Source organism: Cavia porcellus, unplaced genomic scaffold (genome assembly GCF_034190915.1).
Source record: "Cavia porcellus strain 051 isolate PalLab524CR breed Dunkin Hartley unplaced genomic scaffold, mCavPor4.1 scaffold_25, whole genome shotgun sequence".
Taxonomy (NCBI): Eukaryota; Metazoa; Chordata; class Mammalia; order Rodentia; family Caviidae; genus Cavia; species Cavia porcellus.
Window position 1 is genome coordinate 54654408 of NW_026947508.1, and position 72089 is coordinate 54726496.

The following is a 72089-nucleotide window of genomic DNA, read 5'->3' on the forward strand; positions in this document are numbered from 1 at the left end:
TTTTCATCCAGTCTGCAGTAGTTGATGGCATTTTGTTTGTTTCCAAGATTTAGCTATCACAAATTTTGCTGCTATGAACATGGATGTACATATATCACTGTGACATAACCTTTTCAGTTTTTCTGGGAAAATACTCAGGAGGGGAATAGCTGGACTGAATGGAACTTCTAATGCTAGTCTTCTGAGAAATCCCCATAGTGATTTCCATTGTGGCTGCACCAGTCTACACTCCAACAAATAGTGGACCAGTGTTCCTTTTTCCCCACAGCCTCACCAACATTTGTATCAGTTGATTTCTTGATGGCAGCTATTCTCTCCGAAGTGAGATGAAATCTCAGTGCTGTTTTAATTTGCATTTCTCGAATGACCAGTGATGGTGGACATTTCTTCATGTATTTATTTGCCATTTGTATATCTTCATCTGAGAATTGTGTGTTCCTCTCTGATGCCTATTTTTAGAGAGGGTCTTTCAATTTGTGGGGGCTTGAGGTTTTTCAATTCTTTATATGTTCTGGACATATGTCCTTTGAGGGGTTGCTGACTAAAATTCTTTCCCATTCTGTGGTTTTTCTTTTCATTCTGTTGGTGATTTCTTTTAAAGTGTAGAAACTTTTCAATAACATGAGATCCTAGTTGTTGATTGTTTGAAATGTTTCCTGTGCAGTTTGTGTTTTGTTCATGAATTCTCTGCCAACACCTATGTGAGAGTTGCTACTTTTGAGGAAGGAATTACAGGGCACAGGGAGGTTACAGTCTGAAGTCCTTAGGTTTTCTTGCCTGAACACCAGGAAGTATATTTATTCAGCAGTCATAAACCTCTCTTTGACAGTATTTTCCTGGCTTAGAAGGAGTAAATCAAGATATACAGTATTTGAAAGTCTTGTTCATGCAGCCAATAACTTTTATTCCTAATAACTCTCCTCTCACAGCTGTAGGCTCTTTCTCTGTTCTGTTGTAGCTTGCCCTGGCCTGGACTTTTGACTCTTTAACACAGTGATTTCATTGGTGAATTAACTCTGGAACTGGTTTAGCAAACAGGTGACCCCATTTGAAAGAGCAACAGCAGGAAAAACCCACTAATACAGTAAAAAGACAGGAGCAGTCAGGAAATGCATTCCTGTAAACTCTCCTTTGGGCAAGAGGAAGCAAGAGGATCACAGAGAGCTCAATACCAGTCAGTGATAAATAGTGAATTCAAGAACAGTCTAAATTAAATAGCAAGATCCTACCTTGAAAAGAAAAATACAAGACAAGGAGCTTTGCAAAGCCAGGAGTAAACTTCTTAAATAGGTTAACATCCAGAGAGACAAATTGGTTGAGCAGTGTCTGGTTTACAATCTCCTATTGGAGTTGCACCCACCCTGGTAAGGAGTCACTGTGGTTGTCATTGTCAGCACAGAGGACGGGTCAGTAGAGTAGCAGCCAATCGCTGTATGAACTGTCCAATCAGGCGCTCCGCGGTAGGCGGGCTCCTTTTCTCCCGCTCCGAAACGTCGGCTCTCCGCTGAGGACAGAGAGCCGCTGGGCTGCCTGACTGCGGGTTTAGGAACTCTCCCGGTGGCAGCTTGCGTGGGAAGCACACGGGAAGATCCTCCAGCCACGCAATGGTGACGTTGTGGGATGGGTGCCCATAAACGGGACGCGGGCGTTGGGGTGAGGGCTGGGTGGAGGCGGGCGCAGCAGCAATGGCGGCCCGCAGCCTCGCGCCGCTCAGGAGAGGGCTCCTCTGCTCCGCAGCGCCTGGAGCGCCATCCAGGCCGCCCTCCTGGGGCGCGTTCCTTCCGTGCATCCCACACTCGGTCCTTCCCCAGCCACCCCACCGGCCTAGCGTGCGGCCAGGCAGCCGCAGCCCGTAGCTGCAGTTCCATTTGTGTGCCTAAGTGGGAACTATGGGAAGACCCTGATTGCGGTGGGGAGTCAGCATGGAGGATCGTGGTGTGCGGAATCTCTGAGCTGGTCGTCCCTCCAGCAGAACTGGAGGACCTCAGTTTTACAAATACCACTTTGCAGAGTCTTAGAGCCACGATTTAACTGCCCAGGCCAACGCTGCTCTGTAATGAAGAGTAAATGTCTAAAATTCGAATCTGTACCCATATTGCCAAACTTTGAGTGAGGAGACTTGAAAGAAAGGGTCGCCACTCCTGGAGGCGCCACGCCTGTGACCCTAGCATTTGGGAAGCCGAGGCCAGAGGTTCACTGGGAGTTGGAGATCAGCCTAAGCTACTTTGTGAGTTCAAGGCTAACCTGAACTACATAGTGAGAACCTGAGTCAAACAACAATAAAAATAGTAAGAAAGAAGGAATGATTGATTTAACCTTGCTGGCTGTGTGAGACATTGGAAGAGCGCTTGTCAAACATGTAGTGAACTCCCACGTTACATAAGCACCAATGCAAAAACAATTCTCATCTTAATGATTTAGGCGGCACCTGTCCTAAAAGAGAGAAGATCACTTAAGTGAAGCCTTCCCATAGAATTAGAATGCCCAGAGAAACGGAGGGGATGTTAATATGTTAGCAAAGGTAGTGGTACCATCTTCCTGGTAAGCACTAACTACTTCTAGAAGCATTGCCTGTTACACACAGAGTGGGCGTATCATTAAATTTAGACATTTGCATCGACATGGGATTAGGAGTAGAAAGGAGAGGGGTAGCAGCTCAGATATTTGCAATAGATTTTGGTAGACACTTTTTTATTAAAGAGAAAAACAATTTTAAAACAAGATAATTAGAGGGGTAACCATGGTTAATATAGTGCCTATTGTTATCTTTAGTCACTCATAGTACAAGATAACTGCATTTAATTGTCTAGATAATATTAGCACAAACCTTTCTTTGCAATGAATGAAGAGAAATTAGTAGCATAACTATCTTAACTATCATATACATGTATTTTTTTCCAGCTTCTCACACTAGGGAGATTACGATGTTTACATGTGTGAGTCTAATTGGTTTTACGTATGAGTATGATATCTAGTTACATCCATTTATCTATAAAAGCCTCAAGTTTATCCTTCTTTATGACTGAGCTCATTGTATAAAAATACCATATCTTTTTTTATCTGTGCCTCCTTTGAAGGATATTTAGTTTGTTTCCAAGATCTAGCTATTACAAATTGTGGAGCTATAAACATGGGTGGTATAATGTTTTTAATTCTTCTGGGAAGATACCCAGAAGGGAAATAGCTGGGTCAAATGCAACCTCCAATCCTAGTTTTTTGAGGAATTGCTGCACTGATTTCCAGAGTAGTTGCCCTAGTTTGCACTCCCACCAACAATGGAAATGGGTTCCTTTTCTCCAGCATTTGTCAATGGTTGATTTCTTGATAAAAGCCCTTCTTTCTCACTGAAGGTAGAATCGCAGTGTTTTAATTTGCTCCTCTTGAATGACCAGTGATGTTGAACATTTGTTTCATATATTTATTTGCTGCTTGTATTTCTTCATCTGAGAAATGTGTGTTCTGGGATGCCCATTTCTGGATTGGGTCTATAAATTTGGGAGGTCTGATTTTTTTTTTTTTTTCAAGTTCTTTATATCTTCTCCATAGTAATCATTTGTCTGAGGAACACCTGGCAAACATTTTTTCCTACACTGTGAGTTTTCCCTTTGTGGGTGGTTTCTCTTGCTGTGCAGTTAGTAAGGTGAGAACCCAGTTGTTGATTCTTTATGATAGTTCATGTGCAATCAGGGTTTTATTCATAAAGTCTTTTGCTGTAGACACTGTTTTAAGAATTGAGAGGCTGACTGAGGTGAACTTCTTGTTACAGGAATATTGTATTAGGAGTAAAACCTGAAATGTGAAGTTTGCAGTGTAGGGAGGAGCAAATGGGAGGAGAAAGAAATAGGAGAGGAGATGGTGAGTGTGATAAAATCCAGGATACAACAGATACGTCTTCTACCACTGATTAGGTAACTTAATCATTTTTAAAAAGTTTTTTGAGACAGGGTGCTTCTATATATTTCCAGCTGGCATTGAACTTACCATGTAGACCAAGTTTACCTCCAACTTGTGACAATCCTGTTGATTGTTTCCTGAGTATTGAGACTAGAGGTGTGTGTTGCACATTTGTCCCTCATTGCTTTGGAGGTAAAAATGGAAATTAGGAAATTGAGCTTATCTCATTTAAAACATTTGTAGGTATCATCTAAGTATGATTGATAGGAATTTCTCCAGGATACAACAGATTTTAGATGTGGTTGATGAATTTGGGACATTTTCTATGGAGTACACTCTCCACCTTTTGGTATTTTTAAAGTTTTGAGACCAGGTCACTATTAGGCCCAGGCTGCAGTAAACTTTTGGTCTTCTTTCAGCCTCCTGGATTGCTTACATGACAGGCATGTGCTACTATGCCTGGCTGATACTAGGGGTTCCTTAATCACCACTGTTACACAGTATTACTGTTCTTGATTAAATGAAGTATCAAGGAGGCATGGTGCTGCCCACATTTTACCTTGGCCACTTGGGACACTGAGGCACGATTACTGTACTAACAATAGGCTGGACAATGAAGCAAGACCGAGATTAACATAGAATAAAATCACTTGGGGCTGTGTCTCCAGTCTAAAATAACTTGTGTAACATATCCAGGGCCCTGAATTCAGTCCAGTACTGAAGCATTAAAAAAAAAAGTCATGTGTACCCAATGGAAAATTTACTTTGATTTGGAATTTATACTGTTTGCACACTAGAGGTCTGTGGTACAGTATTTGGTCAGGATGCTGGGCCACAGCAGTGAGAGGATGTCAGTGAGAGCAGTGTCCTGCTCTGCCAATGAGAGGATGCCATCCTGTGGTTTATAGTGTAGCAGTTCAGTAAACTATATCAAATATTTCATATTTGATTATGAAATAAGCTATGTTACATATATTTCCTCAAATATAAGTCAAAATAAATGTACCCTTGGTAACTCAAGCAGAATGCACGGGCTCATTCTTTTAACTCTGTAAAGGGCTTCTATGTAGAATATGAAACTTGTCAGGTTGTACCTTGTGTTGAGTGCTATATTGGTCAGGTTCTATAAAACAACTGAACTGGGATACTTTATGAGTAGTGTTTTGCTTTGTAAAGCAGCAGTGCTATGGTTTTTGTTTTTGATTTGGTTGTTTATTTACCCGTTTTAGTACTATGGAGAGGTCTACCACCTGGTCATACTGTCTAGCCTGTTCCATGAGGACCAGGGGCTAGGATAGAAATTGTCAGTGATCAGACTCAGGGCTGAGCAGTTTAACCACAAGGAACCAGTCACATACAATGTGAAAGAGAAAACACTTCCATTCTTAGTTCTGTTCTATGCTGATTGTGGGAACTACTCTTACTGCCTCAGTGTTGGAGCAAGTCTGTGGCTTTCTACTCTACTGTTTTCTGTTTTCCTATTGCCTCTTCTTTGCTTTAGTAACACGGAACTCATGTCTGCCTGGACATGACTCAGACTTGAAGCTCTTTTTCCTTTGCAGTGACTTACATCTCTCTAGGGATAGAGGTGACCATGAGCATTTGTTCTGTGTTCCGCATGTGACTGGAGTCTGCTGTCCCTGATAACTCCTCTAACTTCTGAACTCCCACACTCTGGAAACAACTCTCTCAAGTTGGCATGCTGTAGAATCCCATGGGAGAGGTCTCTGGAGAAGGGCACAGGGGACAAAGCTTCAGTTCACTCATGCCTTAGTCTGACTTCTACACCCTCAGTGTGTGTCATCATCACAGCACAGACCTTTTGTAGGTTTTTGCTCTAGTAGAATCTGAAAAGCAGTGAGGGAGGGAAGAGAGGAGGAGAAAAAGCACCTGGCATGGTGGCACATGCCTATAATCCTAGCACTCAGCAGCCTGAATCAAAAAGATTGCTATGTATTCAAGGTCAGCCTGAGCTACATAGTGAGACTCAGTTTCAAAAACAAAAACTAAAAATTGTTCACTTGCACCCTGAGATGTTTGTGTTACTCAGCTTGGTTCTGTAATGCAGAGTTAGAAAAATGTCACCATGTGCGATGTTTTTACCCTCTCACCTAGCAACTTATGTGTCCCTGACCCTGCTAAGTCAGAAGCTTTCAGCCACTGGTGAATCTATACTTAGAAAACCTGTGAATGTAACATAGCACCTCGTTTGCCATTTCCACAGTTATGGGAAAACAAGTGTTACAAGTTCTGTCAGTGATAAATATGCACTGGAAATACTCTTTTCTTGCTGCCCTAGAAACAGATGAGAGGCACCACTGGTGCTCAGGAACATGTTTGCTAGTGCAGAGAATATCTATTTAAAATCGAATACATGCCATGGTACCACCTCCAGGGGACAAAAGTTTCTATTTCTCTTCCCAGTAAACTCCAGAATGCTTTCAGATTTGATGAATTTTATTGACTTGAATTGATACTTCATGTTTTCTGTCTTTTATGCCTTCTTTTACCCCCTTCCTGTATAAGCACTTTTGTAATTTATATGCTTATATTTTTACATTTGTGTTTAATCTAATTTTTAAATAAACTATTTTCTTTTTGAGTTATCAGTCATTGAAAAGAAAAATACCTTGCATAATATTTTTTATTTTGAAGGGAGTAAAACGAAACAAAGCAGAACAGAGCAAAATAGTGAACAGTGAGAACAGTATTGGATTTCAAAAACAAGACAGATGGAGACATTCCCCACAGTTGCTGTATTACATATTGTTATCCTCTAAACAGATGCTCAGACTACTGGCTATAGGACCACAAAGTCGATCACTCAAAGCAACTATTAAGTTGTTGTGTAACTTAGTTGCTCTCATGCTAAGCTTGTGTTCATTTGAATCAGCCAGTGGCCTACTGCAGTGAGGGCGGTGTACCAACTGGTTCATAGAAAGGGAGGCTTGATTTCTTAGTTCTCTTCCCAGCCTATGACTGTTGCAGGTTCATGAGAAGGGCAGGTTGACTTCTTGGTTCTCTTCCTGGCCCTCATGTCTGCTCTTGGCTCACGGGAAGGATGGATTGACTTCTCGGTTCTCTTCCTGCCCATGACTGCCCCTGGCTCACAGAAAGGGCAAGTTGACTTCTTGGTTCTATTCTGGCTGTGACTGCCTGGCTCTCGGGAAGGGCAGGTTGATTTCTTGGTTTCTTGGTTCTCTTTCTGGCTTTCATAGCTGCTGCTGGCTTATAGAAAAGGTGGTTTGACTTCTTGGTTCTTCCTAGCCCACATGGCTGTCACTGGCTTATGGAAAGGATGAATTGACTTCCATAATTTTTAATCTGTAAGATAATTTCTTTGGTGAACAGAAATCATGTCTCTTTTTTGGTACATTTTACAGTTACCTTAATGTTTGTGCCTTTACAAATTAATATCTGAAGGTTTTTCCACTCTGACTAGATGAGAAAGTGACTTCCTTATACTTTCTTCCATTTCTTGCTGTTTCTTATTTCATATTTTTGCATTATGTCTGCCTAGAGTGGACTTTTGAATATTTGTGTTGGAAATACCAGGTTTACTTGGTCCATGAAATATACAATTTTCTACCATAAATGTTTGATTAATCAATTATTCCTCTTGATTTGTACATCCACCTATATCAAATCTCATTTTTGAATATAACAAGTGTTTCTTGGTAAATTTATTAGGTTTAAATGTGGCCTAGTTTTCAGACTTCAGTGACTGTAATTCTGCTGCATGTTTCAGAAATGGAAAGGGAAACTTCTCTTTATCTTTTAATTTCAGATTTGAAAAGTAGGGTGCTGCCCTTTGTTTTTTCAAAAGGGGTTGTAAAAGATGTTTGTTACATTCATGAGTTTCTTCATTGGTATTATAAATGTACTTGTATAAATAAAGTTTGAAGAATTTATAGCATATCACATCATCAAATTTAAGTCTGTCCATTATTTTCTACATATTCAGATACTTGTCCAATTTTTTTTTCTTCTTCTTTTTGGGTAAGGATTCCCTAGGTAGGCTAGGTGACCATGAACACATGTAGTTCAGGCTGGGCTGGAACTTGGTTTGTTCTTCTGCCTTAACCTCCCTGACTGTTGAGATTCTGGCATACTTGGTTGTTAAATTTTATTTGTGCGTAGTATTTTTCTATGTGACTATGTTGTAGATTTTTAATTTTTTGATAAGATTTTTTAAAGGTGGATATGTAAATGTTTACAGGTGTATGACTATTTTTCATTGTTCATGAAGTCTTTGCTTTGCAATGATATGTGAGGAAGAATACCTCGTACAAAACAAAATATTGGCACAGATTGACATCAGTAGCAGAATGGTTCATGTTAATTCTTTTTAAGACTGACATTAGGAGTTTACTCAAAAATTGATAAAAAGTTCAATCTTCTAATAAAATGTTTCTAAAAATATAGTTTATTTCCTAAAATGTTCATGATAATGCATTATAAGCGTATTCATTGTACTTTGTTTCTATTAATAGCAAATCACTTTTTAAAAAAACTTCAAACCTAAACCAAAGATCATTTAGTTTATCTGTAGTTACCATGCATATACTGAACTTTATTTTATTTTATGGAAAAAAAGTAAAACAAAATTTCAAAAACAAAATGATAGAATAATAATAATAGTTAATACATTGCATATCGTTATCTTTAAAGTAGTTACGCAGAAAACAAGATATGGGCATAAAAAATTCTCTAATCGATATTAATATGAACCTTTCTTTTCAGTGAACTAAGACACACTTGCCTTTTTTCCTTTTCTTTTCTTCCTTTCTCCTTTTCCCTATACTAGTTCCTTTTTCCTTTTCATGTTTGTACATTTTAAACCTTATTTACTCTTTCAGTTTCTCATAGATAATGTGTACACATGTGAGTGATTGATTTCAGTTATGAGCATGGTCTCAAGTTGTATCCATTTACCTATAAAAGTCTCAGGTTTATCCATATTTATGACTGAGTAGTACTCCATTGTATAAACATACCACATCTTTTTTTATTCATCCCTTGCTTGATGGGCATTTGAGTTGTTTCTAAGATTTAGCTATTACAAATTGTACTGCTATAAACATAAGTATACATGCTGTGGTATGATGTTTTTAATTGTTTTGGGAAGATAACAGGGGACTACCTGAGTCAAATAAGACCTCTAGTCCTAATTTTTTGAGGAATTTCCATACTGATACCCATAGTGGTTGCACCAGTCTGCATTTCCATAAATAATGAGGATGGTTCCTATTCTCCTACAAGGCCACCATAATTTGTTATTGGTTGATTTCTTGATAATAGCCATTCTTTCTGGGGTGAGATACAGAGTCAGTGTATTAATTTGCAGTTCTCAGAGTGACAAATGATGTTGAATATTTTTTCATACATATATGTGCTGTTTGTATTTCTTCATCTCAGAAGTGTATATTCATCTTAGATGCCCATTTTTGGATTGCATCTTTGAATTTGGGAGGTCTTAATTTTTTTCAGTTCTTTATTATGTTCTCGATATAAGTCCTTTGTCTGAGGGACAATTGGCTACATTTTATCCCACTCCATGGGTTGTCTTTTTACTCTGTCTTTTTACTCTGCATCTTTTCTTATGCAAAATCTTTTTTTTTTTTTTTTATTTAAGAGGAAAAAGAGAAAAACACAAAACAAAACAAAGCAGTGTAAGGGTACACGTAATACAGAACTACAAGAAAAAAAAAAAACATAACAGTAAGAAATCACCTGTTAGTAGATTACATATTATCATCTTGAAAATAGTTGCTCAAATCACAGTATCAAAGAATACAAGGTGGACATTCAAACAGGGAGACTGCAAACAGCTGTGTTCAATGATCCAAAAACATTGATATAGTCAGCTATTTAACACCCCTAAACACACTTGCTGTTATATCCGTTAGAGCTCTTTTTCTTTTTCTTTTTTTTCCCTCTCTTTTTTACAACAAAATTTACACATTTTGGATTTTATTACTCCTTAGTGCTTATTACTTTTTCTGGGGGGGAGAGAGTACAGTCAAATATGGCAAAACAAAGCTGTCAGTCAAAACCAAGGATAGACATAGCACATGGTGTAGAACAGAGTACAAGGTTATCAACAATGGTTATCAACGTTGTCTCTTGTTTCCTTAAAAAGAATTGTCTATCTCATTAGATATTATAAAGTTGGACAAAACAGTAGAGAACAAGACCAATAAAACTTAGGCATTGTAAACATTACAGGACGTCCAAAGGAGACAATAGTCAAACCAGAATGGGTATCTTAGTGAATCTTATTGCCTTCAAAGTAGTTGCCGCAAAATCTTTTTAATAAGATGAGATCCCAGTTGTTGATTTTCTTTGCTTACACCTGTATCTTCAAGATTTCTACTTACTTTCTCTTCTAGTAGATTTAGTGTTTCTGTTTTAACATTCAGATCTTTGATCCATTTTGATTTTGGGTCTAGTTGTAGTCTTTGGCATGAAAAGATAGTTCTTCCAGCACCATTTTTTAAGAGGTTTTCCAATGAACATATTTGGCCCCCTTGTCAAAGATAAGGTGGCTGAGCGTGCTTGTATTTGTGTCTGCATCTTTTAATGTGTACCATTGATCCTCGGGTCTGCTTTTTTTTTTTTTTTTTTGGTGAGGACTATGCTGATTTTATCACAGCAGCATTGTCTAATTTCAAGTCAGGCATTGTGATGTCCTCTACCTTGCCTTTGTTGTGCAGAAGTGGTTTTGCTATTGGAAGTCTCTTCTGTTTTCACATGAATTTTAGGAATGTTTTTTTCAGATCTGTGAGGTACACTATTTTGATTGAGATTGCATTAAATCTATATAACAATTTTGTTAGTATGGCCATTTTGACTATATTGGTTCTTTTCCATGAGCCAGGAATATCTTTCTGGTAATCTTCTTCAACCTCTTCAGTCTCCTTTTACAGTTATTGTAATTTTCAATATACAGATCTTTTACTTCCTTTGTTAGAGTGATTTCTAAGTATTTCATTATTTTGGATGCTATTGTGAAGGTTATGGTTTTCCTGAACTTGATTTTAAAAAATGATTTGAGAGCTGTTCTTTTATACTGTTTTCTGATTACAAATTCTTTGGTTTTATTGTATTTATATAGTTTAGTGAGTATTAAAAATTTGAGAAAGTCTATATTATTTTCCAGTTGATTTCTGAGATCACTTGGCATTGTTGCAAGGTGTTGCACCTTAATACTTTCTTGATTCATGGGTAATGATTTTACCTGGTCCATTTCAGTTCTTATATCACTTAGTTCTTGGTTTTTTATTAGAGACTTCAATAAATAATCAGAAATTAACATTTTGAAAACATATTTATTGCCAATATTCAAATAATCACGAGATTTTTCTTTGTTGATTTAAGTTTCTGATGCTGAATTATCCTGATCTTTGATAAAACATACAATCATCACTTAATTATGATGTGTGTGCATGTATGTGTCTGTGTGTGTTTGTGTGTATGTATACTTCAGGTTGCATCTCAGGCATAATATATGCTAGGGACTAATGCTACTGCTTACCCTTCTTGCCAAGATGAAAAGCTATTCTCTAATCACCCCTTGTAATTTTACTATTTAATGTTTATACTAACATTGAAAATTGCATACATAGGTGTTACAGCCTTTTTTTCTAAACATGTTTCCTGGTTTCCAGTAAAAATCATAGTAAAATTTCTGCAGAGAGTTCCTATTTATTTATATACAGGATCTTACTTTGTAGCCTATGCTGGCTTTGAACTCATGAATCCTCCTCCCTCTGTCTCCTAATGCTGGGGTTGCAGATATGTACCATCATGTCTTGCTATCCTATCCATATTTTTAATAGGAAACCTCATATAGCTAAGCATCTGTTTTTAGTGTAGTGGTTGTATTAGTTTATAATTTATATACACAACAAATATATTCATCTTGGGGAATTGGTGCGTATACATGTCTCATCTTCATCTATATCTTAAAATTTCATTGAAGCACCTATAATGCCTCTGGGAGATAAAATTATGAAGGGAACATTTTTGTTTGTACCAAGTTGCTTGCCAACTTGTTGGATTCTCCACAATCCTTATTCATATCTCATGTTGGAAATTTTACATATTATTAAAAATTTATACCTACTATCTAAAGCTCATCAAATGATAGGTTAAATTATACTTTTTATCTTAAAATATACTTGGTTAGTCGTATGCAGAGGTGTACTCATCTACTGCCAGCATTCCAGAGGCTGAGCAACAAGACTGAAACTAATGGACAGCACAGCCACATAGTAACTCCTTCTCAGAAATTAAAATGACAGTGGTCTTGGCAAATACTTTTCACTTTTATAGTGACTTTTGCTATTATACCTGCCTTGTTGTTCTTTGTCTTGTTTATAGTTTTCAGATTATCGATTACAGTTTTGTTTTTTAAAGTAAAGCATGCTGTTCATATTTTGCCTGGGACTGCATGAAATCTGTATAAGAGTTTTGGGAGTGTGGACATTTTGACAATATTGAGTCTGCCTATCAAGGTGTAGGAAACATCTTTCCATTTTCTAGTGTCTTCCCCAGTCTCCTTCCTCCAAGTTCTGAGTCCTCTATCTTACGGTCTTTCACTTCCTTGGTTAGATTAATTCTAGGTATTTTTTTTTTTTTTAGAATCTATACTATTAATGATATTATTTTTATCATCTCCTTTTCATCCTGTTTATTGGTCTACACAAATGCTGATATTTATGTGTTGAGCTTATATCCTGCTACATTACTGAAGCTTGGCATAATTGCTGAGTTTTTTGGTGGAGTTCTTTGCGTGTTCAATAGAGTATCATGTCCTCAGGAAATAGTGATAATTTGAGTTCTTTTCTATGTGTATCCCTTTTATTTGTTTCTGTTGATGGATTGCTGTGGCTAATGTTTCTGGTGCAGTGTTGAATTGAAGAGGAAATAATGGGCATCCTTTCCTTGCCCCTGATTTTAGGGGGAATGCTTTTAGTTTTTCCATATTTGGTATGAAGCTGGCTGTTGGTTTCTCATACATGACTTTTCCCTCATTCCACTCCAGGGCCCTGGTAGTGAGGTGACCTCAGACCGCAGGCTTTGCCTGAGATCCACCTGGCTTCTTCTGTTCATTGTGACTGTGTGAGGAGCCTGGTGCTGGCTTTGAGCAGCCTCTCAGGAAGCTGTATGTCGGATGCTCACCCCTGCTTCTGGCTTTTTACCTCTGCCTCATGCTCGTCCTTGGTTTCCTAAGACTGGCATGTTTAATGTAGAAAGTTGAGATCAAGTGGGAGGTTTGGAGCAGCCAGGGCTCTGCTATATCCTGAGAAAGTTTCTCCATCTGGAGTTTGGCCCCTGCAGTTATATTTAAACTGTAGGAAAACATTTTACACTAGAGTACCTTTGAGAAAAGATAAAAATGAGGATGAAGAACCCTCTTCCCTTTTTCTTTTCCTCCTCTTCCTCCTTCCTTGTCATCTGTGCATTGATACAGAAGCAGTGTCTCTATCAAAGATTGTTTAGACAGGCTGTTCTTAATGGCGAGCCCTTTGGGATGTGTGCATATCCAGTTAATACTAATTCTTACCCAACAGTCCACAGCAAAGTATTTATGAACATAATCCTTCAGAGGATAAGTTATTGAGGTTTTAAAATTTGGTGTCTTGAATGATAAAGTTCAAGGACCTTTCACATTAGGTTTGTTTCAGTCTGTCCTAAGAGCTTTAATCTTGGCTTCTTTAGATACTAAGCACTTGGCTAGGTCCTGCCTTTCTTTTCTTTTTTTTTTTTTTAATACCAGTAATCGAACTTGGGACCTTGTATTTGCTGGTGGGCACGTATGCCACTGACCTATATCCAGCCCTCTAGGTCCTACCCTTCTGCAGGACAACATTTAAATTTTCATTTTAATCTTCAAGAGCTAGCAGTTGAACAAACACAACTGAATCAAGTGATAGGACATCCCGAGGTTACTGAAGAAATCCTGGTAGGATGAGGTCCATATTCACATCTAATCTTACAGTTAACCCTTGCTGACCAGATTTATTAGCATATGGCTCTCATGATGAAGTGAACTTGGGCTTCTATTCCTGAGGAAGGTATTCCCTCTCATTCTTTCTTATACATTCTTCAGGGCTTATGATAGCCTTAAGTTCAGTTCTGTCTGAGGATAGATACCACATCTATCTTCTGCTAAACAGTAGAGAATATTGTTACAGTAGGCTTTTGAGAATGCTAGTAAGGATTGTAAACAAGCATTATGTGCTGTCCAAGCATGAAAATCTGGGAAACTATTTGAAAGTATGCCAAGGTCATAAACCTTCAGTTTTCTCAAACTGTGTTTAGTTACTTAAAGTCAAGCTTCTTTAAAATATACATCATTTTAATTGTGTCAAACAGGGCATATTTGTAAACAGTGCACTCAACCCCAGGGAAAAAAGGGTACAAGTGTCTTTCCTGCAGAGGAAAGCACTAGAACCCTTGTAGTAAACATTAGAAAGGAAATCATTGGGTTAATCAGTGTTGCTCTAAATATTATCAAAATGATACCTCACTGGCAGAAAATGGGATTTGAGCCTGGTCCCAGGCCCACCAAACAGTGGGTGGCATTTCCAGTCCTCAAGAAGTCTCCAGAGGAGTGTTGTGTTCCTTATCACTGGACCCCAGAACCTTCCCTCCGATTCATGGGTGACCTTGATTGGTAGAAATCTGTTAAAATCCTCATGGGAATCTGGGAACCTTTTCCCTTAGGCACTATGAGTTTAGTCTTAGAAAAAAGTAGGTTAAGCCTACAGGGTGTTGAGGTACTTCCTGAGGTGGTTAATTCAGACTATTTGAGAGAAATTCATGTTGTTGTTCAGTTGCATGATGATGGGGTTTTTGAACCAGGAGATTATACTGCACAATTGAGTCTTTTACCACCTGGTCAAAACTAGAGCTGCTAGTTTAGAACAGATCTGAGGGAATAAAATATTTGATAGTTCCCATAAAGAGGTATTCCTCACTCAAGATATCACAGACTAATGGCTCATGTATCCTACGAAGATTGTAGGAAAGTATTTTTAGGAATGTGTGAATGCTGGTGCAGATGTTTCAGGGATGACTTCATCTCAATGGTCAGCTGCCTGACACACCTGAGTGAGCTTTGGTCACCTCCTTGGTCAGGTTCTGGTGTCCAGGAAGTTCACAGAGTGCTACAACTTTGCTTTGTGTAGATCCTGATAGTTTTAAGGGAGTCTTTCAGACATTTTTTGCAGGACTTTTAATCAACTTGTGGGACAGGGATTTACTAAAGAATGGTGAATTCCAGTGATTAATTGGGCAATCCCACCTGTTGATAGAAAGATGTAAAATATGGGATATGTTGCAGTACAAGGACAGGGAACAAAAACAGCAGGACAATCACAAACCTATGGAAGCCTGCCAGAGGAATGACAGAGGAGATCCTGGCTATGAGATAAATTTTTAATGGGGGTCATTGTGGCTTCTCCTGATCCAAAACTGCTCTGATTGAAATGGAAAGCTTGTATTCTGTTTGTTTGGATCAATGGTCTCTACCAAAGAAGCTCATTTGCTTATGAGCATTAGTAGAAGAGCAGCTGAAGGCAAAACATATTGAGCCTTCTGCTAGCCCTTGGAATACTCCTGTTTTTGCCATACCAAAGAAATTTTGAAAGTAGAGGCTGCTTCAGGATTGAAGATCTATGCATTCATGTATTTACCCTATGGGTACTTTGCAGGCCAGGCTTCCTTCTGCTATTGCATTTCCACAGGACTGGCCTATGACAGTTATTGATCTGGTAAACCATCTTAAGTCAGTAGGACTGACTCCATTGTGCTGTTACTGTGCCTTCCTCTAAGTTTGGACCAAGTGCAAGTGCACTTCACTTTGTCTCAGCCTCTATTATTACAAGAACAGAAACGGGGAGATATGGGGGATCGGTTAATGAGAATCAAGGCTTAATTGTCCTGTGTGAGGACAAAGGAGAAAAACAGCAAGCTGTGCTCCTTCAGAAGCATGCAGGCATTACTAGCATATTGTAAATTCCAGGAAAGTTAACACAGCTGAGATCCAGTTTACCTGGACATATATGATAGATAATGGGAGGCAGATGGATTTATTGCTGTCATAATTGATTGTTCCTATGCCTATGTAAATAAAATTGAAGTAGTCCAAATGCTCAGGGCTTTTGTCCACTAGAGGCAAGAGGTCTCTGGCTTTTCATTTCAGATTAATTCATTGTGTGTGTCTTTCATGTTTGTTTCATCCCCTGTTTGGGGATAAACTCATAGACCTTCCTACACTAATATCTCTCTTCCTCTCTTTTATTAAATGTTTAAATCTTTGATTCATTTTGATTTTGATTTAATACATGGTGGGTGATACAATTTTAGTTTCAATCACTGGAAACAAATAATCAGTTTTCCTAGCACTGTTTGTTGAATAGGTTATTTTTCTTATGACATATGTTTTTGACTCCATTATCAAAGATCACATAGTTGAGCATGTTTGGGGTTGTTTATTTACTATCCATTTTGTTCCATTGATCCACATGACTGATTTTGTTCCAGTACATTCCATTTTATAGCATGCTTTGTAGATTACCTTGAAGTCTGGTATATTGATGCCTCTTTATCCAAGACTGCTTTTGCTATTCAACATCTCCTCTGGTTCCATAGGAATTTCAGGATTACCTTTTCTAGATCTGGAAAATACTGTATGCTTTTGATGGTTTGGTTGGGATTGCATTAAATCTGAATAAAATTCTTCAGTGTATACAGTTTTAAATTCTTCAGTGTATACAGTGTTTAAATTTTTGGATTTTTGAGACATGATCTTACTATGCAGTCCAGGCTGGCTTTCACCTTGGTATATACCTGAGACTGGTCTGAAATATAGAAATTGTCCTGCGGGCTGGGATTGCAGGCGTGTGCCACCATGCTCCCTAGGAGTACCATCGCTTTGAGAGAGTATTGGTTCTGCTTACCCAGAAGTAGGGCATGTGTTTCTATTTTTCTGATTTCCTCTTGAATCTCCTTTGACAGAGTACTGGAATTTTCTTTGAGGAAGTCTTCTACTTTCTTGGCTAAGTAAGTATTTAATTTTCTTGATGTTCTAATGAATGATAATGTTATCAGACTATCCTCATAAACTTCCTAATGAAGTACAAACTGCTAATAGTTTTTGTGTTGTTTTTGTATCCTGGTACATTGCTGAAAGTGATTATTTTGGTTTTTTTGTATTTGGTTTTTTGAGGTAAGGTCTCATTATATAGTCCAGGCTAGCCTTGAACTCACCATGTAGCCCAGGATGGCCTCAAACCCACAGCAATCCTCCTGTGTCAGCATTCTCAGTGCTGGGATTATAGGCACGAACCACCACACCTGGCTGAAAATGATTGTTAACTCAGGACCAGGGATATAGCTCAACAGCATAAGCACCTAAATGGCAAGTGCAAGGTCCTGAGTTTAATCCTTGGTACCAAAAAAAGATTATTAACTCTTTAAGAATTTTTTTTGGTGAAGTTCTTTGGATCTCTGTGTGGAGTATTACATCAACAGCAAATAATGGTAATATATGGTCTTCCTTTCCTGTATACTATATACCCCTTTTATTTCTTTCTGTTGCCTGATTGAGCTGGGTAACGTATGGAGTACTATGTTGAATATACATGGTGCTAGTGGGCATCTTTGAATTGTTACCAATTTTAGAAGGAATGCTCTTAATTTTTCCATTTAATATGATGTTTGCTGTTGGTTTGTCAAAAATAGTTTTTATCAGCTTCTGGTATGCATCTTCCTAATTGCTTCCTAGTTCTTAGGAAAATACATTTGGATTTTGTTACATGCCCTTTTTGCATCTATTGATAGGATCACATGATTCATGACCTTGCTTCTGTTCATGTAGTGTATTATATTTATTGATACATGTGTATTGAACCATCCTTCCAGCTCTGGGATGAAACTCAGTTGGTTATGATGTAAGATCTTTTTGATGACGTGCTTTTTAGTAATACCTTGTTGATATATTTTGCCTGTATGTGTATTAGGGAGGTTGACCTATAGTTTTCTTTTTCAGTTTGTAGTTTATCAGATTTTGGAATCAGAGTGATCTTAGCTTCTTTAAGTGAATGTGAAAACACTCCATTTGCCAAGCTTGAGAAGTATTTGTGATAGAACTTTTTGATGGTTTTGTGAATTGAACAGTGAATCCATTGTGTGTGAGCTTCATTTAGTTGGTATATTCCTTCCCTGCTGTTTCTATTCATTGCTTGGTATTTGATTGGCATTTTTTGTGTCTACTTGGGTTAGCTTTGTTAATTTTTGTGAGTTGTGAAATGTGTTCATTTCTTTAAAATTTGCCAATGTTTTGAAATATTTTTAAAAGTAATTAGTATCTTCTTGATTTTTAACAGCATCTATTTGAATTTCTTCTTTCACTTCTAATTGCATTGATGTCTTCTTTTTCTCTTGGTAAGTCTGCCTGAGGATTTATCTATTTTGTTTATTCTAAGAAGCAGTTTTTCAATTTATGATATTTTGCTTATTTTTAGTCCCAATTTTATTGATTTCTGCTTTAATCTTTATAATTTCCCTCCCTAATTTTGCTCTTTGCCTTGATTGATATTTCTTAGTTATCTTAAGATTTCTCTAAGGTTATATATTTGAACTTGTTTTTTTGTTCTTCTAATGTGAGCATTGACTAGTGAATTTCCCTCTTGGGAGTGTTGCATAGTATCCTAAATTTTACAGAGAATTGTATAGGCATTGCCATTAACTTCCATGAATGTTTATGTTGATTTTTACCTTAATTTCTCCTGTGACCTATTGGTTGTTTAGGTGTGTGTGATTAATTTTCCAGGTTCTTCTAGCTTCTCTGTGATTTCTTCTGTCATTGATTTTTTTTTTTTAACTCCACAGTGGTCTGATAGTACACATGGGGAGACTTTGATTATTTCATGTATTTCAGCAGGCTTTGTGGACTAGTGATCTATTTATGAGCAAACACTAGGTGCTCAGAAAAGAATGTCAGCTCTGCTTTAGTGGGATAAAATACAATATAAATATTAAATGCACATTCCAAAGATATAATTCATTTATGATATTTTGACATGAGTGTATATTTCTTTGATCTTTTGTGTCAAACATTGTTTTCTGAAAATAGGGGTTCCAGTACTCACTGCATATTTATAAACATTATTCTTGTTGGATTGTTCTCTTAATATGTAGTGACCTTTGTGTCTTCTAATTAGCTTTAGTTTGAAGTTCACTTGTGTGAGATTAAAATTAGCACCCCTTCTTGTTTTGGGGGACCTAGTGCATACAAGATGATATTACATTCCTTAATTTTTTAGTCTTTGTACATTGTTTTGCATTGAATGAGCTATTTGAATACAACATACTGCTGAATTCTGTATTTTTGATGCAATCTGTCAATTTGTGTCTTTTAAGTGGAGAGTTGAAGCCATGACTATTAAGGAATATTACTGCAATGTGTTGATTTTTGAATTCTTTGTCTGTTGAGGATGTGTTTTCCTTTTCTTATAGTTTTTTTTTTTTTTTGTTGTTGTTGTTGTTTGAGTTGACCTTGCTTGTTTTCATTTTACCTGGGCGTTTAGTTATTATACAGACACTAGTCATTTCACAACCAAGTTCTGGTCCTATGCACAGTTTATTAACTACATTGGTCAGTAAATGAGGACTTGTATAGATTATGTACATTACAATGTTTAGAACAGAGATATGGTCAAAGGAAATTCAAGCTTGACTTTTCTTTCTTTCAAATTTTATTTAAAGAAAGAAAGAAAAAAATAGAAAAAAGAAAAAAAGGTAAAATAATACAGAATTCAAAAAAATTAACACCAGGAAATTGCTAACTATAATTGCTAATATATAATGTATCAACTGATACATTATATATTGTCATCTTAGAAATAGTTGTTGAAGTTACAAAATCAAAGCATAAAAAGTGAATAGACACTCAAACATTGGCAGTGCAAACCATTCTGTTCAGTGATCCAACAGAAATTTAGTAATATGGTCATCTGTCTTACCCACCTATACATACTGTTACATCCTTTAGGACACTTTCCTTCCCTTTCACTTTTACAATATCTATTATACTTTTTAGATCTTATTGCTATGTCAGTTTTTATTATTTTTTACATTAGAAAGACAATATGATATTTATTAATGTGAATCTTATTTCACTAATGAGGATTTTCTCAAGTTGCCTCCATTTACCTATAAAGGCCTCAAGATCATCCTTTTTAAAAAAATTTTATTTAAAGAGAAAAAAAGCAAAACAGAAAAAAAGGGTAGCAATAATACAGAATTTCAAACAAAAATAAACACTAAGAAATCACTAGTTGATAAATTACATACTGCCATCTTAGAAATAGTCCAGTTTCATTCTCCAGTGAATACTGTAACACTTTACATTAACTTAAATTACCATAATGAGTTTTATTTTGTATTGAATTATAGTTTTTCCTATGAAACCAGTTTCAAGTTTCACAATGTTGTCTAAATTCAAAAAAGAAGGGATCTGTTTCCTAAATAATAATGAGAATATAGAAATATTTTCAATGTTTGTTAGAATAAATCATTTGGTATTTATCTACTCTAGTTCTTTTTACCTCACATCTGTTCTAGTAAGCTGTCTCTGTTTACCATGCTTTATAGACAGTGTAGAAATAAAACTGGGGTTAGCCAGCAGGGAACCAATACTCCTATTCTGTTGTTTCTTTAACTGTAAATTTCCATCTAGCATCAAAATCTTGTCTGAGAAGTGGATATGGAATAATTGTTTGTTAAGGAAGGCATGAAATATTCCTTTGTGGGACTCGTTTCATTCCAGCTTTTTTGAGTAGATTTGAGATACTTTGTGGTGTGAGTCTTACTCTTCTTCCTGGAAATATGTTTCTGATGATTTAGAATGCAGTGACCTTTGAAGATGTGGCTGTGAGCTTCACCATGGAGGAGTGGGCTTTGTTGGATCCATACCAGAAGAAACTCTACAGAGATGTGATGTGGGAAAACTTTAGCAATGTAACTGCTATAGGTAAGGAAGATACTTCTCATTCATGTAATTGGAGGGATTTGGTTATTGCTTATGAGTGCAGATTACTTTATTGGAATATGGAAGTATTTTGATGAATTTTTTGGTCATGATCAAATTATACCATGACTAACTAAAAGCTAATAATTTTTAGTAAATGTAACTCATTATTACATTTTTCCTACACTTTAGGAAGAAAATGGGATGACCAGCAAATTGAAGATAAGTACAAAAATTACAGGAAAAACCTAAGGTAACTTGTACTCACAAGAATGTTTCTCAAAGGTCAGAAATATGAAAACCAAGCAAACTATACAAATGAGACCATGTTAAAAAAAAGTACAGAGAGCCAGGCATGATAGCCTGCCTGTATTCTTAGCACTTGGACAACTAAAGCCGGTGTCTTGTCAGGATTTCAAGGCCATCCTGTGCTACATAGTGAGTTTGTGGCTGGCCTGAACTATGCAGGGAGGCCTTGTGTCAAAAATCAAAACAAATAAAAAATAAACAAAATGAGGCCATGTATAAATTTATTTAATTGCACAAAATTTCTCCAAAGATGCATACATGTATCTAGAATCTCACATTCTAGTATCTAGAATCTCACATTTGAATATTGAAATATCTCAGTATCTGAAATGTATCAAGTAGTGAATATATGCCACAATTGACATTATCTAATGTATAATAATAGGTTATTTTCTATTTCTAAGAGTATAAAACTATAAAATTGTATTTAGGTGTTAATCAGAGGTATGTGTTTAAAAATTGTGTTTAGATGAGAGCCAAGTTCAGGATATCTAATTATATATACATACATACTCAAAAGACTTTCTCCTCAAATTGCATAAATAATGCTGTATGTATTTAAATCTAGTACGCACATTCAGTATTTGCAATATCGGTAACTTTGAGGAACTATTCAAACTCTATAGCCCTGTTTTGATAATAGCAGTTTCCAAGCAACCCTCAAAAGTATTTATGTTCTAAAATACAGCATCAGAAGTCACCTTTTCATAATGCTAGTGGGAATGTCATGATAGTATAACATCTATGGAGAAATCCATGGATGTTCCTCAAAAAAGTAAAACTAGGAATTTCATTTTATCCAGCCATATTTCTGCTGTGTGCATTCCCACAGTTAAATGCACATTCTACATGCATATCCATGTTTGGAGCAGTAAAAGTTACAAAGTGAAGCTCTGGAAACAGCCTGGCTGCTCATTCACAGATGAGTAGAGAGGAAAAGTGGAATAGCCTGGGCAGGATGGGGCATACTGGGAAGCTGAAGCAAGTTCTTGCTCTGCCTGGGCATCTTAATGATTACTGAGGCTCACTCATAAGAAAAGATAAACGACTCTGCAGCTCAGTGCTAAAACCCTGGGTTCAGTCTCAGCACTGACAATAATGCTTTATATATGTATAATAGAATGGTATTCAGTCTTAAATGAGAATGTAATGATGTCATTTGCTAAGCAATGTGTCAATCTGGAACCTATGTTATGTTAAAAGAGTTACACAGAGTTCTGTATTACATGTTATATTTTATATGAGAAATTCAAAATATGAATTAAAAAGTAAAATAAAGGAGACATGATATTAAAGAGGCAGGAGAGGGTGAAGAGACTGGAAGGGTGAATGGCAGAGTCATGGAGGAAAAGGCTATAAAAGTAACACATGATTATATGTATGAAGCAGATGTTCAAAATGAACGTGACCAGTGTGTGTTTCTAAAATGTCACTTTTAAACTCTAGAATGATTGCTGGTTTTCCTTTGACAGAAACGCAGAGATAGATAAACGCTGTCAATATAAATTATGGTATAAATATGGAGAAATGGATTTTATGGCTTCTGATAAAGATGTGCACATGAAACTGCTTAGTATAAAACCAGGTAAAAGCCTTGCATGTGGAAAGCCTCCAGTTGGTGATTCATCACCTGCTGTGCCCATCATACACAACACTGGACTCAAATCATATGTGCTCCATGGATTTGAACAGAAACTATGCAACTGTAACAGACATGGGAAAGCCTTCACTGACTTTCAGTCCCTGCAGAAACATGCAAAGACAAATCCTGAAGAAAAACCTGATGGATATAAGCAATGTGGAAAATCCTACTCTGATTGTACTGAAAGAAGTAATGCTGAAGAGAAATTCTTTGTACATAAGCAAAATGTGAGAGCCTTCAGTTTACCCAACTATGTTCAAATCCAGAAAAGAGATCAAAGTAGTATAGAAACCTATATATGTATACAGTGTGGGAAAGAGTTAAATTCTCACCATGATATTCAGAAACATGAAAGAACTCACACTGGAACAAAATCCTATGTATATATACACAGTTGGAAAATGTTAAATAATAACACTTCATTTGGTAATCATGAAAGAACTCACATTGGGCGAAAACACTATGCATATAAACAATGTGGAAAAGCTTTCAGCCCACCAAGTCATTCTCAGAAACAAAAACAAACTCACACTGGGGAGAAATCCTATGTATGCAAGCAATGTGGGAAAGCTTTCACCACATACACTTCTTGTCAAATACATGAAAGGACGCATAATGGGGAGAAACCCTATGTATGTAAGCAATGTGGGAAAGCTTTCAGCTGGCAGAGTGTATGTAAAATACATCAAAGGACTCATACTGGGGAGAAACCCTATGTATGTAAGCAATGTGGGAAAGCTTTCAGCACACACATTGTATGTAAAAGACATGAAAGGACTCACACTGGGGAGAAACCCTATATATGTAAGCAATGTGGGAAAGCTTTCAGCAGACAGAGTGTATGTAAAATACATGAAAGGACTCACAGTGGAGAGAAACCCTACATATGTAAGCAATGTGGGAAAGCTTTCAGCACACACATTATATGTAAAAGACATGAAAAGACTCACACTGGGGAGAAACCCTATGTATGTAAGCAATGTGGAAAAGCATTCACTACACACAGTTATTGTCAGATCCATGAAAGGACTCATACTGGACAAAAACACAATATATGTAAGGAATGTGGGAAAGCTTTCAGCACACATAGTGTGTGTAAAGTACATGAAAGGACCCACACTGGGGAAAAACCCTATGTATGTAAGCAGTGTGGGAAAGCTTTCAGCACACAAAGTTACTGTCGAACACACGAAAGCCGTCACACTGAGAGAAAACCTTACACGTGTAAGCAATGTGGGAAATCTTTCACTACACACCGTTATTGTCAAACACATGAAAGGACTCACACTGGGGGCAAACCCTATGTATGTAAGCAATGTGGGAAAGCTTTCAGTAGGTGCAGTGAATGTAAAAGACACGAAAGGACTCACACTGGGGAAAAACCCTATGTATGTAAGCAATGTGGGAAAGCTTTTAACACACACAGTAATTGTCTGGCACATGAAAAGACTCATAATGAAGAAAAACCCTATGTATGTATGCAGTGTGGGAAAGCTTTTACCACCCACAGTTATTGTCAAAGACATGAACGGACTCACGCTGGGGGAAAACCCTATGAATGTAAGCAATGTGGGAAAGCTTTCACCACACACAGTTCTTGTCAAATACATAAAAGGACCCACTCTGGAGAGAAACCCTATGTATGTAAGCAGTGTGGGAAAGCTTTCAGCCGGCACAGTGTATGTAAAACACACGAAAGGACCCACAATAGGGAGAAACCCTATGTATGTAAGCAATGTGGGAAAGTTTTCAGCACACCCAGTTACTGTAAAGCACATGAAAGGACTCACACTGGGGACAAACCCTTTGTATGTAACCAATGTGGCAAAGCTTTCAGCAGGTGTAGTGAGTGTAAAAGACATGAAAGGACTCACACTGAGGACACATCCTATGTATGTGAGTAATGTGGGAAAGCTTTCTGGAGACAAGAGTCATTGTGAAAAACAGGAAAACCTTATGTATGTCAGCAGTAAAGGAAAGCTTTCACCACACACAGTTCTTGTTAAAATATGAATAAATCCACAATGAGCAGAAACTGTATGAAAGAAATGTGGGAAAGTTTTCAACACATGAGTTATCAAGGGCATGAAAGGAAGCAAACACTAGAAACCCCATGAATGTAAGCAATATGGAAAAGCCTTTCAATTATTCAAGTAATCATCATAGATATTGAAACTTAGGAAATTAACTTTGAATAAAATTATTTCCACTAATATGAAAGGATAGTGTAGAGGATCCCTTTCTTTGTATGCAACACTTTAAAAAATCTTCCAGAACATAAGTGTTATATATCTCAATGAATTCATAAAACAGAATCTAAACATATGCATGTGAGTAATGTGGTAAATAATTTATTTTTCTTAATGAATTTAATTTCATGAAACAATTCATGAGAGGAAGCCATACGTATGCAATAAATATGGGAAAACCTACAATTTTTCCACTTACCTTGAAAATCATGAAAATACTCCCACTAAAGTAAAAGCCTATATAAATAAGATGTGAAAGCTTTTTATGATTATCATAACATCATAAAACATGAACAAACTCAAAATGATGTATAAATCAGTATAAATACTGAATGTGAGAAAAATAATCAGTGATAGAGACAGAGAGATATGTTAGGCATGAGAAACACTTTCAAAGCACGTATTCAAAAACCATCTTCCTCTGGTAGATCTATGGATTAATGCAGCGAAGAGGTTCTAAACTACATAATAATGTTAAATTCTGAATGACTGTTGCATCCAACTCTTCAGTACCTGGCCTTAAAAGGACATTTTACATATGAGCTATTGCCTTAGTTGTATAGGAAATGTGAAGTATATTCATACAATGAAATTTTATTGACTCTTAAATCCTTCATTTGTAACAATGTACATTAACAAAGAGCTCACATGAAATATGCCATGCATATCAAGGAAATTAAAAGCTTGATTATATTTGTTTTTAGCATTGAAAATTGACAACTTTAAAGAATCAGTGTTTAGTGATAGTTGCCATATGTGGGTGGGAAAATTGAGATATGTTAATGAGAAATCAGTACATTTTTCTTGTAGCATATCAGAGGGCGTAGATCTCATAGTGAGTACAGTGATTGATGCAGTACCACATAGCATTACAATCTAGTAAAAGCAGTTTTTATTGTTTTGTACATATCCTGTTATGGTTCATATCTAGATGTCCCCCAAAGCCTCATGCAGTGATAGGATTTTTTTTTTTTTTTGAGGTGGCTCAATCTAGAGTGTGTAACTGATTCATGGTGCATTGCTGGGATTGTGGATCAACCCATCAATTGGCACAACCCTGGTCCCAGTAGACTGGATACAACATAGGGCACAGAAAGAGGCTTGTCTCTGTCTTTGTCTGTTTTTCTTGTTAATTTTATTATCTTCTGCCACCACAAATTTTTGCCCTCTGCCATGTGCCACCTTGCCTTGGAACCAGCCAATTATGAACTAAAACCTCTACAAACTGTGATCTAGATAAACCTTTATTCCTTTCACTTTGGGTGTTGGGTATTTTGTCCTATCAGAGAGACAAAAGTAACTAAGATATATACCCAAAAGTAATTGTGCTAGGTGATACAGATGCTATCAAGAAAGATTGTGGTAATTTCTTAATATAAATAGCAACAGATCGCACTGTATACTTTCAATATATAATTTTATTATTTGTTTAATGAAATAAATTTAACAAAATACATGATGTGTACAGAGAATCAACCTTTGTTGTCAATTTTTATAAATGAATTTAGTTTGTATTGTATTTGTTTCTGAAAGTAGTCAGTATTAGTTGGTCTACAGGTTGTGTGATATTGTTAAAATATTCAGTATTTTACTGAAATTTATACTTGGCACCTTGGGAATCTGCAATAGTTTCTTGAATAATTTGGAAACAAATGACATTATCTCAAATTCATGTTATCCCATTTTGACAGAACATTGTCATATAGGTGTTTAGAAAACTTTAAACATTTTAAAAGTACTTAAGTTTGTCTGATTTGTCTCTAACATTTTATTTTCAGTGTATTAAATTTCCTGGAAATGTCTTGAATTTGCCCTTCTTTATAGCCAAGAAGTATTCTATTATGTATACATACCATATTTTCTTCATCTGTTAATAAACACATGTGAGAACACAGAGGGATAGCTCTTTGGTAAATGATAGATGATGAGAAGAAAGGGGATGTGTAAAGATTTAATATATATCAGCTACTCATAATGAACACAATGTCACAAGCATGAATTAAACAATGATAATATTGACATGATGAAATGGGTAAAGGGAATCTGGAACTGGAGAGAGGATTGTAGATTAGGAGGAAAAGGATAATTGTAAGAATTAAAATGTTAAATATATAGGCCTGCTCCCTAAGATGAATGTGAAATTTACTTCATGTACATGTTAATTTAAAACAATACTTAGATACTTAAATATTTGTAGACATTTGCTACTTTTTTGTGCTTCCTAAACATTTCTGAGTGGATGCATTGAAAATATATAAAGATGCTTTATGTGTCTGGGAACCAACCTTCATTTTGCAGATTTCTGTAGTTTTGAATTCCAAATGAACATTTTGTTGTAGGCTCCGAATAAATGTATTGACACTAATTTAAGCAGCAATCCATTGCATACACCTCCATTGATTACTTATGGCAGTGATTTTGGGGTTTTCTAAGGGATAAGCAGCAGTCACATGCAACAGAATGTGTGCATCTATCAGGTTGCACTGACAAATGGAAATATAGTTTTGTTGTTGGTATTTCCTGTCTGGATCCTACCATGGTTGTTGGTATACCATACAATTCCCCAAAATATATTTATATACCTTGCATTAATGCACTGTAGTGAACCTAATTGAAATGTCAGTATTGTTCACTTTATGGAATAATTATTTTTCACAGTTCTGAAGTCCAGGGAATCTAGCACTGATGCACTAGCAACTTAAATATTTAATGAGACATGTGGTGGCTTTTAGCTGAGATCTCCCAAGGCAGAGAGTGAACAAGATGTCTTTGGCCTCTCTTTTACATGTGTGTGTGTGTGTGTGTGTGTATATATTTTTTCTCCAATTAGACTTTATTGGTACATTTTAGATACACATAATGATCACATTCATCATAGAGAATTTGTACCTGTACATGATATAACTTGTTTTTTCCCCATTTCCCTACCCTCCTTTCAATCCCTTCTTCCTTCTCCATTTTTGAAAACCTTTTCCCCCTATTTTTAAAGTTTTTCCTTCCTTCCTTTCTGCCTCCCTCCCTTGTTTCTCTCCTCATTTGAATATTTTCTTCCTATTTCACAATATTTATTATACATTTTAGTCATTATTTACACTTGTAGTTTCTTATATCAGAGAAACAGTATGATAGTTACACATATGTGTCATATTTATTTCACTTAAGAGAATGATCTCAAGGTGCTTCCATTTACCTAGAAATGTCTTGAGCTTATCCTTTATGGCAGAGTAATACTCCATTTATACAAAAGAACCAAGTCTTCTTTATACCTTCACATATTAGTGGGCATTTGGGTTGTTGCCAAGATTTGGCTATTACAAACTGCCTCTATAAATATGGATGTGCATGTATTGCTGTGGAATGATGCTTTTAATTCTTTACAGAAGATACAAAGATTGGGAATACCAGGTTCAATAAAAACCTCTAGTCCTAGTTTTTTGAGGAATCTTCCAATGACTTCCACAGGGTTACACCAGTGCATTCTCTTACCAACAGTGGACAAAGATTCTGTTTTCCCTGCAGCCCCTCCAGCACTTGATAATAATCATTCTTTCTGGGATAAAATGGGATTTCCGTATTGTTTTAATTTGCATGTCTCAAATGACCAGTAATGTTTAATTTTTTAAATATATTTATTTGCTGTTTGTACTTCATCTGAGAAGTGTGCATTCATCTCAAATGACCATTTTTGGATTTGGCCTTTAATTTTCGGTGTTATGGGTGTTTTTCTTCTTCTTCTTCTTCTTCTTCTTCTTCTTCTTCTTCTTCTTCTTCTTCTTTTTTGAATCCTTTGTATATGCTAGATAATAATCCTTTGTCTGAAGAACAGCTGGCAAAAGTTTTACCCACACTGGATTTTCTTTTCATTCTTTTGGTGGTTTTCTTTGCTGTGCAAAAGCTTTTTTTAGTAAGGAGATCCCAATTGTTCTTTGTGATAGTTCCTATGTGATTTGGGTTCTTTTCATAAAGTCTTTTCCCATACCAATGTCAAGAGTTCTACATGTTTTATTATCTAGCAAACTTACTGTTTCTATTTTAATATTTATATTTTTGATCGATTTTGATTTTAGCTTGCTGCATGGTGGAAGATATGGGTCCAATTTTAATCTTCAGCATGTACAGGGCCAGTTTTCTAGCACCATTTATTAAAGAGGCTATCTTGCTTCTAGTGAATGAGTTAGGTACCTTTATCAAAGGAAAGGTGGCTAAAGTTGTGTCTGCATCTTCTGATCTATTCCATTGATTCTAGTGTCTTTTTTTGTCAGTGCCATGCTGTTTTGTCACAGTAACTTTATAGTATAATTTTTTTGTTCTTTTTTCCTTTTTATCAGTACCAGGAATCGAACTCAGGGCTGCCTGCTTGCAAGGCAGGCGCTTATGCTGCTGAGCTAAATCCCCAGCCCTTATAGTATAATTTTAAACCTGGGATTGTGATGCCCTCTACATTGCCTTTATTGCCTAGAATTCCTTTTGTTATTCTAGGTCTCTTCTATTTTCAAATGAGCTTTAGAATTGTTTTCTCTAATTCTGTGAGATATTCTGATTGGAATTGCATTAATTCTGTATAAGAATTTTGGAAGTATGGCCATTTTCACTATATTGTTTCTTTCTACCTAAGAGCATCTTCCCATTTTCTGATACTGTATTTGATCTCCTGTTTCAGAGTACTGTAATTTTCAATGTAGAGGTCTTTTGCTTCCTTCATTAGATTGATCCCTAGGCATTTAATTCTTTTGTATACTATTGTGAAATTTTTTGTTTGTGTAATTTCTCTGTTTATTTGTGTACAGGAATGTTATTAATTTTTAAATGCTGACTTGGTATCCAGCTATACTACTCAACTTGGTTATTAATCTAGAGGTCTTTTTTTTTTTTTTTTTGGTTTTGAGGGTCTTCTATGTAGAGTATCCTGTCATCTATGAATAATGGTAACTTAATTTCTTCTTTTCTTACTGTTGTTCCTTTGTTTCTTTCTCTTGTCTAATTGCTCTGGCTAAGGTTTCCAGAAGTATATTCAGTAAGAGTGGTAACATGGACATCCTTGACTTCTTCCTGATTTTAGTGTGAAAGCATTCAGATTTTTTCCATTTAATATGATGTTTGCTGTTGGTTTGTCATACATGGCTTTTATCAGATTGAGATAAACACTATTCTGTAGGATTTTTGTCATGAATGGGGGTTGGACTTGTCAAAAGTTTTTTCCTGTTTTTTCTGTATGTATTGAAATGAATATATAGTTTTTGTCCTTGCCTTTGTTAGTACGGTGTATTGCATGTATTGGTTTGTGTATGTTGAACCCTCCTGCATCTGTGGGATGAATCCTGTTGACATCCTTTGAAAAGATCTTTCCTTTCCTGTTCACTAGCTGCAATCTTGTCTTCAGGGTCTGAAATTCTATCTTCACTTTCATTGAGGCGGTTTTTACAGCTTTCAATGAGATTTTTTGTTTCCTGTATATCTCTGTGCATCTGCTTCATGTATTGTTTGTTTCTTATATTGCTCATCCAGGGATTCTATTTGAAACATAATAAAACAACAAACCTTTAGGCAACCTTATCAAAATAAAGACTCAATCCACATAATTAGGATTGAAAAGGGTGAAATCACAATGGATCTTGCAGAAATCCAGATCATCTATACCAGTGCATTTTCTCTTTTATTATACAGGTGAACAGGAAAGGAAAGAACTTTTAAAAATAACAAGGAATCAGGAAATAACAATTGAACAACTACAAGATGACACAAAGAAAAACAACGTAAGATTGATAGGGATTATTGAAAAAGAAGGGAACAACATAAAGGATGTCAACAGGATTTTTAGAGAAGTAATAGCTGAGAATTTCCCAAACATGAGATCAAAAACCAACATCAGGATCAGTGAAGCATATAGAACTCCAAATAGTCATAACCAAAATAAAACTATACCCAGACATATAATAATCACCATCCCAGAAATCCAACTTAAGAATAGAATATTAAAAGCTATCAGAGAGAAAAGACAGATCATTAATAAAGGAAAACCTATCAGAATCACAGCAGACTTCTCAGCACAAACAATAAAGTCAAGAGGAGCATGAAGTATTCCAGATCCTAAAGGAAAATGGTTTCCAACCTAGACTCATGTACCCTGCAAAACTATCCTTCACAATGGATGGAGAAATAAGATACTTCCATGATAAAGAACAGCTGAAGAACTTCATCATTACCAACCCTGTAAAAAATATTGAAAGACAGTTTAGATACACTTAGGAAAAAACAACTAAGCAAAGAAGACAAACAGAACAGAAACATAAACATGCAACAGCAGAAAGATAATGTCAACAATACGCAAATATGTAACAGTTATAAGCATTAATGTAAATGGTCTGCGCCAATTAAAAGAAGCAGACTGGCAGGATGGATTAAGAAACAAAATCCAACTATAAGCTGTTTACAAGAAACCCATCTAAGTCAAAAGGATACAGACTGAAAGTCAAAGGATGGAAAACAATAGTTCATGCAACAGGAACCCTAAAGAAAGTAGCAGTAGCCATTCTATTTGCAGACAATGTGAACTTTAAACCAATAATGATCAGAAGAGATAAAGAAGGTCCTTACATACTTGTCAGGGGAAGACTTCAAGAGGAATAGGTAACTATCTTAAATACATATGCACCAAATTCCAGAGCACTCAGTTATATAAAATAAGTAATAACAGAAATGAAAAATCAAATTATCAGTAACACAATTATAACAGGAGACCTTAACACACCATTGGGACCAAGGGACAGATCAACCAGACAGAAAATCAGCAGAGAAATAACAGAACTGAATCACACATGTGAACAAATGGACTTGATAGACATATATAGAGTGTTCCATCCAACAGCATCAGAATACACACTTGTCATCAGGACATGGGTCATTCTCTAAAATATGATCATAAAACTCACAAAACATTTAAATAAGTGCAAAAGAGTTGAAATTATCCCAGACATGTTATCAGTTCGTAGCACTTTTAAATTAGAAACTAATGATAAAAGATTCTGCAAAAATCCCACAAACACATGAAAACTGAATAACACACTCTTGAGTAATCAGTGAGTCACAGGGGAAATTAAAGAAATTAAACAATACTTACAAGCAAATGAAAATACAAATGAAGCTTACTGGAATCTGTGGGATGCAATGAAAGCTATCCTCAGAGGAAGATTTATTGCACTGAGCTCCCACATCAGGAAAACAGAACGAATGCAAATAAAAAACCTGATGTTATACCTCACATCTACAAGAAGAAGAACAAGTCAAGCCCAAAGTCAAAGGAGTGGAAATTTTAAAAATAAGAGCAGAAATCAATGCAATAGAGACTAAGAAAACAATCCAAAGAATCAATGAATCAAAGAGTTGGTTCTTTGAAAGAATAAATAAAATTGACAAGCCCATAGTCAACCTTATTTTAAAAAGGGAAGAAAAAGCTCAAATTCATGCAATAAGAAATGAAAAAGGTGAAATCATTACAGACACTATAGAAATACAGAAGATCATCAACACATATTTCAAAAACCTCTACTCTCAAAAGTTTTGATAACATTGAAGAAATGGACAGATTCCTAGAAACATATGAAGTACCAAAGCTAGGTCAAGAAGATGTAAAACTGTTGAATAACCCAATTTCTATTAATGAAATTGAAAATGTAATTAAGTCCTTACCAACAAAGAAGAGCCCAGGCCCAGAACAATTACAAGAAATACAAAGACTTAATGCCAACACTCCTCAAACTCTTCAATGAAATTGAAAGGGAAGCAGTCCTTCCTAAGTCATTTCTGGATGCCAATATTACTCTAGTACCAAAACCTGAGAAAGACCCAACTAAAAAAGAGAACTATACCAATCTCCCTAATGAACACAGATGCAAAAATCCTCAATAAAATATTGGCAAATTGGATGCAGCAAATCATCAAGATCATACACTCTGACCAAGTGGGATTCTTCCCAGGCATGCACGGATGGTTCAACATACATAAATCAATAAATGTAATCCACCATATCAATAAAGCCAAAAGTAAGAACCACATGATCATTTCTGTAGATGTAGAAAAAGCTTTTGATAAGATCCAACATTCATTCATGATAAGTATTTTACAGAAAATTGGAATAGATGGTCTTTACCTAAATATAATAAAGGCCATCTACGACAAACCAACAGCCAATATCATACTAAATGGCTAAAAATTGAAGGCCTTTTCTTTAAAATCAGGCACAAGACAAGCATGTCCTTAATCAACACTCCTATTTAATATAGTGCTGGAAATATTAGCCAGAGTAATTAGACAAGAAAAAGAAATAAAAGGGGTAAAGCTAGGAAAAGAAGAAGTTAAATCATCATTGTTTGCAGATGACATGATACTCTACATAGAAGCCCCCTGAACTCCATTCAAAGACTCCTAGATATAATAAATAAATTCAGTAATGTAGGTTGATACAAAATGAATACTCAAAAATCAATAGCATTCCTATACAGTAACAACAAAATCACAGAGAAAGAAGAGAAGACACACCTTTCACACTAGCAACCAAAAAATTGAAATATTTAGGAATTACTTTCATGAAAGAAGTGAAAAAGCTATACAGAGAAAATTATAATACACTGAAAAAAGAAATTGAAGATGATCTCAGAAAATGGAAAGATATCCCTTGCTCAGGGATAGGAAGAATAAATATTGTGAAAATGGCCATTCTCCCAAAACTCTTACACAAATTCAACACAATCCCAATAAAAATACCAAGAACATACCTCATAGATCTCGAGAAATCACTCCTAAAATTCATCTGGAGCTAGAAGAGACCTAGAATAGCAAAGACAGTTCTAAGCAACAAAGGCAAGATAGGAGTCATCACAACCCCTGACTTGAAGTTATACTACAAAGCAACTGTAGTAAAATCAACGTGGTACTGGAATTAATACAGAGCCAAAGATCAATGGAATAGATTAGAAGATACAACTACAACTACAAATACTCAACCACCTTATCTTTGATAAAGGAGACAAACAGGTTCACTGAAAGAACGACAGTCTCTTTAATAAATGGTGTTGGAAAAAGTGGTTCTCCAAATGCCAAAAACCAAAACTAGATCCATGCCTATCGCCATGTAATAAATTAAAATCTAAATGGATTAAAGATCTGAATATTAAAACAGAAACACTAAACCTATTGGAAGACAAATTGTGTAGAAACCTTGAAGACATAGGGGTAGGTAGAGAATTCATGACCCGGACTCAAACCACACGGGAAATACTTTCCAGAATCAACTGGGATCACCTCTTATTAAAAGGTTTCTTCATGTCAAAGTAAATCTCCAGCATAGTGAAAAGAAAACCCACAAACTGGGAAAAAATCTTAGTGAACTCTCCCTCATAAAAAGGTCTTCTGTCTGAAAAATATAAAGAATTTTAAAAAACCAGACTCCCAAAATTCAAATGTCCAACCCAAAAATGGGCATCTGAAATGAATACAAACTTCTCAGATGAAGAAATACAAATGGCAAATAAATACATGAAAAAATGTTCATCATCATTACTCATTAGAGAAATGCAAATTGAAACCATACTGAGATTCCATCTCACTCCTGTAAGAATGGCCAGGCTGAAGAAAACCTTCATCAACAAATTCTGGAGATGCTGTGGGGAAAAAAGGAACTCTCTTGCACTGTTGGTGGAAGTGGAGAATGGTGCAACCATTAGGAGGTCAGTCTGGAGATTTCTCAAAAATCTGGGTTGGAAGTCCCATTTGTTCCTGCTATTCCATTTCTAGGCATATTCCCAGAAGAACTGGAAGCATCATAACACAGTGCTGTATGTGCACCCATGTTTATAGCAACACAATTTGTAATCACCAGATCTTGGAAACAACCCATGTGTCCATCAACTAGAAATGGATAAAAAAGTTGTGGTATTTTTATACAATGGAGTACTACTCAGCTATAAAGCAAGATCACATTTAGATATTTATAAATAAATGGATGCAGCTTGAGACCATACTGATGAATGAAATAAATCAAACTCACATGTATGAATACCTAGTAGTTTCCTTATTGTAAGAAATGATTGAAATACATAAAAGTATGTGGTAATCATGATTCTCCATTATGTGGCTTTGAAGCCTTATAAAGTTTTCACGCATTAATTGGAATGGTTTTATTTTGGGCTGTTTGATATTATTGTCTATGATGATATGAAGCTATTTAGAAGAAAACAATACATCATAATACCTATTGCTGATTTATTATCATCTTGTTTTGAAGTCCCACCACACTGGTTTTACCTTGTATCTTACTGGATATTATTATATGTGATTGTATAAACAAAAACTTTTATAGGCAAAGAGATAATATAGAAACCATTGTTCATTTTCTGTTAGCTGGTTCTAAATACCCTGTAATACTTTCATCCTCTTGAATGGTTTCACACTGTCTTAGTATGTTTGATGCTACAGTATATGAAGTTATACTCAAATATTTCAAGGAAAGAGACACTATGGTAACTACAATTAAGTCATGTTATCTTGTAGTGAAACACTATGTTGCTTTAGTTGTTCACTATGACACTCATTCTGGTTTGACTATTATCTTCTTTTGAAATCATGTAGTATCTTCAATGTTTAGGTTTTATTTGTCTTGTTCTGTACTGTTATGTTCAATTTTATTATACCTAGTGATATAGACAGTTCTTTTTAAGGTAGCAAGAGGCATTATGGTAACCACTGTTGATTACCTTGTCTTCTGTTTTTACATCATGTACTATGTCCATCCTTTGTTTTGACTGACTGCTTGTTTTGTCATATTTGGTTTTACTCTCTTACAAAAAAAAGTAATAAGAACTATGGGAGTAATAAAACCCAAAAATGTGTAAATGTTATTGTAAAAAATAGAGGAAAATAAATTGCTCTAAAGGATAAAACTGCAAGTGTGTTTAGGTGTGTAAGATAGATGACCATATTACTAAGTTTTTGTTGGATCATTGAACACAACTGTTTACAGTCTCACTGTTTGAATGTCCACTTTGTATGCTTTAATTCTGTAACTTGAACAACTATTTCTAAGATGACAATATGTAATCTATTAACTAGTAATTTCTTAGTGTTTATTTTTTTAAAATTCTGTATTACTTGTACCCTTTTACTGTTTTTTTTTTTCTTTAAATAAAAATTTTTAAAAAAAGAACTGTCTGGGTGCTGCCACTGGAAGGCCCTTTCATCCATGTGTCCAACATGGGCAGAGAGAACCAGCAGATCTGTCTCAGCCTGCTTTGGCACTACTACTGGATGGCCCTTTCCTCCATGTGCCCAATGTGGATATAGAGTCAGAAAACCCACCTCTGCCTTCCAGTTTCTGCCACCAGATGGCATCTTGCACCTAACATGGGCAGAGAGAGTCAGGAAATCCACCTCTGCCTGCTGGGTGCTGCCACCAGAAGGCCACCTCCTGCAGGCAGTCAGTGTGGACAGGGAGAACTAGCAGATCCACCTTCATCTTCAGGGAATTGCCACCAGAAGGCTTCTTTCTGCAGGCAGCCAGCAGGAGCAGAGACACACAGCCAGGTAAGCCCTGTGCCTTCTGTAGGCCACCATTGGAGGCCATTGGTTCCCTTGGGCAGCTATCACCCACTAGCAGAATCAGATAAACACACCCCTATGTGTCTGCCACTATCATGGGAGTATCAGTGTAGACACACAGGCTGAGTAGCTCCACCTCCATGCACCCCTGACCATCAGGGAAGCCCCAGTGTAGCTGCATAGGTCTTGAGAAGCCTGCTCCATGCCCTACTACCTCCCTGTAAATCTGGAGTAGGAGGAACCCACGTGCCTGTCCCATCCCCCCACACTGCGTAAAGGCAGCCAATGTGGGAAGTGCCTGGGATCCCACAACCAGTTTGTTGGGAGAAACCCAGGAGAATGTCAACATGAAGGAGCAAAAGGCAAACTCAGACCTCTAGCCCACACAGAACAAGTCTGAGAGATACAATCATGGAAGTCACACACCTGAAATCTCTGAGAGGATAACAACTGAAGTAAGGAAACAACTTCATGAGATTATAAAAGCAGTCAAATCAGAAATAATGTCTCAGGTAAAAGAAGAAATCACAAACATACTGAAAGAATTGTTCAGTGGGTCTAAAAAAGACACAAAAAAGAGCATAGGAAAATGATGGGAACCTTGAATGAATACAGAAAGGAATTATAATGTATGAAACAGATTCAAAGACAGATGCGGGAAATTAAAATTTCAATTGAAACCTGGCAAAACCACTTGAAAAAGACTAAAGATAGACTTTCAAGCCTTGAAGATAGGATTGCAGTTGGTGATCATGAAAAGAAATATCGCTTAAAAATAACATGGAATCAGGAAATAAAAACTCAATGGCTGCAAGACACAAAAAAAGCATAATTTAAGAGTGATAGCTGTTGGTGAAGAAGCAGAAGCAAATGAAATTAAAAGGATATTCCCGTAAGTAATAAAACTTCCCTTAAGTAATAAAACTTCCCAAACATGGGAAATAGATCTGGCATGCAGGTAAGTAAGGCATATAGGACTCCAACTAGCCATAACCAAAGTAAACCTACACCCAGACATATAATCAAGATCCCAGAAATTCAGCACAAGAACAGAATATTAAAAGCTGTTAGAGAAAAGAGACAGATTACCTATAATGGAAAACCAATTAGAATCTCAGCAGACTTATCAACAAAAACCATCAAGTCAAGAATTTGGAGTGAAGTGTTTTTAAACCCTGAAAGAAAACAACTTCCCACCCAGATCAATCTACCCTGCAAAACTATCTTTCAAAATTGATGGAAAGATAAGATACTTCCATGATAAAGAATGACTGAAGGAATTCATGACTATCAAATCAACCCTACAGAGGGTGCTAAAGGATATGCTAGAGAGATAAAGATGACCATGGTTCAGCAGCAGAGGAGGATTGCCAAACAACACAGGCAATTGAATGAAGGGGAAAATTGGAGGGCCAACAACAGGAGGATAGCAGTGCAGAGACAAACCAATGTATGCTGGTTGTAACCATTAATGTAGATGGCATCAGGTCAGCAATAAAAAAAACCAGGGAGAGTATATCAAGAAACAAGATCCATTGATACAGTGTACACAAGAAACACATTTAACTGGAAAGGAAATTCATAGACTGAAAATCAAAGGAGAAAAAAAACAATTGTTTTATGTGATGGGGATAAAAAAAGAAACAAAAAACAAGAGTAACTTGCCCATCAACCACAGAATGGCTAAGAAAGATATAGTATTTCCATGTAGTGGAAAGCTACCCAGCTATTAAGTAGAATAATCTCAAGGCTACTGTAGGTAAATGGGCACAACTGGAGATCATGTTCATGGTTAAAACAGTTTGAAGTCATACCTGTGAACCCTAGCATAAGAAACAGAGTTAATGTAAGAGTGATAGGGGAGGAAGCACCTGGGAAAGTAAGATGGAAATTACTGTGAATTTCTTATTGTCTTGTCTTGAACTCTTGCATTGTTTTCACAATTTTGTTAGGTTTGGCTTTGTTCTGTCTTGTTTTGTTAGAGTTTATGCTGTCAGATGATAAGGACAGCTATTTTGAATATAATGGAATATATTTTGGTAATCATGGTTTCCTATTATATTGCTTTGAAATTTTATAATGCTTTCATTCATTTGTTTGGTTTTATTCTGTTTTGTTTGATTTTATTATGTGATGGTATGAACAGCTATTTTGAAGAAAATGAGACATTTTGGTAGCCACTTACTTGTGTTGAAGTCCTACCATGCTATTGTTTTTCTGTTTTGATTGATTCTATCCTGTTGTGTTTTATTTGATTTTATTATTTGTGATGGCATAGACAACTTTTTTGAGGAAAATGAGAAACTATAGTAGCCATTGTCCATTTCCTATTATTTGGTTTTGAAGTCCTGTAATGCCTTCATTCTTTTGAATGACTTTATACTATTTTGTTATGTTGATATTATTGTGTGTGAAGGTATGGTCAACTGTTTGGAAGAAAGCAAGAGATATCATGGTAGCTACTTTCGATGTCCTGTTATCTTGTTATGAAGTGCTGTGTTTTCTTGCATTGTTCGGTTTCAACTTGCTTTGCTCTGTTGTCTTTTGTTTTTTGTTGTCTTTAAAATAAAAAAAAAAAAAACAACAACAAACAACCTCCTCCCCAAAGAGCCAACCTTTTGATTCATCAATTCTTTATTGCTGTGGTGGAATTTGTAACACTGAGCTGAATTCCACCACTAATCTTGGGCCTTCTCAGCACAGATCTTTGACACAGACTTGCATGAGATATTGTTGGGACTCATGGGGTGGGAAGGGTGTTCCTATGGCTCTAGGTCTTCAGCTGAACTCATGCAGAACATTATCATGTGATCCAGGCTTTCAGCTGGATTCTTTGGGCCTCTAGTGTGTGGACAGTTTTCTACTGTTTTGCGTTTGCATTTGACTCTTTGGTTGAATATTATAAAATAACCCTACAAATTATGTGTCCTATATTAATTCCATTCCCCTGTAAACAACAACTACAACAGGGAACAGTCCATGAGGAAGAGATAACAACCATTATTATAGATCAACAAATACACTCAACTATATGAAACAAATACACTCAACTATATGAAACAAATATTAATGAACATGAAAAAATAAGCACTAATACAGTTGTATGGGGTATCTCAATGCCCAGTGTCACAAATAGATCAACTAGACCAAGAAACAAAGCAAAAACAAAAAACAAAAACCAACAATGAAGTATTAGAATTGAACCGATTTTTTTTTTTTTTTGGTCTGTTTGAGACAGGACCTCTATGCAGTTCAGGCTGACCTTGAGCTCACTTTGTAGCCTAGGCTGGTCTCGAACTCAAAATGATCCTCCTGCCTCAGCCTCCCAAATGCTGGTATTACAGGCGTGAGCTACCATGCCCAGCTGAACCAAACTTTTGAACAAACAGACTTAGTATATGTCTACAGAGAATTTGACCCCACATTATCAAAATACACATTCTTCCCAGCTGCACAATGGGCAGACATTCAAGACTGTATTCACGCTTAAGTAAATGCAAAGGGATTGAAATTACCTCATTCATATTATAGTGCAATAAAATTGGAAATCAGTGGCAAGAAAAGCCAAAAGAACTTCATAAACAAATGGAAATTAAACACTCCTGAACAACCAGTGGGTCACAGATGAAATTAAAGAAGAAACTACACAGTTTCTACAATTAAGTAAGAATGACAATGCAAGGTACCAGAACTTAAGGGATACAGAGAAAGCAACCCTACAAGGGAAATTTGTACCAGTGAATACCCATAGCAGAAAAATGGGATGAGCTGAAATAAACAACTTACTGTTGAGCTTCAACCTTCTAGAAAAAGAAGAGCAGGCGATTTAAATGAGGGAGAAATCATAAAGATTAGAGCAGAACTTAATGCAATGGTGGCTAATTTTATCAGTGTTTTACTCAAGAAACAGAGTACAAAATACACTAATGTTCAATCAGTCAACCACTACATTCCCTTTATATGGAACTGAAAGGAGGTAGGAGAGGAGATGGAAACCAGAATTCCTTCAAAGGTGAGGGGCATGTATAACTCCGTGTAAGCTTAAGATTCATAGCTCCCTACACATCCTTAAGATTAAGGAAGTGACTGCTCAAGTCTGCCTGGTGCAGTTTATAGGCCGCCTGTACTGCACAATCAAAAACAATGGTAGGTGGGCCAGGCCCAACAGAAACTTTAAGTAAGTCGCCTAGTAGGACTCAGTCCATGAAAAAGGTCTCAACTTTAGTGTTGGCTGCCCCCCCCACCACATTTTGGCAACTATGCCAGTGCCGGTATCACTCGTCTGCTTGCCACCTCATTTTGGCTCAACTCCGTCCCACCCCCTCAGGGATATGGAGAGTCACTTCCAGCAAAAGGAGACTTGCACACTGTGAAGATCCTAAGTACAACAGAACCACAACCAGTCCACAGGGCTCCCCCTACATTCTACAAAGTCAGTAGCATTTTGCTCCAGTCATCAAAATAAGCACTCATGCCAGGGATCTATCTCATGCACCCAACCAAAGAAGAAGACGAGGAGCACACTTTCATGAATAGGGAGTTACCTTTCTTTTGGCCTGGGCTTTTTTTGACTGCTGCCTAAAGTCTGCTAATATGTGGTTAAGTTTTCTGATTGGTGATTCTTCAGGGGTCTTTTTTTTTTTTCATGGCTGGCTTTCCAAATGTGTACCACGAATAGATTCATAGGTACATTCTGCTCTTTTGCACAATAAACAAAAATTGCTAGCATGTTGTTCCCATGGCTAATAAAAGATAGCTACATTTATTAAAAGTCATGGGTAAATGTGCTTATGGCAAGTTTGTGCCAAGAAAAAATGAGACACAAAAAGAATAGTGCTGTGATGACAGGAAGGCAAAAAGCACTGCATAAAAACAGTGCACCCAGCCCACAGAATTAAATGCTATGCAGTTATATGGAGATACCTTCCATTGACTCTCCAGGTGAGATTGACCAGAATGATTGGTTGGGTGCTGAGTGATTTTGGTGTTCTCAATATGCATACATATACCAGAATTTACTCTCAATTACTTTGATGAGATGTGTGTATTTTTGATTCATTAATAAATTTTAAGTAGGTTAAGGTGACTGAGGGTCAGACCAGGAAATCCAACATGCATGTGCTCTCACCTAGCACCCCAGAGGTTACCTGGATTTTTGTTTTGTTATTTTTGATATAGGACAGTGGAATGATAAGTGACTATAAGGTGTTGCTTAAACTAAAATGGATTAATGGGAGCTAATCCTTCAATGCCACTGCAACTGCATAGTTTCAGTTGTCTAGAGACCGTTGTAACTAGACATGTTGCATTGGAGTCTCATGATGAAGGGGCAACTGGATCTGTCTTCTCCACCACTTGGATGTAAAGCAGGAAAGGCCACCAATTTGAAGACTTGACAGGGTACTCTATAAAGTATAACACTCAATGAAGATCCTTGGCCAGGAAGCTTCCTGTTTTGTGGCAGGACTATTCCCTCCAGTACTGTGTTCAATTGGCGGTTTAAATCTATTCCACAGAGGCATTTAGCCTCATCTTTTCTTTTCTTTTTTCTTTTATAATTTTTATTATTTTAAGGTAGTAAAATACAACAGAACAAGACAGAACAAAGCCAATTGAGACAGTGCAGTGAAATTGGTACAGAATATTACAGCAGATTACTGAAATAACAGTAATAGGTACCATAGTATATCTCATTATCTTCCAATAGATTTTCATGGCCATCCTAAACATTCTACAATTTTACCCATGTGGCAAAGTTTTTGGCAGTTTAGCAAGTCTAGCAATAACAGTGAGGCCTAGGTTTGAAGACACATGAGCTTTTTGTCTTACTCTTTGATGACTTCGAGGAGCATCTGACTGGGTTGCTTCATTTCATTGGGTTTTGTGCTCCTGTGACCTTTGGAAAAGGCCATGGCAACTCAATGGTCAGAGCTGACAGTCCATGGAGTAATCTCTCCCTTTAAATCATTTTTCTCTTAAAGTACAGTATTGTAGTCAGGGTTTGCAAGGAGAACAAGATAATATACCAGACACATATTTTATATTATTATATACGATATCACCCCAAAAGTCAAATACAAATAAAGTGCAGGAAATCTGCCCACACACTGAAGACCTAGAGAATCCAGCTGAGGGCCTGGATCCCATGACAGTCCTCTCCAGGATATTTAACTCTCCTCAGTAGAGGTTCTAATAAATAAAGTGGTCTGGGCTCATCTGGGTTGTGGTAGGAATAGATTGGGTAGGCTTTACAGACTGTTGGCTGGTTGTTACTAGTTGTAGTCCTGTGAAAACTTGAGTGACAATTTCAAATGTAGTGGAAGGAGTATGAAGTTTTTATAGCCTACCCCCATGTCCCTTGCAGAAGGACCAGGTTGTTTCCCAAGTATCACTAGAGTCCTTTTTAAAATTTCCCCTTTACTAAGGTTCACTAATCTTTCTGGATAGTACAGGCTGGTCTGAATGGTTACTCAGGAACTAGGAATAAGGCGCCACTCTTAAGGGAAGTAAGGGTTCATCTTTTGCTTGCTTATCAGTCTTCTGTTTTCCCAAGGAGACTTTAGACATGTCTCTCTTGTGCCCTCTACAGTGCATGACTGTGACCTACTGGGAAGATGGACTTCCTCTAGGAGTGAATTTCCTACCTGTGTTTTGTAGATGACTGTTAATTGTCAATACCCCCCACCCCCCAGATAGCAGCATGGGTGTGCAGCACCAAAAAGACATATTTGGAGCCTTTTGTCTTTTCCTAATAGCAATGCCTGAGTAAGAGTTATCACTTCTGCATTATCATCAGAGGTTCCTAGGGAAGAGGTTTAGTTTCAGTGACCTGCTGTGAGCTGTCAAATACATCACCTGCCTTTTGATATCTTTCTTATCAAAATCTACTTTCATTAATGAGCCACATCTCATGATTGTGGAGGGGCAGATCACTGATATCTTTCATGCTTACATAGGTCTGGGAGTTTACTTGTTTACAAAAAAAGGTAAATTTTGAATGTGTAGACATCAAAGAAGCAGAGTTAATAGTAGTGCAAGTTTTTGTAATAATCTGAGGGGTATAGACTGCTACTTCATAAGATGTTCCTATGTTAACCACAAGTAATCTTTTATCTCCAGAATAGCTCTGATCTGATGGGGAACAGAACTTCTCTCCTCTGTCTGAAGGTTTACTTTGTAGCTTCTGTTAATATAGACTTAGCTGCTATTGTTCTCAGGCAGGATAGCTCTCCTGAAGTTAACCCATCTAATGTCTTTGAAAAGTATGCCACTAGGCAGGGTTCTAGTCCTAGCCTTTAGTTCAAGTCTCCCCAAGGCAATTACACCATATTTTGATACATAAAGAAAAAAAGGGGAGTTTTAAAAGTAAGATATTCTCAGCCCTGGAGCATGAGTAAGGGTATTGATTACATTTCTAATGACATTGTCAGTCACTTTTTCCATTCTACAGGTACAGACTCAGGGCCTTTTACATAAAGCCTCATATAAAGGCTTTGCCATTAGTCCAAAATTAGGTAGCCAGATTCTATAAAAATCTGTCATCCCCAGGTAGGAGTGAAGATACCATGTGGTAGTGAAGACTCAAGATCACAGATAGCCTGGATCTGTCCTTAGATAGCTGTGATTACTCAGCTGTAAGAACATATCCACATATTGAACTATTTGAGGGGATAGTTGAGTCTTTTCTTTAGAGACCTTCTATGCCTTCTTAGCTAGAAAGTTAAGAGTTTATATAGCATTCTAGTTAAATAGTTCTTAAGATAGGTTGCAATTTAGAATATTATCTATATACTGTATGAGGATTTCTTGTTCTCGCTTTTGGTTCCTCAAGTCTTTTTCTGGTGTCCAAGTATGGGGGATCTGGCCAAGATCCCCAACTACCTATATGAGGGGTATGGAAAAGGATAAAATAAGAAACAGAGACAAATTTCATAATGCATGATGCAGGGCTGGGAGGTCAATGTGTCAAGATGGGCAAAAACTCAGGTATTCCAAACAAGCTGCTATTTATTGGGTGTGTACAGTCAATGGGTATATACAATGATAGGAGGGGCTAGAGGTAGATCCAGAAGTTGATGACACTGCAGGCAATGAATAACCCTAAGATGACTCAAGAAGGTACAGAGGAGTTGTACACTAAAAAGAGTCTTTCTCTGGGGTGTTCTTTCTTATTTTAGCAGTCTTAGTTTATTTAGTCTTATTGGGTAGGAGAGGATGGCTTACCCCAAAAAATTAGTGGGAAATCTCAAAAGGGTGATACCATAGCCTCAAGCTTCCATTTATCCACTAGGGGAGGATGCAAATTTAGTCACTGTGAATTCGTGGTCCCCAATACCCAAGCAAAAAGATGAGTGATTTTTCTAAACACCTGTTGGAGAGCCATCAAAGTACATTACTGGTTTTCTCTTGTAAGAGGATTTTTCCATTCAAAGACAGACAGACATTGGGAGTCTGGATGTCGGAGGATGGAAAAGAATGTGTCTTTTAAATCTAAGACTGACAACCAATCAATATTCCCTGGAATTTGGTAGGGAATTGAATATGTGTCTGTCACTAGAGAATGAACTGGAAAACAGCCTTGTTAATGAGGAAGAAATAAGAGTCCATTTCCTTTTTTTTTTTTTTTTTTTTTTGGTACTGGGGATTGAACTCACAGTCTTGTGCTTGCCAGGCTGGTGCTTATGCCACTGAGCTAATCTCCAGCCCATTTCCCATTTTGTTTTGTTTTGTTTTGTTTTGGGACCTATAGAGAGGAGACATATAGACCTGTACTTCTTAAGGTGGCAACTCATGCATAAGAGACCTAAAGTCCATATGATGCCTCTTGTGAGACTTTTATACAGCTTGGACAGATGTCTCCATTTGTACTGTAGTACAATACTGTCATTGAGAACAGAAGCACAGAAGAAAGGGCTTTTTACTACCCTAAAGAACCATTAACTCCTTGGAGACAAAAGGATTGAGCCATGAATTTCCTTTGTGTAATCCAAACTCCTATGAGGTAATGGCAGAAATTTTCCAGGCAAAATTATTTTAACCACTTAGTTGAACCCCTTGGTGGCCCAATTTATAAGCTGTCTTTATGTTTTTACTGGTTATAGTTTGTGTCTGTATGGTCATCTAAAGCCTCATGCAACCATAGGGGATGGGATTTTTGGAGGTAGCTGAATCTAGAGTGTGCAACTTATTTGTAGTGCAATGCTAGAACTAAAGGTGTAGGATTAAGGGTAATTGCTGGATAAAAAAGCAACAAGAGCAAAAGGGAGAAACAGGCCCCTGTCCCTTTTATCTTATCCAGACTGCTGGGATTAGGGTGGTGCTTGGCTATTGGGGACCACAAATTCACATTGACTAAATTAGCATCCTCCCCTAGTGGATAAATGGAGGCTTCAGGCTATGGTATCACCCTTTTGCTGTTTTCAAATGCCATGAATTACTGTCCCTCTGTCATGCCACCCTGCAGTGGAGTCAGTTTATATGCATTGAAACCCTACAAATTGTGAGCTAAATAAACCTTTCTTCTCTTTAATTTTTGAGCATCAGGTCTATTGTGTTAGTAGCAAAAGAAAGTAACTAAGATTGCTGGTATTTCAAGTCTCTTGATAATTCTACTTAACCAAAGTAAAACCATATGTGAAAAACACTTCTTGAATTTACACTGATAAAAAAGTACTGAGAACTGAGATGCCTCTGTTTTTATATACTCAGTTTAGTTAGCTTTTAAATATTAACTGTTGTTCTGCTCAGGCATCAGGAATAGATCTTCAACTTGTCTGTATTAAAACAAGGAGCACAAAATTTGGGTGCCAATGGCCTCCGGAAAGTTCTGGAATGAGAAAGACAGAGAGAGATAGAGAAAGAGAGAGAGAGAGAAATAGAGAGAAAGAGAGAGAGAGAGAGAGAGAGAGAGAGAGAGAAAGAGAGAGAGAGAGAGAGAGAGAGAAAGAGAGAGAGAGAGCAGTGTTGAGCATGGGTAGGGCCTTTTGTCTCTATTGAGCAGATCAGTAGGGCTGTCATGCCACATTGGGATTCCTGATTTGAGCCACTGTGCCTATAGAGATGTTTCTGCTCCTCAGATTCACCCACTGGCATTATTGTAGGCACATTTCTTTTGGCCTGTCCAGTGCCATTTGGCTTGTCTAGTGCTTGGTTCCAGCCAAAAACCTTGGGAAAAATAGACAAGTTCTTTTTCTTCTTGCATCCACATTATCCATGATAAAAGGCTTATGCCTCACCAGGACAGCAGCATTGGACAAGGGCCAGTATTTTCCCTGTATATACCCATGTTTGCCCCAGGAGTCCATAGTGCTCCAGTTGTAGCTCTGTCCCCCAACATGAAAATGGCTCTTTTTTTGTTTTCACAAGGCCATATGCTGTTTAAAACCAAATACTTATCCTGTTAGGCCAGTTATTTAGAAAAAAGAGACAAAAAGTATGGCAGCAGCTGGTGATGCATGCCCACATTAAAAGGTCCACATAGTCATGCAACTATTCAGATGACACATGGCAAGGGATTATGGCTGCTGGCCATATGGCAAGGTAAAGTTACATCATTTTGACCCAAGACGCAAACTGATAAAAAGACATTTAAAAGCTACAGTAAACAGAGATAGGCTAATTGAACAAAATATGCAACAAGTAAATGTACAGATACCAAGTTGTATCCACAAAGTGAATGAAAGTTGTTAAAGGGAAAAAATTATATTCCCTTGCCTCATTCCCTATGGCTAGAAATGTAGAAAACAGTTCCCTATGTATGGGAATAGTTTAATTTTCAGCCTAGGGGATAGAGTGAGGGAAAGGACAAATGAAACTCATAGAGAAAAACAAAAATTGTGCCCATATGGCCTTAGATTGGTCTTGGGTACCTGGGCTATCACTCTTGTGGCTGGTCATGCTAAAATGTTTTCTTTTTGGTTGAAATGTTATTATCTGACTGACTTGCCAAAATGTTATCTCCTGGTTGGCAGTGCGAAAATGTTGCTGGGTAATGTTTTGGATAGTTTCTTCAGAAATGGCTTGACAATTACATTTATTCCAGGTCCTTCTTATCCTGAAAAAAGAATTGGATGACACAAGACAAAATTTACTTGAAAAGTGAAGAGTGAAGGAATAAGGGAACACAGGCTCTGCTGAGTGATTTTGGGCCAAACAAGAGAAAAAAAAAACAATAAAAATAACAGAAATAGAAGTGCACTGTTTCTACCATGTCTGGGAGGCACAAAATGATCTTCCATGAAGAATCATGATAGTGAGCTCCAGGTGGCATCTGTGTGTTCATGTATATGGAGTGCACATCTCACAAGAGCCTGCAAGAAATTCTACATTCAGGGTCTTGGGAACTGTTAGGTAGTATTCTGGGATCTTATAGTTGACAGATCCTGCTTATTTCTTCAGCCAGCCTTGCCATGCCTTACATTCTACATCAAAAGGAAGAGAGTGAAAGTGGATCAAAGTCTGCTGGAGAGCAAATATTAGAGAACAGAGAAATAAAAACAGACTCTTCTAACAACACTGTCAGTCTTACTAAACTGCAATGCCACAGATTTATAGTTACTTGAGATTTGAATTCATATAATGCTTATAGAGTGACATCAGTTTTGCCTCAAAATTTTCTTTATCAGTGAAATACATATATGCCAAGAATTTCTCAACAAAATGAAATATTTTCAGAATTTAAATAAAGAGTGATACGCATATCCTGTTTTTTTTAAATAACCAGATGTTTTCTCTGTGTTTAGTGTATGTCAATGTTGAGATCTAAATGGTTTAAGCTAGTTCTTCACAATTTATTTTTTATTTGGAATAATTCAGTTTTATTAAATTTACATAGTTTTCATGAGAGTTAAGCGAATGCAAAACATGTGTTTTTTTGTTGTTGATCTTGTGTTTGGCAGAATTTTTCTCCCCATTATTTTATTTTTCTAAAATATTATATCTTGATTCTTTTTTTATGGATACTGAATTTGTCTGTCATAATGCTTATGTCATTAATTTTGGTTTATTGCCTCAAGTACCACATTTTATTGTTCTAAGTACTATGTGTTAATTTTGGACTCATGTGACTGAATAGTGGAGACAGTGAATGTACCTATTTCTGATTTTAAAATAATATCCATACAGTGTCTTCATTCAGAGATCCATGTCCGAGTTATATGGTCTACATACTTTATCTAGTTATGAAATTTCATTTAATGATTTCTAATTTAGAAGTCTTTAAGAAGCAATGAATACAAATTGGATTTTAGAAAATATATACCAAGATTCAAATAATCAAATGAGGTTTTTGTTGATTTTTGTGATGAATTTTGTTACAGGTTTCTGATGCTGAGATATCTTTATCTTTGATCACACAAACACCACTTCTCTAATATGCAGTTCTGCATGTGTTAATATGATTTGACATTGGGACAAGACACAGGTGAGGCACCCATGTTATCAGTTAGCTAAATGCTAACAAGAGAAACTATTTTCTGTTTCCTCCTGGTGTTTGACTAGGTAATGTTTCATCCTGATTGAAAATCTGCACACCTATATATAGTGTGTTAAAAATTCTCTTTAGTTTAAATTTTTAAAAACTTATCTGGTTTGAGATAAATATCACATAAATCTGATAAAATGGACAGCTTATTTTTCCTGGATTATATATCTGTGACAGCATCATTGGGTTGATTCCAAGATTTAGCTATTACAAATTGTGTTGCTATATACCTGAGTATATCTTACTTTTACTATAATAATTTTACTAGTATGTGCTTATAATAATATATTAAAAGTTTCAAGTAATCTCTTACAAACTCACTGTGAGCTGAGATTCTGCAGGGAAGTTTTACATTTTTCACTTAAGTTGGTTGGTAAATTCTTTGATTTTCTAGAATCCCAATTCTATTAGAAATTGACTTGAAAATTTATTCTAAGCATTTATTCATCTGCAAACTAAAATTCATTGAATCATAATTTTGTTATATTTTATATCTTGCATAGTCAGGAGCAGAAGTGTGCACTTATAATCACAATATTCAGCAAAGTGATGAAAAGTCAAAATTTTGTGGGCTGCCAGGGCCACATAGCAATACAATTTTTCAAACATTAAAATATTAATGAAATTTATAAATAGTTTGAATTTTCTTGCTGTGTTTTGTTAAAATATCTTTCTGGTTATAACCATCATGTTGTTTTATTCCCAATGTATTTATTAAATTTTGTTTATTGATTGTATATTTTCATGAAATGTGTGATGTATGAAACCTATGCAAAGCCAGACCAGACATTTTAACATGAGAAAGAAGAAATAACAGATTATGGGGCTGGGGATTTAGCTCAGCAGCATAAGCACCTGCCTTGCAAGCAGGCAGTCGTGAGTTCGATCCCCGGTACCAATAAAAAGGAAAAAAAGACAAAAAAAAAAAAAAAAGAAATAACAGATTAGTAGTATAATTACCTGACACACACATACATATATATTTGTATATATATATATATATATATATATATATATTATATTTTTTATTTTAAAAAGCAAAACAAAAAAAGAATAGAAAAGATACAGAATTTCAAAAACAAAAACAAGTAGGGAATTAACACCAGTTAATATATTGCACATTATTATCTCAGAACTAGTTGTTCAGGTAACAAAATATAGACACACAAGTGATCAAAGAGTAACAACACAAACTCCTTTTGCTGATGAACTAAGAGAGTAGTAGTGTAGTTATCTCTCTAGCATGTACATATACATACAGACATTTATACAGTTTATTAACATACATATAATCTTTTCCATCCTTTTTTGCTTTCCCCTATCCCAGTAATTCTGTCCTTTTGAACACTTTCCCTTTCATTATCACAATATCTATTGTATATTTTGGATCTTACTATTCTTTCAGATTTTTATTTTTTATACTAGGGAGACAATATTATATTTATAAATGTGAATTTGATTTAATTCACTTATGAGTATGGCCTCAAGTTGTCTTTATTTACCTGTAAAAGCCTCAAGATCATCCATTTTTATAGCTGAGTAATATTCCATTGTACAAAAATAACACATCTTTTTAACCCATTATGTGATTGATGGGCATTTTTGTTGTTTGAAAGATTTAGCTATTACAAATTGTCTGCTATAAATATAGGTGCACATATATCACTGTGGCATGACACTTTCAAATTTTCTGGGAAAATTGTGGAATAGCTAGATTAAATGGGACTTCTAATCCTGGTTTTTTGAGGAATCTCCATGCTGATTCCCACAGTGGTTGCACCAGTCCACACTCCCACCAGTAATGGAGAAGTGTTCCTTTTTCCCCACAGTATTGGTTGATTTCTTGATTGCACCCATTCTTGCTGGAGTGAGATGGAATCTCAGTGTTGCTTTAATTTGTGTTTCTCAAATGACCAGTGATGCTGAGCATGTCTTCATGTACTTATTTGACATTTGTATTTCTTCATCTGAGAAAAACATGTTCATTTCAGATGCCCATTTTTGGATTGGGTCTTTGAATTTGGGGATCCTGATGTTTTTCAGTTCTTTCTAAGTTCTAGATATAAATCTTTTGTTTGAGGGATATCTGGATAAAATTCTTTCCCATTCTGTGGGTGTTCTTTTCACTCTCTTGTTAATTTCTTTTGAAGTACAAAAACTTGAAAAAAGAGATCCCAGTTGTTGATTCTAGGAAGTACTTCCCATGCAGAACTCTTCCTACCCTTATGTCTTCAAGATTTCTACCTAACTTGTCTACCAGTAGATTAGTGTTTCTATTTTAATAGTTAGATCTTTGATCCATTTTTACTTTAGTTTAGATTATGGTGATGCACATGGGTCTAGTTTCAGTCTTTGGCATATGGAAAGCCAATTTTTCCAGCACTATTTATTTTCTTCCCATGAATATGTTTAGCTCCTTTGTCAAAGATAAGATGGCTAAGTGTCTTTGTAGTTGGGTCTGCATCTTCTAATCTGTTCCATTGATCTTCAGGTCTATTTCTTTGCCAATACTATGCTGAATTTATCACTGTAGCTTTGTATTATAATTTCAAGTCAGAGATTGTTATGACCACTTATCTTACCTTTATTGCCCAGCATTGCTTTGTTATTCTAGGTCTCTTCTGTTTCAAATTAAATTTTGGAATATTTTCTATATATTATCTGTAAGGTATGTTATTGAAATTTTGACTGGAATTTCATTAAATCTGTGTAGGTTTTGAGAGTATGGTCATTTTCACAATGTTGGTTCTTCCTAATCAAAAGCAAGGGATATATTTCTATTTTCTGACATCCTATTCAAGTCTCCTTTTTAGAGTAGTATAGTTTTCAGCATATAGGTCTTTTATATCCTTTGTTAAGTTGATTCCTAAGTATTTCATTGTTTTGGATGGTATTTTGAAAGGCGCCATTTCCACAATTTCTCAGTGAGTTTGTTGCTGTGTACAGGAATGCTATTAATTTTTGGCTTTGTATCCAGCTACACTGCTGAACTTGCTCATTAACTCTGGTAGTCTTTTGGTAGAGTTTGGAATCTTTTCTGTAGAGTGTCATGTCTTCTGCAAATAGTGACAATTTAACTGTTTTCTTTCCTATACTTATTTATCTATTTCTCTGTTGTCTAATTGCCCTGGATAATGACTTGGAGAGCTATATTGAATAGGAGTGGTGATAATGGACTTTCTTGTCTTCTTCCTGATTTTAGAGTGAAAGTTTTCACTTTCTGCCCATTTAGTGTAATGTTGGCTATTGGTTTGTCATAGATGGCTTTTATCAGATTGAGGTAGATACATTCAAGTCCTAGTTTCTGTGGGGTTTCTTTTTTAATTTTAAAGAGATTAAGACAAAAGAGGACATAATAAAGCAGATCAGAACAGATCTGTAAGCAACACAGTTCTTTACCACAAGACAACCTGATATTAACAGTAGCCACCATCATGTCCCTTTCTTTGAAATAGTTGAGCACATCTTCACATACAATACTATCAAACATAACAAAATAGTATAAAACCATTCAAGAGAATGAAAATATTACAGGGCATTCAGAACCAAGTAACAGAAAATGAAAACTGGTTACTACCTTATCTCATTTTCCATAAAAAATTTGCTTATACTTTCACACATATTAAAATCCAATAAGATACAACATGATAGAACCAATGGAAACACAAGAACAAAAGCATGGTAGGACTTCAAAGCAAGATGATATTAAATCAGCAATGGCTGCCATAATATCTTGTTTTCTTCAAAATAGCTGTTCATACCATCACATATAATAGAATCGAACAAAACAGAATGAAAGCATTCCAACTAATGAATGAAAACATTATAAGGCTTCAAAGCAATATAATGGGGAATCATTATTACCATAAAATCTTATGTACTCTTGAACTGGGCCATCAGAGGTGAGTGTCCATGCACCATCCCGAGCCCCGGGAGTTTAAGATCATTGTTCCCACAGGCCAAGGAACTTCCCAGCTTCATGCCACACTCGACTAGCTCTGCAGATCTTGGGCCTGCCTGCACCACCCCAAGTGACACTCTCTCAATCTGGGGAAATGGGAGGCTGGGGTGAGTGTCTGTGCACCATCCTGAGCCCTGGGAGTTAAAGATCATCGCTTCCACTAGCCAAGGAACTTCCCAGCTTCCTGCCACATTTGACCAGCTTTGCAGGTCTTGGGCCTGCTTGCTCTACCCTGAGTGACCCTCTCTCAATCTGGGGAACTGAGTGGCTGGAAGTGAGTGTTGCCACAACATCCCAAGTCCCAGGAGCTTAAGATAATCACTCGTGGTGGTCAAGGAACCTCCCAGCTTCCTGTGACACTTGACCGGCTCCAGGATTCAGGCCTGCCTAGGTCATGCAGTGGACTTCTCTCAATCTGGGAAACTGGGTAGCTGGAGTCCCATGAGCTAAGGGCATAGAAGATGATTTCCAACAGGCCAGGGGAAGCCTTAGAACAACCCTCAAAACAGGGGAATATAGGAAAATGACAAATTGAAAGACCAAAAGGCAATTTCAAACTTCCAGCCCATCCAAAGAAACCTTAGGAGTGATGTACGTAGAAGAAAATATATGCCATACACCTGAAATACGTGAAAGAATAGCAACTGAAATAAAGAAGCAACTCTGGGAAGGTTGAAAGGAATTCAAACTAGAAATAATTTGCCAGGTAAAAGAAGAAATGATAAAAGTAATAGAAGAGATGCTGAACATATCTAAAGAAGATACAGTTTAAAAATTAGAGGAACAAAACAAAAAAGATAGAATCCCAGAATGAACAATATAAGAAACAGAGTACATGAGGCAGATCCAAAGAGATATATAGGAAATCAAAAATTCCATTGAAAGTTGTCAAAACTGACTCAACAAAAGTGAAGACAGAATTTCAGACCTTGAAGACAAGATTTCAGCTAGTGAACAGGAAAGGAAAGATCTTTTAAAATAACAAGGAATCAGGAAATATCAATTCAACAGCTGCAAGGTGATGCAAAGAAAAGCAACATAAGATTGATAGGGATAAGTGAAAAACAAGGGGACAACACAAAGGATATCAAGAGGATATGTAGGGAAGTAATAATTTTTTTTATTTTATTTAAGTGGAAAAAGAAAAACACAAAACAAAACAAAGCAGTGTAAGGTTACACATAATACAGAACTACAAAAAAAAAACATAACAGTAAGAAATCACCTGTTAATAGATTACATATTATCATCTTGGAAATAGTTGCTCAAATCACAGTATCAAAGAATACACAGTAGACATTCAAACAGAGAGACTGCAAACAGCTGTGTTCAATGATCCAAAAACAATAACATAGTCAGCTATTTAACACCCCTAAACACACTTGCTGTTATATCCGTTAGAGCTCTTTTTTTTTCCTCCCTCTCTTTTTTACAACAAAATTTACACATTTTGGATTTTATTCCTCCTTAGTTCTTATTACTTTTGGCGGGGGGAGAGAATAAAGTCAAATATGGCAAAACAAAGCTGTCAGTCAAAACCAAGGATAGACATAGCACATGATGTAGAACAGAGTACAAGGTTATTAACAATGGTTATCAACGTTGTCTCTTGTTTCCTTAAAAAGAATTGTTTATCTCATTAGATATTATAAAGTTGGACAAAACAGTAGAGAACAAGACCAATAAAACTTAGGCATTGTAAACATTACAGGACTTCCAAAGGAGACAATAGTCAAACCAGAATGGGCATCTTAGTGAATCTTGTTGCCTTCAAAATAGTTGCCTATACCCTCAAACTTGATACTATCGCACAGAATGGAACAGAGTCTAATCAGACAAAACAAGATCATGGGAGTATTACAGGACTTCAAAACAAGTTAATAGGAAATCAAAAAGAGTTACTATTATATATCCTAATTTTTAAAAATTTTTCCCTTAATTAAAATAAACATAAGAAATAACTAAATAATTTTTAAAAGAATAGTAGTTACCATAGTGTCTGTCTTTTTCCTTGAAATATTTGGATAAAACTTCATATATTATAGCTTCAAATATTTCCATATCAAGAAGCCCAGAATAAAGCCTTTCTAATTAATAAGTGAAAATTTTATAAGGCTTCAAGGCCACGTAATGGGGAATCATGATTACCACATATTTTTATATATTTGAATCATTACTTACATTAGGGAAACTATTCGGTATTCATACATGCGAGATTGATTTATTTCACTTATGAGTATGGTCTCAAGCTGTTCCCATTTATTGATAAATACCTCAATGTGATCCTTCTTTATAGCTGAATAATACTCCATTGTATAGAAATACCACAAATTTTTATCCATTCCTCAGTTGATGGACACTTGGGTTGTTTCCAAGATCTGGCGATTACAAATTGTGCTGCTATAAACATAGGTGCACATATATCACTGTGGTATGATGCTTTCAGTTCTTCTGGGAATATGCCTAGAAGTGGAATAGCTGGAATAAATGGGATTTCCAATCCCAACTTTTTGAGAAACCTCCAGACAGACCTCCACAAAGGCTGTACCAGTCTACACTCCCACCAACAGTGCAGGAGAGTTCCTTTTTCCCCACAGCCTCTCCAGCATTTGTTGTTGTTGGTTTTCTTGATCCTGGCCATTCTTTCAGGAGTGAGATGGTATCTCAGTGTGGTTTTAATTTGCATTTCTCTAATGACCAATGATGATGAGCATTTTTTTATGTATTTATTTGCCATTTGCATTTCTTCATCTGAGAATTGCGTATTCATCTCAGATGCCCATTTTTGGATTGGATCTTTGAATTTTGGAGGTCTGAGTTTTTTTAATTCTTTATATGTTTTAGACAAGAGTCCCTTGTCTAAGAGAGAGAGTTCACTAAAATCATTTCCCAGTTTGTGGGTTTTCTTTTCACTATGCTGGAGATTTCTTTTGACATGCAGAAACTTTTTAATAAGAAGTGGTCCCAGTTATTGATTCTGGGAAGTATTTCCCATGTGGTTTGAGTCCTGTTCATGAATTCTCTACCTACTCCTATGTCTCCAAGGTTACTACCCAATTTGTCTTCCAATAGATTTAGTGTTTCTGTTTTAATATTCAGATATTTGACCCATTTAGATTTTAATTTAGTACATGGTGATAGACATGGGTCTAGCTTTAGTTTTCGGCAAATGGAGAGCCAGTTTTTCCAGCACCATTTATTAAAGAGACTGTTGTTCTTCCAGTGAACCTGCTTGGCTCCTTTATCAAAGATAAGGTGGTTTAGTGTGTTTGTAGTTGTGGTTGTATCTTCTAATCTATTCCATTGATCTTCGCCTCTGTTTTGATTCCAATACCATGTTGATTTTACTACTGTTGCTTTGTAGTATAATTTCAAGTCAGGGATTGTGATGCCTCCTGCTTTGTCTTTGCTGCTTAGAATTGCCTTTGCGATTCTAGGTCTCTTCTGGTTCCAGATGAAATTTAGGAGTGATTTGTCTAGACCTATAAGGTATGTTGAAGGTATTTCTATTGGGATTGCATTGAATCTGTATAAGAGTTTTGGGAGAATGGCCATCTTCACAATGTTTGTTCTTCCTATCCATGAGCAAGGGATGTCTTTCCATTTTCTGAGATCATCTTCAATTTCCTTTTTCAGTGTATTATAGTTTTCACTGTATAAGTCTTTCACTTCTTTCGTAGGAGTAATTCCTAAATATTTCATTTTTTTGCTTGCTAATGTGAATAGTTTCTCTTATTTCCCTCTCTGTGATTTTGTTGTTTGTGTATAGGAATGCTATTGATTTCTGAGTATTGATTTTGTATCCAGCCACATTACTGAATTTATTTATTGTATCTAAGAGTCTTTCAATGGAGCTTAGGGGGTCTTCTATGTAGAGCATCATGTCATCTGCAAACAATGACAACTGAACTTCTTCTTTTCCAATCTTTACCCCTTTTATTTCTCTTTCTTGCCTAATTGCTCTGGCTAGTACTTCCAGTACTATATTAAATAGGAGTGGTGATAAAGGACATCCTTGTCTTGTGCCTGATTTTAAAGTAAAGGCTTTCAATTTTTGGCCATTTAGTATGATGCTGGCTGTTGGTTTGTCATAAATGGCCTTTATTATATTGAGGTAAAGACCATCTATTCCAATTTTCTGTAAAGTTTTTGTCATGAATAAATGTTGGACCTTATCGAAGGCTTTTTCTGCATCTATAGAAATGATCATGCGATTCTTATTTTTGGCTTTATTGATATGGTGGATTACATTTATTGATTTGTGTATGTTGAACCATCCTTGCATTCCTGGGATGAATCCCACTTGGTCATGGTGTATAGTCTTCTTGATGATTTGCTGGATCCTATTTGCCAATATTTTATTGAGGATTTTTGCATCTGTGTTCATTAGGGAGATTGGTCTATAGTTCTCTTTTTTAGTTGGGTCTTTCTCAGGTTTTGGTACTAGAGTAATATTTGCTTCCAGGAATGACTTAGGAAGGATTGCTTCCCTTTCAATTTCATTGAATAGTTTGAGGAGTGTCGGCATTAGGTCTTCTTTGTATTTCTTGTAGAATTCTGCAGTGAATCCATCTGGGCCTGGGCTCTTCTTGGTGGGTAAGGACTTAATTACATTTTCAATTTCAGTAACAGAGATTGGGTTATTCAACAGTTTTACATCCTCTTGATCTAGTTTTGGCACTTCATATGCTTCTAAGAATCTGTCTATTTCTTCTGTGTTATCAAACTTTTGAGAGTAGAGGTTTTCGAAATAGGTTTTGATGATCTTCTGTATTTCTATTGGGTCTGTAGTGATTTCTCCTTTTTCATTTCTTATTGCATGAATTTGAGCTTTTTTTTCCCTTTTTAAAATAAGGTTGGCTAGGGGCTTATCGATTTTATTTACTCTTTCAAAGATCCAACTCTTTGATTCGTTGATTCTTTGGATTGTTTTCTTAGTCTCTATTGCATTGATTTCTGCTCTGATTTTTATAATTTCCTCTCTTCTTTTGGCTTTGGGCTTGACTTGCTCTTCTTTTTCTAGCTGTTTGAGGTGTAGCATCAAGTTATTTATTTGTATTCGTTCTGTTTTCCTGATGTGGGAACTCAGTGCAATAAATTTTCCTCTCAGGACGGCTTTCATTGCATCCCACAGATTCCGGTAAGTTGTATCTGCATTTTCATTTTCCTTTAGGTATTGTTTGATTTCTTCTTTAATTTCTTCTGTGACCCACTGCTTACTCAAGAGTGTGTTATTCAGTTTCCATGTGTTTGTGGGATTTTTGCAGTATCTTTTATCATTAATTTCTAATTTCAGAGCGCTATGATCCGATAACATGCAAGGGATGATTTCAGTTCTTTTGCACTTGTTTAAATATGTTCTGTGAGCTAATATATGGTCTATTTTAGAAAATGATCCATGTACTGCTGAGAAGAATGTGTATTCTGATGTTGTTGGGTGGAACATTCTGTATATGTCTATCAAACCCATTTGTTCACAGGTGTGATTCAGTTCTGTTATTTCTTTGCTCATTTTCTGTCTGGTTGATCTGTCCCTTGGTGTCAGTGGTGTATTAAGGTCTCCTGTTACAATTGTGTTACTGATAATTTGAGTTTTCATTTCTGTTAATAATTGTTTTATATAACTGGGTGCTCTGGAGTTTGGTGCATATATATTTAAGATAGTTATCTCTTCCTCTTGGAGTTTTCCCCTTACGAGTATGTAGTGACCTTCTTTATCCTTTATGGTCATTGTTGGTTTAAAGTTCACGTTGTCTGCAAACAGAATGGCTACTCCTGCCTTTTTTTGGATTCCTGCTGCATGAAGAATTGTTTTCCATCCTTTGACTTTCAGTCTGTGAGTATCCTTCTGGGTTAGATGGGTTTCCTGTAAACAGCATATGGTTGGATTTTGTTTCTTGATCCATTCTGCTAGTCTGTTTCTTTTGATTGGTGCATTGAGACCATGTACATTAATGGTTATTACTGTTAAATGCTGGTTAATTGTAGGAATGTTATCTCTCTGCTGTTGCATCTTTATCTTTCTGTTCTGTTTAATTATTTGCTTTGCTTAGTGGTTTTTCCTTTGTGTATCTAAACTGTCTTTCAATATTTTTTGCAGGGTTGGTTTGGTGTTCATGAAGTTCTTCAGCTGTTCTTTGGCATGGAAGTATCGTATTTCACCATCTATTTTGAATGATAGTTTTGCAGGATATATCAGTCTAGGTTGGAAATCATTTTGCTTTAGGATCTGGAATACTTCACTCCATGCTCTTCTTGACTTTATTGTTTGTGCTGAGAAGTCTGCTGTGATTCTGATAGGTTTCCCTTTATAAGTGATCTGTCTTTTCTCTCTGACAGCTTTTAATAATCTATTCTTGTGTTGGATTTCTGGGATGGTGATTATTATATGTCTGGGTATAGTTTTATTTTGGTTATGACTGTTTGGAGTTCTATATGCTTCACTGATCCTGATGTCAGTTTCTGATCTCATGCTTGGGAAATTTTCAGCTATTACTTCTCTAAATATCCTCTTGATATCCTTTATGTTGTCTCCTTCTTTTTCATTAATCCCTATCATTCTTATGTTATTCTTCTTTGCATCGTCTTGCAGTTGTTGAATTGTTGTTTCCTGATTCCTTGTTATTTTTAAAAGATCTTTCCTTTCCTGTTCACTAGCTGCAATCCTGTCTTCAAGGTCTGAAATTCTATCTTCACTTTCATTAAGGCAGTTTTTACAACTTTCAGTGGAGTTTTTTATTTCCTGTATATCTCTGTGCATCTGCATTATGTATTCTGTTTGTTTCTTATATTGCTCGTCTAGGGATTCTATCTTTTTGTTTAGTTCCTCCAATTTTTTATCTGTGTTTTCTTTAGATATATTTAGAATCTCTTTCATTTCTTTTATCATTTCTTCTTTTATCTGGGAAATTATTTCGAGTTTGAATTTCTTTAAAGCTTCCTGGAGTTGATTGCCAACTTCAGTAGCTATTGTGTCTGATATATGAGGTGGATGGGATATATTTTCTTCTAAATACATTCCTCCTAGGGTTTCCTGAGATGGGCTGGAGGTTTGAGGTTGTAATTTGGTCTTTCGTTTTGTCATTTTCCTATATTTCTGTGTTTCAAGTGTTATTTGAATGCTTCCTCAGGATCTGTTGAAAATCCCCTTCTATGTTTGCAGCTACTGAGACTCTGGCACCACGCTACCCCAAGCCATTGGGCCTGCAGAACCAATGGCCCTCCTCTGCTTGTTCACAACTCCGCAGTTCCAGACAAGCTGGGCCTCAGGGACACTGTGCGCCCACCTGCCCCTTGGAAGCTCCACAGCTCTTCAATCGCAGCCGGATTAGGGTACTCACCACAGGCCGCAGTGCCTCAGGAGCCTGTGATCCCTCCCTGGTTGCAGAGATATCCACAGTCCTCCAGACAAAGGAAGGGGCTTCTGCAGGCACTCCAGATCCGCCCAGCTCCTCCTCTGCACACCGATGGCTAGGCGTGGCTGGGCTCGGGGGATAGTGTAGGCCCGCCCACCCATCGGGAGCTCAGCAGACCTCCAAGTGTAGCCAGGATGGGGAGGCGGATGCAGTGGCCTGTAACCCACTGCTCCACTTCACTGCACCCAGAAGCCTGGGGGGTCCGGAACAGTCTGAGATTTGGGCAGAGTGTGCTGGGCACTCACCATAGGCTGAGGTGCCTCAAGAACCTGCGATCCCTCCCTGCTTGCAGAGATATTCAGTCCTCCAGACAAAGGAAGGGGCTTCTGCAGGCACTCCAGATCCGCCCAGCTCCTCCTCTCGGGAAGTAATTATTTCCCAAACATGAGAATGGAAACTGACATCAGGGTCAGTGAAGCATGTACAGTTACAAATAACCATAACCAAAATAAAATTACACTGAGACATATAATAATCACCATCGCAGATATCCAAAATAAGAATAGAATATTAAAAGCTGTTTTAAAAAGACATCACCTATAAAGACATCACGTATAAAGGAAAACGTATCAGAATCACAGCAGATTTCTCAACGCAAACAATGAAGTCAAGAAGAGCATGGAGTGAAGTATTTTAGATCCTAAAAGGAAAATGATTTCCAACCTAGGCTGATGTATCCTGCAAAATTGTCCTCCAAAATTGATGGAGAAATAAGATACTTCTATGTCAAAGAGCTGAAAAACTTCATGATCACAAAGCCAACCCTGCAAAGAATACTGATAGGCAGTTTAGACACACTTAGGAAAAAAACACTAAGCAAAGCAGACAATTCAACAGAATGGAAAGATAATGATGCAACAGCAGAAAGATAACATGTCAACAATAAACCAATATATAAGAGTTATAACCATTAATGTAAATGGTCTCAATGCACCAATTAAAAGAAACAGACTGGCAGAATAGATCAAGAAACAACATCCAACCATATGCTCTCTGCAAGAAACTCATCTAACCCAAAGGATACTTACAGACTGAAAGTCAAAGGATGGAAAGCAATACTTCATGCAAAAGGAACCCCCAAAAAGTGGAGATAGCTATTCTGTGTGCTGACAATGTGAACTTTAAACAAAGAATGACCAGAAGAGATAAAGAAGGTCATTACATACTGGTTAGGGGAAAACTTCAAGAGGAAGAGATAACAATCTTAAATATATATGCACCAAATTCCAGAGCACTCAGTTACACAAAGCAAGTAATAAGAGAAATGAGAAATCAAATTAGCAATAACATAATTATAACAGGAGATCTTAACACACCATTGAGACCAAGAAAAAGACCAACCAGACAGAAAATCAGCAAAGAAATAACAGAATTGAATCACACCTGTGAACAAATGGACTTGATAGACATATACAGAGTGTTCCATCCAACGACATCAGAATATAAATTCTTCTCAGCAGTAAATGGGACATTCTCTAAAATAGAACATATATTGGCCAACAGAACATATTTAAATAAATGCAAAAGTGTTGAAATTATCCCATGCAAGTTATTGGATCATAGAACATGAAACTAGAAATTAATGATAAAACAAACTGCTAAAATCCCCCAAACACATGGAAATTGAATAACGCACTCTTGACCCATCAGTGGGTCACAGGGGAAATTAAAGAAGAAGTTAAACAATGCCTACAAGCAAATGAAAATACAAATACAACTTACCAGAATCTATGGGATGCAATGAAAGTGTTCCTCAAAGGAAAATTTATTGCACTGAGTTCTGACATCAGGAAAACAGAATGAATACAAATAAATAGCCTATAATACACCTCAAACATCTAGAAAACAAAGAGCAAATCAAGCCCAGTGCTAAAAGAAGGCAGGAAATTGTAAAAATCCATGCAAAAATTAATGCAGCAGAGAATAAAAAGACAATCCAAAGAATCAATGAATCAAAGAGTTGGTTCTTTGAAAGAAAAAAAATTGATAAGCCCCTAAACAACCTTATTAAAAAAGGGAAGAAAAAGCTCAAATTCATGCAAGAAGAACGAAAAACATGAATTCACTGTAGACTCTGGAAATACAGAAGATCATCAACACCTATTTCAAAAACCTCTACTCTCATAGGTTTGATAACACAGAAGAAAGACAGATTACTAGAAACAGATGAAGCATCAAAACTGGGGCAAGAAGATGTAAAACTGCTGAATAACCCAATTTCTATTAATGAAATTAACAATGTAATTAAGTCCTTACCTACAAAGAAGAGTCCAGGAGCCCAGTGGAATTCCACAAGAAATATGTACAAGACTTAATGCTGACACTCCTCAAATTCTTCAATGAAACTGAAAGGGAAGCAATCCATCCTAAGTCATTCCTGGATCCAAATATTACTCTAGTACCCAAACCTGAGAAAGACCAAACTAAAAATGAGAACTACAGTCCAATCTGCCTAATGAACATAGATGCAAAAATCTTCAATAAAATATTGGCAAATAGGATGTAGCAAATTACCTAGAAGATTTTACAGCATGACCAATTGGGATTCATTGCAGGCATGCAGGGATGGTTCAACATATGTAAATCTATAAATGTAATCCACAATATCAATAAAGCATAATGTAAGAATCACATGATCATGTTAGATGCAGAAAAAGCTTTTGATAATGTGCAACACTCATTCATGATAAGAATGCTACAGAAAATGGGAATATATGGTCTTTACCTCAATATGATAAAGGCGATCTAGGACAAACCAACAGCTAGTACCATACTAAATGACCAAAACTGAAGACATTTGCCTTAAAATCAGGCACAAGACAAGGATGTCCCTTATCACTGCTCCTATTCAATATAGTACTGGAAACACTAGATCAATTGGACAAGAGAGAGGAATAAAGGTAAAAAGAGGAAAAGAGGAAGTTAAATTATTATTTGCAGATGACAAGATACTCTTACATAGGAGACCCCCAAAACTCCATTAAAAGTCCTCTAGATTCAGCCATGTAACTGGATACAAAGTCAATACTCAGAAATCAATAGCATTCCTGTACACTAACAACAAAATTATAGAGATAGAAATTAGAGAAGCCACACCCTTCACACTAACATCCACCAAAATGAAATACTTAGGAATTAATTTCACAAATAGTGAGTGGCCTATATAGGGAGAATTATAATACCCTGAAAAAGGAAACCAAAGAGGATCTCAGAAAATGGAAAGGTATCACTTGCACATGGATAGAAAGAATAAATATTGTGAAATATTGTGGCCATTCTCCCAAAACTGTTATACAGATTCAATGCAATCCCAATAAAAATACCATCAATATACCTCAGAGATCTAGAGAAATCACTCCTAAAACTCATATGGAACCAGAAGAGACCTAGAATAGCAAAGACAATTCTAAACAGCAAAGACAAAGCAGGAGGTATCACAATGCCTGACTTGAAGTTATACTGCAAACCAACTGTAGTAAAATCAACATGGTATTGGAACAAAACCAGATCTGAAGATCAATAGAATAGAGTAGAAGACACAACCACAACTACCAACACACTCAACCACCTTATCTTTGATAAAGAGGCCAAACATATTCACTGGAAAATGACAGTATCTTTAATAAATGGTGCTGGAAAAACTGGCTCTTCATATCCCAAAAACTAAAACTAGACCCATGCCTATCACCACGTACTAAATTAAAATCTAAATGGATCAAAGATCTGAATATTAAAACAGACACACTAAATCTATTGGAAGACTAATTGGGTAAAAACCTTGAAGACATAGGGGTAGGTAGAGAATTCATGAACAAGAATCAAACCACACGGGAAATACTTCCCAGACCTGGGATCAGGTCTTATTAAAAAGTTTCCGCATGTCAAAAGAAGTCTCCAACATAGTGAAAAGAAAGCCCAAAAACTGGGAAAAAAAATCTTAGTGAACTGTCCTTCAGACAAAGGATTTCTGTCTAAAACATATAAAGAATTAAAAAATATCAGACCCCCAAAATTCAAAAATCCAATCCAAAAATGGACACCTGAGATGAATACACACTTCTCAGATGAAGAAATACAAATGGCAAATAAATACATGAAAAAATGTTTTTCCTCATTGGTCATTAAAGAAATGCAAATGAAAACAACACTGAGATTACATCTCACTCCTGAAAGAATGGCCAGGAACAAGAAAACTAACAACAACAAATGCTAGAGAGGCTGTGGGGAAAAGCAACTCTCCTGAACTAATTGTTGGAGTGTAGACTGGTGCAACCATTATGGATGTCAGTCTTGAGATTTCTCAAAATGCTGGGATTGGAAGTCCCATTTGACCCAGCTATTCCCCTTCTGAGCATATTCCCAGAAGAGCTGAAAACATCATACCACGGTGATATATGTGCACCCATGTTTATAGCAACACAATTTGTAATCACCAGATCTTGGAAACAACTTAAGTGTCCATAAACAGGAATGGATACAAAAGTTGTGGTATTTTTATACAATGGAGTACTACTCAGCTATAAAGAATGATCACATTGAGATATTTATAAATAAATGGATGTAGCTCGAGCCCATACTCATAAACAAAGTAAATCAAACTAATTTGTACAAATACCATATAGTCTCCCTAGTGTAAGAAATGGTAAGAATATGTAAAAGTGTGTGGAAATCATGATTTCCCATTATATTGCTTTGAAGCCTTATAATGTTTTTAGTCATTAGTTGGAATGATGTTATTCTGGGCTGTTTGATTTTATTGTCTGTGATGGTATGAACAACTATTTTGAAGAAAACAAGACATTAGAATAGCTAGTGCTGATTTAATATCATCTTGTTTTTGAAGTCCCACCAAGCTTTGGTTCTTCTGTCTCCATCAGTTTTATCATGTTGTATCTTATTGAATTTTACTATATATGATAGTATAAACAAAATTTTTAATGGACAAGGAGACAACATATTAAGCATTGTTCATTTTCTGTTAGTCAGTTCTGAATACCGTGTAATATTTTCATTCTCTTGAATGGTTTTATACTATTGTGTCATGTTTGATACTACAGTGTATGAAGGTATGTTCAAATATTTCAAGGAAAAAGACAGTATGGTAGCTACTGTCATGTCGTGTTGTTTTGTGGTGAAACACTATGTTCCTTAAATTGTTCTGTTCTGATTTGATTTGTTATGTCCTCTGTTATCTTAATCTTTTTAAAATAAAAAAATCTTATGTACTCATGATTCCTTACATTAGGGAAAGTATATAGCATTTATGCATGTGAGTTTAATTTATTTTGCTTATGAGTATAGTCTCAAGTTGTATCCATTTATTTATAAATACCTCAATGTGATCATTCCTTATAGCTGAGTAGTATGCCACTGTATAAAAGTACAACATTTTTAGCCATTCCTCAGCTGATGGACACTTAGGTTGTTTCCAAAATCTGGTGATTACAAATTGTGTTGCTATAAACATGGATGCACATATATCACTGTGATATGATGTTTTAAGTTCTTCTGGGAATATGCCAGGAAGTGAAATGGCTGGGTTAAATGGGACTTCCAATCCCACATTTTTGAGGAATGTCCAGACTGACCTCCACACTGGGTGCACCACTTTAGATTTCCACCAATAGTGCAAGAGATTTCCTTTTCCCCCACAGCCTCTCCAGCTTTTGTTGTTCTTAATTTCCTTGATCCTGGCCATTCTTTCTGGAGTGAGATGGACTCTCACTTCTGTGTTTTAATTTACATTTCTCTAATGTCTAATGATGTTGAACATTGTTTTCATGTATTTATTTGCCATTTGTATTTCTTCATCTGAGAACTATGTATTCATCTCACATTGAGTGTTGAGTGTGTTGGTAGTTGTCGTATCTTCTAATCTATTCCATTGATCTTCAGATCAGTTTTTGTTCCACTACCATGTTGATTTTATTATGGTAGCTTTGTAGTATAAGTTAATGTCAGGGACTGTGATACCTCCTGCCTAGCCTTTGCTGTTTAGGAGTGATTTCTTTAGATCTATGAGGTACGTTGATGGTATTTTCATTGGGATTGCCTTGAATCTGTATGACAGTTTTGGGAGATGCCCATATTTGGATTGCAACTTTGAATTTTGGGTGTCTGACATTTTTAAATTGTTTATATTTTTTGTACTTTAGAAAGAAGTTCTTTGAAGGGCAGTTCACTAAGATTTTCTCTAAGTTGTGGGTTTTCTTTTCAGTATGCTGGAGATTTCTTTTGACATGCAGAAACTTTTTAATAAGCTGTGATCCCAGTTATTGATTCTGGGAAGCATTTCCCATATGGCTTGATTCCTGTTCATGAATTCTCTACCTACCCCTATGTCTTCAAGAGTTTTACCTAATTTGTCTTCCAACAAATGTAGTGTTTCTGTTTTAATATTCAGGTCTTCAATTCATTTAGATTTTAGTTTAGTACATGGTGATAAGCATGGGTCTAGTTTTAGTTTTTGACATGAGAAAGACATGTTTTCAACTGGAGAGGCAGTTTTTCCAGCACCATTTATTAAAGAGAGTGTCGTTCTTCCAGTGAACATATTTGGCCCCTTTATCAAAGATAAGGTGGTTGAGTTTGTTGGTAGTTGTTGTATCTTCTAATCTATTCCATTGATCTTCAGATCGGTTTTTGTTCCAGTACCATGTTGATTTTATTACAGTAGCTTTGTAGTATAACTTAATGCCAGAGATTGTGATACCTCCTGCCTAGCTTTTGCTGTTTAGAATTGTCTTTGCTATTCTAGGTCTTTTCAGGTTACAGATGAATTTTAGGAGTGATTTATTTAGATCTATGAGGTATGTTGATGGTGTTTTTATTGGGATTGCATTGAATCTGTATGACAGTTTTGGGAGAATGGCCATTTTCACAGTATTTATTCTTTCTATCCATGAACAATGAATGACTTTCCAATTTCTGAGATCTCTTCAATTTCTTTTTTCAGGGTCTTATAATTTCCCTATGTAGACCTTTTGCTTCTTTCATGAGATTAGTTCCTAAGTATTTCAATTTTTGGATGCTAGTGTGAAGGGTGTGGCTTCTCTTATTTCTCTTCATGATTTTGTTGTTAGTGTATAGGAATGCTTTTCATTTTTGGGTGTTGACTTTTTATCCAGACACACTGCTGAAGTTATTTATTTATTTTATTTTAAAGAGATTAAGACAAAACAGGATATAACAAATCTTTTCAGAACTGAACAATCTAAGCAACACTGTATTTCACTGGATGAGAACCCGTAATTTACAGTCTCTCTCTCTTTGAAATAGTTGAGTATAACTTCATAAACAATAGTATCAAACATAACAACAGTATGAAAACATTCAAGAGAATGAGAGTATTACAGGGCATTCAGAACCATATAACAGAAAACAAACAATGGCTACTATATTATCTCATTTTCCATAGAAAATTTGTTTATACATTCACATGTAATACAGTCCAATAAGGTACAACATAATAGAGCTAGTGGAAACAGAAGAGCAAAAGTATGGTAGGCCTTCACAGTAAGATGATATTTATTATATCAGTACTGGATATTATAATGACTTGTTTCCCGAAATTAGCTGTTCAAACTATCACAAATAATAAAATCAAGCAAACCAGGAGAAACCCATTGCAACTAATGAATGTGATCATTATAAGGCTTCAAAACAGTGTAATGGAAATCATAATTATTATAAACTCTTATGTACTCTTAATATTTCTTATACTAGGGAGACTGTATGGTACTTATACATGTGAATTTGATTTATTTCACTTATGAGTATGGTCTCAAGTTGTGCCCACTTATGAGTAAATATCTCAATGTGATCATTCTTTATAGCTGAATAGTACTCCATTGTATAAAAATATCACAACTTTTTTACTCATTCCTCACTTGATGGACACTTAGGTTGTTTCCAAGATCTGGCTATTACAAATTGTGTTGCTATAAACATGGGTGGACATATATCACAGTGTTGTGATGTTTTCAGCTCTTCTGGAATATGCCCAGAAGTGGAATAGCTGGGTCAAATGGTCTTCCAATCCTTGATTTAGAGGAATCTGCAGATTGGTCTCCACAGTGGTTGCCCCAGTCTATACTCCCACCACAAGTGCAGGAGAGTTCCTTTTTCCCCACAGCCTCTCCAGCATTTGTTATTGGTAGTATTCTTGATCCTGGCCACTCTTTCTGGAGTGAGATGAAATCTCAGTGTGGTTTTAATTTGCATTTCTCTAATGACTAATGATGATGAAAATTTTTTTCATGTATTTATTTGCCATTTGTATTTCTTCATCTGAAAAGTGTGTATTCATCTCAGATGCCCATTTTTGGATTGGGTCCTTGAGTTCTGGGAATCTGATTTTTTCTTTAATTCTTTTATGTTTTAGACAGAAGTTCTTTGTCTAGAGACAGTTCACCAAGATTTTTTCCCAGTTTTCAGGTTTTCTTTCCAGCCACCGGCCACCCAGCTTCTAGAACAGATGACGCTGGCAGGCCAAGAACTCCAGAGTCCACCAAGCAAGGGAGGGAGCAATGAGGCCAATGCAGGTCGCTGAAGACCAGCTGCACTGGTCCAGTGCAACTGGAAACCACCAAGTTAACTGTCCAGGGCCAAACGAGGGTCCCAAGCTAACTGGGCTTGGGGGATGGTGCGGGGGACACTCACCCCAGGCCAACCAGGATCTTGAACGGATGGCGCTTGCTGGATCCCAATGACAGGGTCCATCAAGCATGGCAGGGAGGGGCATGGCAATTGCAGGCCAGCTCAGGACCCACTGTGCTGGTCCAGTGCAACAGAAAGCCACAAAGTTCTCTGTCCGGGGATGAGGGAAGATCCCAAACTAGCTGGGCTCAAGGGATGGTGGGAGGAGATTGACTCCAGGCCGCACAGCCTCTGGAACTGATGACACCCACTCTCTTGGAACTCCAGGGTCCACCAAGCAAGGCAGCTTGTGGAGATCCTGTTGCAGACCCACTCAGGACCAGCCACGCTTGTCCAGTGCAACAGGAAGCCACAAATTTCCCTGTCTGTGGTCAAGTGAGTGTTCCAAGCTAGCTTGGGCTTGGGGTATTGTTCAGGGACACTCACCCCAGGATGGCCAACCTCTGAAACTGATGGTGCCCGCTTGCTTAGAACTCCAGAGTCTGCCAAGCACAGCATTGTGGGGCAAGGCCTTCACTGAGAACCACCTTGCTAGTCTAGTGCAACAGGAAGCCATGAAGCTTCCTGTCAGGGGCCAAGTGAGGGTGACAAACTAGCTGGATTTGGGGAATGGTGCAGGGGACACTCACCCCAGGCCACCCAGCATCTGGAACTGATGATGCCCTCTCGATCAGAACTCCAGAGTCCTCCAAGCATAGCAGGGAGTTGTTAGGCCATTGCAGGCCCACTCAGGACCTGCTGCACTGGTGCAGTGCAACAGGAAGATGCGAAGTTCCCTGTTTGGGGCTGAGTGAGGATCCCAATCTAGCTGGGTTCGGGGTGGGGTGGTGGTGGTGGTGGTGCAGGGGACACTCAATCCAGGCCACCCAAACTCTGGAACTGATGGCGCCTGCTGGGTTAGAACACCAGCGTCTGCAAAGCATGGCTGGGAGTGGGGAGGCCATTGCAGGCCTGCTCAGGACCCGCAGTGCTTTTCCAGTGCAACAAGAAGCCGCAGAGTTCAAAATCCGTGGCCATGTGAGGTTCTCAAGCCAGCTGGGCTCAGGGGATAGTGTGGGGGACACTCACTCCAGGCTGTCTAGCCTTTGGATCTGATGGCACCCAATCTCTCAGAACTCCAGAGTCCACCACACAATTCAGGGAGTGGCAAGGCCTTTACAGGGCTGCTCAAGACCCACCATGCTGGTCCAGTGCAACAGGAGCTGTGAAGTTCCCTGCCCAGGGCCAAGTGATGATCCCAAACTAGCTGGGCTCAGGGGATGATGTGGAGGACACTTACCCCAGGCTGCCCAGCCTCTGGATATGATGACACCCATTCTCTCAGAACTCCAGAATCCAACAAACATGACAGGGAGCAGTGAGGCCTTTGCAGACCTGCTCAAGACTGCCACACTGGTCCAGGGCAACAGGAAGCCTTGAAGTTCTCTGTCTTGGGCCAAGCGTGGATCCGTATCTAGTTGGGCTCGGGTGATCATGTGTGGGACCCTAACCCCAGGCTGCTCAAGCTGTGGAACCAATGGCGCCCACTCACTCCCAACTCCCAAGTCTTCCAAGCAAGGCAGGGTATCATGGTTTATGTTTGTGTCCCCCAGGCCTCATGAGTTTGCATTGTGTATTTGTGATCGATTCATTGTCTAGTGCTTGGATTGATGATGTAAGTGCTCCACCCACAGAGGGGTGGAGCCAGGATGTGATGTAATGGCAGGAAGAAGGTGTGTCTTCCTCTTTGCCAGTTCCACTTTGCTGTTTGCAGCCACGATGAAAGGCGGGCCAGTCATGCCTGCCTGCCTGGGAGCCAACTGATTGTGGACTGAAACCTCCAAAAACTGTAAGAAACAAACCTTTCCTTTCCCAACTTGGGCATCAGGTATTTTGTCTCAGCAATGAGCATAAAGTAACTAAGACACAGGGAGTGTTGAGGGTGTTGCTGGCCTGCTCAGAACCCACCACGTTGGCCCAGTGGACTATAAGCCGTGAAGTTCCCTGTCTGGGGCCAATGAGGGTCCCAAGACAGCTGGCTTTGAGGGATGGTTGGGAACACTCGCCCCAGGCCACCTAGCCTCTGGAACTGATGACGCCCACTTGCTCAGAACTCCAGAGTCCACCAAGCACCACAGGGAGCGGCAAGGCCATTGTAGGCCCACTCGGGACCCACCACGCTGGTCCAGTGCAACAGGAGGCTGCAAACTTCCCTGTCCAGGGCTGAGCAAGGATCCCAAACTAGCTGGGCTTGTGGGACAGTGCCGGAACACTCACCACATTCTGCCCAGCCTCTGGAACCAATGGTGCCTGCTTGCTTAGAACTGGAGTATGCCAAGCACAGCTGGGAGCCCGTAGGCCATTGCAGCCAGCTCAGGCTCTGCAGAGCTGGTTCAGTGCCACAGGAAGGCATGAAGTTCCCTGTCCAGGGCCAAGTGAGGGTCCCAATATAGCTGGGCTTGGGGGATAGTGCAGGGAACACTCACCCCAGGCTGACCAGGCCCTGGAACTGATGCCACCCTATCTCTCAGAATTCCAGCATCTGCTAAGCATGGCAGAGAGCAGCAAGGCTCTTACAGACCTGCTTAGCACCCACCGTGCTGGTCCAGTGAAATCAGAATCCATGAAGTTCCCTGTCTGGGAAAAAGCAAGGGTCCCAAGCTAGCTGGTCTCAGGAGATGGTGTGGGGACACTCACCTGTGGCTACCCAGCCTCTGGAATGGATGGCGACCACTTTCCCAGAACTCCAGAATCTCCCAGCATGGCCAGGAGTGGGGAGGCCGTTGCAGGCCTGCTCAGGACATGTCATGCTGGTACAGTGCAATTAGAAGCCGTGAAATTCCCTGTCAAGGGTTGAGTGAGGGTTCC

At 37.1% G+C, this 72089-nt stretch overlaps 1 protein-coding gene across 3 annotated transcripts; it reads left to right on the plus strand.

The window, feature by feature from the left end:
- Positions 1-1452: 1452 nt before the first annotated feature.
- Positions 1453-28567, plus strand: LOC134473088 (zinc finger protein 14-like). Of its 3 annotated transcripts, XM_063236610.1 has the most exons (6): positions 1454-1607; positions 16924-16968; positions 18294-18351; positions 20815-20941; positions 21131-21191; positions 22720-28567. In XM_063236610.1, the coding sequence occupies exons 4-6, from the start codon at positions 20854-20856 to the stop codon at positions 24791-24793; spliced, it is 2223 nt and encodes a 740-aa protein (XP_063092680.1). In that variant the 5' UTR covers positions 1454-1607; positions 16924-16968; positions 18294-18351; positions 20815-20853; the 3' UTR covers positions 24794-28567. The 3 variants fall into 3 exon arrangements, with proteins under 3 accessions (XP_063092679.1, XP_063092680.1, XP_063092681.1); XM_063236611.1 differs by lacking the exon at positions 18294-18351; XM_063236609.1 differs by lacking the exons at positions 16924-16968; positions 18294-18351 and having other exon boundaries at positions 1453-1607.
- The last annotated feature ends 43522 nt before the right edge of the window (positions 28568-72089 follow it).

Coding starts and splice junctions, on each gene's coding strand:
- LOC134473088 (XM_063236609.1), top strand. Junction 20,942..21,130: donor TAGCAATGTAACTGCTATAG/GTAAGGAAGATA, acceptor CCTACACTTTAG/GAAGAAAATGGGATGACCAG. Junction 21,192..22,719: donor AATTACAGGAAAAACCTAAG/GTAACTTGTACT, acceptor TTCCTTTGACAG/AAACGCAGAGATAGATAAAC.